Here is a 67,500-nt window from a genome sequence, read left to right as displayed (position 1 = left end):
GTCCACATTTGTCCAGGTGACGAACCAGGGAGTTAGATGTTCTATGAGCCCTGAGATCGTTTTTGTGCTCACTCGAGCGTTTATTGATCCCTCGACCTGACTCACCGAAGTAAGATGATGGACAACCGTTGCATGGAATACGGTAAACGACACTGAGATTATTACGAATATTATTATGTTTCTTAAATATTTTTCCTATTTTATTGGAAGATATTTTTGCTATATTTATTCCACCTTTTAACAAATAATCATCAATAGCTATAGTGTTTATAGAATTAGGAACAGAAATAAAATGAGACTTATCCTTTCCCGAGGTCCGGACCGTTGGGCCATCGTAGATCTTCTTGGCTTTCCTCATTGTCCTGGTGATCAAACCTCCGGGGTATTTCAGCTTCCTAAAGGTATTCTTGATGTAAGTAAGTTCATCCTCTAGGAGTTCTTCACTGCAGATACGAAAAGCTCTAAGAAAGAAACCTATTAGAACACCCGTTTTAACACGTCTGCTGTGTGCTGAAAAATAATGGACAAAGTCGTCCCTATTGGTGGGTTTCCTGTACACCGAGAAACTTACCTGTTGAGAACCTCTGTGTATCAACGTGTCTAAAAATGGTAATTTACACTCTTTTTCTAGTTCAACTGTGAATTGAATGTCTTTATTCACAGCGTTGAGTCTTCTCAACTTATTTTCTATATTAGTTCCTTTTGGCATCACCACGATTATGCCATCCACGTACCTTAACCAAGTGGTACCTCTTCCCATGATATCGATGTATTTGTCCATTTCTAATACTTCCATGAATAAACATTGACTATCTGGACAAAATGTCCGATCTTTTGAATGATGAATCAACATACGAAAGACAACCGGCCGGCAACGCTGATATAGAATCAGCAAGATTTAACACAGAAGCGAGAAAAATCTTACGCAAATCAACCAGGGGAAAAAGTTGTTAGGATTACTAGAAGAAGCTCCAAAACCCCCGTTAATGCACGGTCTACCTAAAGTACACAAGGTAAATATCCCCATGAGGCCCATAACTTCAGGAATTGGTAGCGCTCCGCACAGACTAGCAAAATGTCTGGCAAAACCCCTTTCCAACGTCATCGGTTCCATCAGCGGGGCCCATTTAAGAAATTCTTCCGACCTGATCCAGAGACTTAAAGATCTAAATGTAAGTGGTAAAAAGTTGGCAAGCTTCGATATCATGGGAAGAGGTACCACTTGGTTAAGGTACGTGGATGACATAATCGTGGTGATGCCAAAAGGAACTAATATAGAAAATAAGTTGAGAAGACTCAACGCTGTGAATAAAGACATTCAATTCACAGTTGAACTAGAAAAAGAGTGTAAATTACCATTTTTAGACACGTTGATACACAGAGGTTCTCAACAGGTAAGTTTCTCGGTGTACAGGAAACCCACCAATAGGGACGACTTTGTCCATTATTTTTCAGCACACAGCAGACGTGTTAAAACGGGTGTTCTAATAGGTTTCTTTCTTAGAGCTTTTCGTATCTGCAGTGAAGAACTCCTAGAGGATGAACTTACTTACATCAAGAATACCTTTAGGAAGCTGAAATACCCCGGAGGTTTGATCACCAGGACAATGAGGAAAGCCAAGAAGATCTACGATGGCCCAACGGTCCGGACCTCGGGAAAGGATAAGTCTCATTTTATTTCTGTTCCTAATTCTATAAACACTATAGCTATTGATGATTATTTGTTAAAAGGTGGAATAAATATAGCAAAAATATCTTCCAATAAAATAGGAAAAATATTTAAGAAACATAATAATATTCGTAATAATCTCAGTGTCGTTTACCGTATTCCATGCAACGGTTGTCCATCATCTTACTTCGGTGAGTCAGGTCGAGGGATCAATAAACGCTCGAGTGAGCACAAAAACGATCTCAGGGCTCATAGAACATCTAACTCCCTGGTTCGTCACCTGGACAAATGTGGACATCTACCTGATTGGAACAACACAGAAATTCTACACGAGGGATTTGAGAAGAAAATGAGAAAAACTGTGGAAGCTGCACATATCGCCACCAACAAGAACAACAACGACAGAGACGGATTTAAATGCCTCTCGAAAGCAGCAAGTGTCCTAATAATTAAATCGTTAGCCAAAGGGAAAACATGACGCTCATACCTTGGCGGGTTCCCTCTCACTACGAATATAAGAATTGTGATCCGTCTGTAATGCTGTAGTCCTCTGAAGAAGACCAAGTTGGTCGCAACGTTAGGGCAATAAACTATTCCTAACACATCTTCGTTTGCCCTTCCCCACCCACATTCTCTCATATATATATATATATATATATATATATATATATATATATATATATATATATATATATATATATATATATTAACAACCACAATGCACTTTAATTCTAAGCCATCAAAGGCCACCATGCTTGAAATTGAAATGTGGTACTACCCAGGACTCGAACCGGGTAACCTCATGACAAGTGCGACATTGACTTTCTTAATGATAAATAGATAAGTACAAATTATAATGAAATTAATTATAATAAATAAGATAAGGAAATAAATAAATAGGTAAAGTTAATTAATAAACAAACAGGTAAATCGTAAGTAATGATACACTGATAGATAAATAATGATAAATGATAATCATGGAAATCATAATAAACAAATAGACAAATAATAAAAAGCAAATAGATAAATAAATATAAAATAAATGACAGGCATTACAGAATCTTGCTTATGTGTTTAGCTAAACGAATCATAAAGCTTTGAACTGAACTACATTGCACTGCCTCTGCAGAAAGTTTATTCCAATCGTTAACTACACGGGTGGCGAAGTTGTTTCTACCCACTTCCAAATTAAATCTATTTCCTGACAGTTTGAGCCCATTATTTCTCGTCGGATTCTCATTCCGTGGGAAAATTTTGTCATTTTTGATGTCAGTTCCCTTTAGAGTCTTAAAGACCTGTATCAAGTCACCGCTGAATCTACGCTTTTTTAGGGAAAACAGATTCATATGTTTTAGCGATTTTCATATGATTTATTTTTGATAATTGGAATCAGTTCTGTGACTCGCCGTTGTACTTTTTCCAATCTGTCAATGTCCTTAATGAGATTCGGTGACCATACGAAAACATTCCAAATGTGGACGAACTAACGATTTACATGGTTTGGATTTTTTAAATCAAAAGATCGCATTTAGTCCTAGAATCTCATTTGCTTTCTCAGAGTCTGAAGTACAATACTTAGATGATGTGAGACCGTTACCGATAATTACGCCGAGATCCTTTTCACTATCTACTTTTGTTAACGAATTTCGAAATAACTTGTAATCGTACTTACCAAATCAATGAATAAACTAATAAGATAAAAATAAATTAAAAACCTTGCTGTATGTCATTTCATTCCTCTGATGATTTGGTTTTTACTACAACATGACTTTATTAATCTTTAAAAATATCCAGGGTATTATGGATGGGATATAGAACAAGTTTCAGGTTCCCATTGTGGGTAATGTCCACTCCTCACTGTTCTGAACGCTGTTATACCATCTCTGGTTTTGTGTGTGTGTGTGTGTGTGTGTGTGTGTGTGTGTGTGTGTGTGTGTGTGTGTGTGTGTGTGTGTGTGTGTGTGTGTGTGTGTGTGTGTGTGTGTGTGTGTGTGTGTGTGTGTGTGTGTGTGCGTGCGTGCGCGCACCGCAGCTAATTGTCACATGTCGTATGCATCCTTTCCCTTATAAAACAATTTACTTTCTCATTACCTTCATTTATCATTTCATTTCTCTCACCAAAATTGTGTTTACCTCTGGGTCTCTTCCATCAACGATAAACTAATCTTCTTTGGCTGGAAAACAATTAATAATATTTTCATGTTCAGTCTATGCCCATTCACTATACTCTGACACATAAGCTCCTCCCACATATCACGTCGAGGCATGTGATTGGTCGGATTGTCCCCATCGCTTCGGTGAATTCACGCCAATTGGCGTCAACCTGAAACCATTGGTTGTTTTAAGAGATTATATAACTTTAAGGATGGGGATTACGGGTAGTAAAGAACATGGAACTGCAAAGTGTAGGCCCTGCGGTCTCCTGCAGTCTCCTCCATTCTTATGTTCTCATGTTGAAATTAGAAAACGGGACACAAAGGTGAAATGTATTAATCGAGACTGTTGACCTCATATCCTCGGGTTGAATCAAAATAACTTGGAATCAACCAGAATAAAATATACGAGGATTGCCATTGTGGTAAAGGGATGAATTAGTGCCCCTCGCTTCTTAGATTTTTTTTTCAAATGTCTTATTTGATATGTCTTATACAACAGTTAATACTTGTACATTTTATTTCTGTCACCTGCATATGTTGATTATACGTAAATATTATGAGAATACACAATGTGTACATACACACACACATACATCACTATGGCGGTCCGGGATCGAATCCCGTCCAGGGCTGAAATACCTTCAGAATTGCTGCGCTGCGAGTCGTTACTCCAACTCTCGTGGGCGGGGAGTTGGGTGTGTGTGTAAGGTCACAGCATTACCCACAGATCGGTCATATAGGGTCCATGACTTTTCGTCGCCGTCTTTTCGTCGCCGGACTTTTCGTCGCCGACGTTTCGTCGCCGGACATTTCGTCGCCGCGACATTTCGTCCCCGCGACTTTTCGTCGCCGGTCTTTTCGTCGCCGGACTTTTCGTCGCCCCAAGCATAAATTGTATGCAAAGATTGACAATATTTGAAATATAAAATAATTGAAATATAAAATTGGAAATATATGATTTAATGCCAAATTCAATACACTTCTTCTGATTGATAATAATCACATAATCCTATTATTTATTATTATTACATTGGTCGCCTAATATTATTGATAGTGAAAATTCTTACGGAATTATCTGAGAGGTATCTCACACAACATCGTGCCTTACTAAAGATCTTTACATTTCAATACATATGGACTATTTACTAATAACTTACTAATTTTATAATAAATGATTTTACCCTTACACTTTAATGAATAGCTTCATCATTATGATTTCGTGTCAAATTATTACTGTATGATATGCCAATAATAAATTATCATATATACTGACGTGTCAAATATATATTTAGATAATGATGTATTAAATTATTTATTGTAATTTAAATAAAATTGTATTTCATCTACGTAAGTTAGGGCTCAGGTATTTGCAAGTCGGACTGGTTAAGGCAAGAATGAATGGTTTATACGGCACTGAGATGTATAGCTATTTGCCACACTCATATTATTGCATTGGGAGTAGGAATATAAGTACAAGTATGACATTAAATCATATATTTCCAATTGTCAATCTTTGCATACAATTTATGCTTGGGGCGACGAAAAGTCCGGCGACGAAAAGACCGGCGACGAAAAGTCGCGGGGACGAAACGTCCGGCGACGAAAAGTCGCGGCGACGAAACGTCTGGCGACGAGAAGTCGGCGACGAAAAGGACGAAAAGACGGCGACGAAAAGTCGTGCACCCGGTCATATATGCGCTCTGAGCTCTTTTTCGGGAGGGAAATAGCTGTCGATCACGAGTCCAACACGTGATCCAAGACCATGGGTGAATCACACACAGCTTTCATCCGGGAGGGTAATATCTGTCAATCACCCGACCAAGACGTGATCCAAGACCATGGTGAATTACACACACACATACAAGGTATTAGAAGTAGGAAAAACTCAATAAGACAGTGAATTAGTCAATAGGAAAGGAATCAGCTCAAAAAAAAAGAGGACAATTTATGAGAATGATACGAGTGTTGGGCACAGGTACCTGGTCACGCGACAAATATCGTTTTCACCATTTCAACCCACCCAGATCGGAATACGCAGAAGTGGTATTGTTCCAGTAGAAGTAAAAATAACTTAGTTAATATTCAGAAATTACAAAGAGTAGCGATCAATTTGGTTCCCAGTTTTGCAGATCAAACGTACGAAGAGAAATTAAATGTAATGGACACGGCATCATCGAAAGAAAGAAGAGAAAGAGGTGACGTGTTGGAAGTGTTCTGGTCACGCAAGGGAAAATATAAAACTGGCAGATTAGATCATAAGACCACTTGCGTAAAGGATGTTAAAGTATGAAATTTTCCATGAAAATAAATCAACGCCTGAAATAACTTAGATTACGAAGACCAAGCTAAAATCCATTCATGTATATTACAATTAAGCAAATACAATTAGGCACAATCAGGTAGACACAAAGCCAGCTAAGATAAACAAGACAGTTAAGTAAAAACAACAAAATGTTTTGCTAAGTATTATTGTGCTGTGAAATCCATAGTAGTTTAGAAATACAACAAGATTATGAAAATGCCCAAAATGTTAGAGATTAAAAAGGCATCCAAGGCTATCTTGTACCATGCAGGACTCGTTCTTTGAACAACAGGTAGGCCTATTGTAACGGTGAACACTGAACAAACACGTGCGCATCTGTGCCGTTGTCACCGACAGTTCACCAGCGCTTGTATCCTGATGAGCAATACACCGTTAGCCACACATAAGAACATTAAGAGAAAGTGTGACGTCATGTCGTCGCAATACACCGAACCCGAAAGTCTAGACGATTTTTTGTTAACGGCTCTTCCCGCTCGACCTCTGGGCTACGTGAGGAAGAGTTTGGGACAGATACGACCGCGCTGCACCTCTAGTTGGCAGGAAGTCGGGAAGGGAGAGAGGGAGGGAGGATGGAGGAGGGTGATGGAGGTCGGGGCTGAAGGACCCGCAGGATGCGCCGCATGGTTGTGGGAGGATCGCGAGAACTGACGGTTTCCTTTCTTTTTGACTGGCGTGGACGATCCCATTTTGTGGATGTGGGAGGAAGGTATGTTAAAGACACGAGTCCAGGATATTTACAGGGATACCTTATACGCACACACATGTATTCTGAGAGAAGATAATTTTGTACATAAGATTTACTGTTATCTACAACAGCAAGGTTTAGTTTGCATGAAGTTCTCTAATTCTGATAAGAGTGCGAAGTTTGATATTCAAGATAATAAGTTCCCCTTAAATCTTGACTATGTATATACAAATTCTAAGTATTACGAGTATAATACCTGATTAGTAAGATGTCTGAGTCCTACCTATAAAACTTGTACCAATTATGTTGTTTTTAAACCTTTGCTAGTTCGAATATTTATCAATTCGTTTCTTGATATTACAAAGATAATAACTTGTTATACAATTCTACACTAAAATATTCACTTAAAGATTAAGTATCAGATATATAATTGAGAAAGTATATATAATTTTAATTAACCAAAAGGTAAGACATTTGACGGTAAATTAATTTTCACCGTTTAAATTTTGTTTTAGGGAGGAGACATTAATATTTTTACATTTGTTTACCAGTGCACTTTGAGGACTGTAAATACTTGCCTACTGCCAGTTCTCTTGGGCCACATTCTTTCTTATTATCTGACACGTTAAGGGAAAATACCCATAATATAGCAACGAATGAATTGTACATTTGTGTGGATCAACAGTCATTCTTTCCCGTTCATCCACATTTAAGTATATGGGCGACATCTGTGTGGTCAGGCGCACGCGCACACACATACACACAAACAATACACGAATCTAAAAACAGTCTAGATAAAACGAGATATAAAGACGGGACACCACGAGCATAGCTCCCCTTCCCGTAAAATACAGCTAGGTAAGTACATACACACACACAAAGTATCAATCCTTCCAAGCACAAGTGAAGGTGTTGACACATTTTGAGGATGGACAACAGGGAAATTATTCACTCTGACATCTTCCTTGCATGACCACCACATACGAGTACAAGGCATTGGTCCGTGGCGAGGTATCATGGGTACATTGTACAGACTAAGTGCCATCCCCTTGAGGCTGCACCTTCTGATAGAGGTGAGGGTGTTAATGGTCTTTGGTGACGAGATTATGATCACTGCCCATCTCGAAGGACCTTTTCTTCAGGTGTTTAGTGTTGGGTTCCTCTTTTCCTTTACTATATGGTACAAACCCATATATCTATCAACATTTTCTAAATTACAATTCGTCGACGGACACTTCGTCGAATGGACATTTAGTCGAACACCCTTTTTGTCGAACGGTCGTTTCGTCGCGAACGATTGTTTTGTTGCATAAAGGCAATTTATATATATATATATATATATATATATAAATATATATATATATATATAATATATATAATACCTCTATATATATGATATATATATTGTAACGTAATATTAGATATTACGTCATATGTGTAATTATGTTATAGAATTGTGTTCCTTTGTATTACATAACTATGTTCATATTTCTTGTCTATGTATGTATTGTAACAATGTTAAGCAGTAACGCCCGTCCACTATATGTAATCTTGCCTACGTGCGGAGAGAGGTGCGCACTCTTGTAGAACAAACAGACAAGCGAAATCCTGAATAGTTCGAGCGCACAGATTTGACAGTTACTAAATAAATAGATTGTTCAAGCGAGTCGAGGGTCCTAAAACTACCCATGTTGACGTGTTAACTTACCCTCCTCCCCCCCCCTTTCACTCACTCGCACACTCACCCGGAAGTATTCCGCTTCCGGTCCAATGGTATATAAGCGGTTGAAATCGCTCACTCGTCGTCATTTCTCGCATATCTTATCTCTTGATAAAAACTGGAAGTTTAGACTCATGAGACGATTGGTGTGAAGTGATCACCCTTTTTGCCTACATTACGTGTCTGATATACATTGCATTACTTTACTTATATTTGTACTTATTACTTATTCTGATGCATGTTCCTGATCTCTTTGTACTTAGATAGTACCATATTGTATACTTATCTTGTGTTTCTTATTTGAACGATAATTTCCATATTCTTATAATCATGTAACGGTCCCATTGACCCTACTGCCCATTCTCTTTTGTGTTGATTGCCTGTAAATATTTTCCATAATAATTTCGTTTACTAGTTTTATCGCTAGTTTAATATTCCTTTCCTGGAATCTTCTTTGTTACCTTTACTTCTAGTCTTACGAATTATCTAGGCCCTGACCAGATAGTTCAGTCCTACAGTGGCTTCTAGAAGTGAGCTGGTTCTTAAGCACTTAGACGTTATACGTAACGTCTCTTCACATACCAGCCGCCCGTAACAAAGTGGCGACCTTGCCAGGATATTGGATCAGGTATTTAACACATTCTTTTAGAGATGGATGATATAATTCAAGAATTCGTTCAAAATCCCAAGGTAAGTTTCTTAAAGAAACAAACTAAAGACACTTTGATAGAAATAGGCAAGCACTTTGGAGTAGACATTGATACAAGTTTGCGAAAGAAAAAAATACTTCAGGAACTCGTTGAAAATCTGATCGAAGATGAGATATTATCTCCAGAAGAGATTACAGCTATACAAATTCCTTCAAATAGGTTAGAAATAGAGGCACGACTAACCGAACTTAAGATTAAGGAGATTGAATTAAAGGTCAGGAGAGTAGAAATTGAGGAGGAAGCTAAACTGAAACAAATGCAAATTGAGGCAGAATTTAAAGCTAAAGAGGAGGAAACTAAACTGAAACAAATGCAAATTGAGGCAGAATTTAAAGCTAGAGAAGAGGAAGCTAAAGTGAAACAAGTCGCTAAAGAGGAGGAAACTAAACTGAAACAAATGCAAATTGAGGCAGAATTTAGAGCTAGAGAAGAGGAAGCTAAAGTGAAACAAATAGAAAGAGAGGACGAAACTAAAATCAAATTGGCAGAATTTAAAGCTAGAGAAGAGGAAGCTAAAGTGAAACAAGTAGAGTTAGAATTAAAGAAGACAGAAGTAGAAGCTAGGATTGTTGATAGACAACCCGTAGTTCAGGAAGGTCATATAGATATTTCAAATTATGTAAAACTTCTACCCCAATTTTCAGAAGGAGAGCCAGAAATTTTCTTTCTTCAGTGGGAAAAATTGGCGCAACAGTTACAAATCCCTAAAGAAAATTGGCCATTAATCATTCAAACACAATTTAAGGGTAAGGCTCAGCAAATTTATACTTCTCTTTCAGAAGCAGAAAGCGAGTATGATAATATGAAAGCTTGTATTTTAAAAGCTTATGAACTAATACCAGAGGCCTATAGACAGAAATTCCGTAATTATAGGAAGACACCTCAGTTAACATACGTAGAATATGCGGCTCAACAAGAGAGGTTATTCAATAGGTGGTGTTTGGCTAGTGAAACGGACACCTTAGATAGACTTAAACAGTTGATTTTATTGGAGCAGTTTAAGAATACCTTAGAGACAGATCTTAGGATTTTTATAGATGATCATGTTCCCGAAACTTTAACTAAAGCTGCTGTATTGGCTGATGAGTTCACACTAAATCATAAACCTAAGTCAAGACAAATGGAATCCCAAAAGTCAAAGTCACATATTCCAGATTCAACAAAATACTCTGATCCTTGGTCCCCAAAGAAACACTTTGAAAATCAGTCTAGCCCATCACATTTCAGTTACAGGTCTGATTTCAATCAATATCCTCCAAACCAACCTTGGCAAAGAATGGAAAGGTTTAAGACTAATCCCCCTGTAACTTGTTCATATTGTAAACAGGTTGGCCATCACATTTCTAATTGCAGAAAGAGACTGACACCCACATTCTCCAATAAGACACCAACTCTTGTAAGTAATATAAAATCAGATGATTCAAAATCCTCTATTCAGGATACACTACCAAAGAAGCCGGTATTGTCAAGTAATGTAGAACCCCCCCTCATCAGATCATGATCCTTGTTTCAAACCATTTGTATCTTCAGGAACTATATCTCATAGTAGTAGTTCACAACAATATCCTATTTCCATACTCCGAGACACAGGAGCAAAGCAAAGTCTGATTTTAAATTCTGTCTTGCAGAATCTGGGTGAGTCATATACAGGTTATGATATATTGATAGAAGGAGTTGGAGGAATTGTAAAATGTCCATTACATAATGTTTTCTTGCGGTCTGATTTAACAACCGGAATGGTTAAAGTAGCAGTAGTAGACTCTCTTTCCATAGTAGGAATATCCTTATTGTTGGCCAATGACATCGCTGGAAGCAAAGTCATTTCTCCCTTAATAACAAATAACCCTAAGACCTCAGTAGAACCTTCAGATAACTTACAGTTGTTTCCCGCTTGTGCTGTAACCAGATCTCAGTACAAGAAATCTGAAGAGGAGACCTATAATTTAGAATCCCTATTCTCCCAAACTGACCCATCTTCTTCTTCACCAGTTTCTCTATCTAGAGCAGAATTAATCAAAGAACAGAAGTCAGATCATTCTCTTAAAAATTTGTACGAGATTGCTTCATCTCCAGAAGAAGTTGAAAATATGTCACGAGGTTTCTATATAGAAAACGGAGTCCTAATGCGAAAATGGAGAGCATCCACCGCAACCGCTGACCAGCCATGGCAAGTAAGGAATCAAATAGTCCTCCCTCTTGGTTTCAGGAATAATGTTCTAAGATTGGCTCATGATACTCCCTTAGCAGGTCACTTAGGGGTAAGAAAGACCTTGTTCAACATAACCCAACATTTCCATTGGCCCACGGTTGTCAAAGATGTTGCCCAATATTGTAAAACATGTCATACATGTCAACTTGTAGGTAAGCCCAACCAGAAAATTGTAGAAGCTCCACTCCATCCCATTCCTGTAATGGAAGAGCCATTTAAAAAAGTTCTTATTGACTGTGTAGGACCTTTACCTCCTTCAAGTAAAGGAAATCAGTACATTCTCACAATCATGTGTATGAGCACTCGTTTTCCAGAAGCAATTCCTTTGAAAAATATTAAAGCTCAAAACATAATCAGAGAAATGTTTAAATATTTCACTATGGTAGGATTTCCCAAGAACATTCAAAGTGATCAAGGAAGTAATTTTCTTTCCAACAAGTTTAGAGAAACTCTTGTAACACTAGGTATAACTCATGTAACTTCCTCCGCCTATCATCCTCAATCACAAGGTGCTCTAGAGCGCTTTCACCAAACGCTCAAGACAATGTTAAGAATCTTCTGTGCTGAGAACACTCGAAATTGGGAAGACGGACTCCCCTTTTTGTTGTTCGCCACCCGAACAACAATTCAAGAAAGCCTTGGATTCAGCCCGTCAGAATTAGTCTTCGGTCATGAAGTCCGTGGTCCCCTAAAGATACTTCATGAACAATGGATGAAAGAAGAACCACCAGTTCCTTCTTTGAAATACGTGTCCCAGGTCACCGAGAAGTTGTTAGAAGCTTGGAAGTTGGCAAGAGAGAACTTGACGAATGCTCAACGAGTAATGAAAGGTCGGTATGATAAAAATTCTAAACTTAGAACTTTCTCTCCAGGAGATCAAGTGTTACTTTATCTTCCCATACCAGGAGATCCATTGCAGGCTAAATACAAAGGACCCTATGAAGTCTTGTCCAGAGCCAGTGATCTCAACTACATAATCAAAACTCCAGACAGAAGAAAGAGTTCCCGTCTCTGTCACATAAATACCTTAAAACCTTATCATTCCAGAGATCCAATTCCAATTTGCAGCTCTACCACAATAGAATCGGAAGAGCCTCCTGATAACCTGCCTAATCCTCCTGAGATTCCCTTGGAAAACTCTCAGATACTACAAAATCTTCAGATAAAAGTAGGACACTTATCTGAGAAACAAGATGTAGCAGAACCATTGACTGACCTGTTGAGAAAAGACCACGACTTCGTGTGGACTCCTACCTGTGAGACGGCCTTCAAAAACCTGAAGTCCCTTCTCACTAACGCACCAGTTCTAAGGGCACCCGATTTCCAACGACCCTTTCTTCTGCAAGTCGACGCCAGCGACACCGGTATCGGTGCCGCCCTCTTGCAAGAACACAATGAAGTTCTTCACGCTATCGCCTACTACAGCAAGAAGCTGTCCCCTGCACAGAAGAACTACTCAACAATTGAGAAGGAGACGCTCGCTTTGGTCCAGGCCCTTATCCACTTCGAAGTCTACCTGGGTTCCTCAACTACCATTCAAGTATATTCGGATCACAACCCCTTAAAGTTCCTACAGACTATGAAAAACAAGAATCCGAGACTTACACGTTGGAGTTTATTTCTCCAACCCTTTAATCTAACAATTCATCATATAAAAGGCGTCTTTAATGTTTTAGCCGACGTCCTTTCTAGAACATAGCTTTTCAACAGAAAGTGAAAAGCTTTCCCAAACGGTGGAGGTGTAACGTAATATTAGATATTACGTCATATGTGTAATTATGTTATAGAATTGTGTTCCTTTGTATTACATAACTATGTTCATATTTCTTGTCTATGTATGTATTGTAACAATGTTAAGCAGTAACGCCCGTCCACTATATGTAATCTTGCCTACGTGCGGAGAGAGGTGCGCACTCTTGTAGAACAAACAGACAAGCGAAATCCTGAATAGTTCGGAGCGCACAGATTTGACAGTTACTAAATAAATAGATTGTTCAAGCGAGTCGAGGGTCCTAAAACTACCCATGTTGACGTGTTAACTTACCCTCCTCCCCCCCCTTTCACTCACTCGCACACTCACCCGGAAGTATTCCGCTTCCGGTCCAATGGTATATAAGCGGTTGAAATCGCTCACTCGTCGTCATTTCTCGCATATCTTATCTCTTGATAAAAACTGGAAGTTTAGACTCATGAGACGATTGGTGTGAAGTGATCACCCTTTTTGCCTACATTACGTGTCTGATATACATTGCATTACTTTACTTATATTTGTACTTATTACTTATTCTGATGCATGTTCCTGATCTCTTTGTACTTAGATAGTACCATATTGTATACTTATCTTGTGTTTCTTATTTGAACGATAATTTCCATATTCTTATAATCATGTAACGGTCCCATTGACCCTACTGCCCATTCTCTTTTGTGTTGATTGCCTGTAAATATTTTCCATAATAATTTCGTTTACTAGTTTTATCGCTAGTTTAATATTCCTTTCCTGGAATCTTCTTTGTTACCTTTACTTCTAGTCTTACGAATTATCTAGGCCCTGACCAGATAGTTCAGTCCTACAGTGGCTTCTAGAAGTGAGCTGGTTCTTAAGCACTTAGACGTTATACGTAACGTCTCTTCACATACCAGCCGCCCGTAACAATAGATAGAGAGAGCTTTTACTTCAGAATTTTTTAAAAGGAACTTTAACATATCAAAATAAAACGCAATAGAAAATTTATTAAACATTTTTATTTAAGGATTAGCACTGGTTCTACTGAAATATAAAATACAATTGATAAAAATAGATATAAACTTACAAATTATGTGCAATGGCTTGTAGGTATTCTAGTGTATCTCTGTTTGCATAGTCATCCGTGAGTTTTTTCAACCGTTCATTAACAATTGCGTATTTCTTTTTAGTGTTTCTAGGCATAATACCACATGAAGCCTGTTGTATTGTTAGTTCCCAATCATTTTGCTCTTTTTTGAGTTTGGTCATAAGGCGAGATGAATTTGGATGGACGACTGACATTCTTTGTTGAAATGCGCGGTGGCAACCTTCAACAGAATTATTTGTGCGTGGTATTCCTAGCAAGGTCTTTTCTCTTACATTCCATAAGGAGATATCAAAACTTGGGCGGCGTCGCCTTCCTCTTTGTACAGCACCTAACCAAGTAGTCTCAAAGTAGACGAGAAATTCTCCTAGGACTTCATCTGTTTCCTCATCTAATGAAGCCATTAATTCATTAAATACGCCTATGACATCATCCAGTGCATACTTTTAGCTAATAAATCGAGATTAGTGTCAGTTGCCATTAAAACGATATCTTCCTCTTCGACTAAAACAAATCTCTCCCCTCTTAACGAAACCCTAAGTTATTTTGTTCCCATCTGTGAATTTTCTTTGTCTTCTAATCATTCTGCCAAGACTTTCTTTTTTTGGGAAGAGATCCAGTGGCTTCCAAGAAAATCAATATGCAGTTCTGAATTATAGCACTCGTAATTTCTTCAGTATTATAGGCTCGTTCCTTCATCTTCTCTACTGTCTTGAGTACCACAGTTCTACTGGCATCTGGTCGGTGAGAATGTGGCAGTGGAGTACCTTGTAGTATATCATTCACTGTCTTAAGTCGCCCTCCACATCTCCCTCTTTCTTCGCATTTCCAATAGGTAATGCTATCCCTCATTTTGTCAACTGTATAAGCATACCCATTGTACAGTAGTTTCCTTCCACCACGTTTAGTAACAGTGAACTCCATGGCCTTATCATCATTCATATCTTGAAATAATTACCTCAAGAATAGATGTAGAATGTCTAATTAATAAATATCATTTTGAGAATGTTGAAAAATGTCCTTCCAGATGTGGGAATATTTCTAGTATGTATTGTGTATTTAGATTAAAGAATGATAAATAAGTTTGCCTTACTTTGATCTTCCGACGAACAATATTAGCTGATATCCAGTTGCTTTAAATATATCAAATTGTACTGATATCATCATTTATCACCTTATTATCATTCATATCTTGAAATAATTACCTCAAGAATAGATGTAGAATGTCTAATTAATAAATATCTTTTTGAGAATGTTGAAAAATGTCCTTCAATATGTGGGAATATAGTCATTATATATTTTAAAGTATTTTAGGCAAATAGTATCATTTATTATCAAATATTTACATAAATACCTGGTTGCCTGTTTAACACTCTTTCGACGAAAAGGCTGTTCGACGAAACATCCATTCGACGAATCGTCCGGCGACGATATGTCTGTTCGACGAAATGTCTGTCGACGAATTGTCCGGCGACGAAACGTCCGGTCACGGTTGTTATAGCCTATATTACCTTTATATTTTATAAAATTTTAACTTCATTTGCTATCACTTTAAATAATAATTGTGTGTAAACATCCATTACATCTGCAACAATTCTCATGTCATGAGGTATGTCCTAATATGCTCCCATTTCGTGGCCGGGAGGATGGCCGACAGATATTTGGCCAAGTGGACTTGGCCGAACGGACATTTGGACTAAGCGGGTGTGGATAAACGGATATTTGGCCGAATTAGATTATTGATTATTCATTTTCATTTCTACATGCATATACCAATGGTTATTTAACCCTTACATGGGAGGTAGCCAAAACACAAAGGCATAAAATCCACTCCCAATGCCATCCCCACATATTCCACTCCCTTCTCTCCTTCTTATCTTGGCTCCTCCTGGATGACGGGTCATCCCTGCATCTCGCCCACTGCCCTGGGTCAGAAGCAGTGTCACAAGACATAGCACATCCACAGCAGGGCCGCTTCATTTAATCAGCAACCGCAACCCCTCACGCAGAAAGAGAGAAGACGGGGAGAAATCCCTTCGCTCTGCGTCAAAATATTCACACATATTCCATCACCCTCCATCCCCCACCCACTCCTTTCCATGCATCACAGCATCATCCATACACATTCTCCACCCATCCCTACCTTCTGTCTTCTCCCTTCCTTCCTCAACAGACATTCCTCTTTCCCAATGCCCCTTTTACCCCATCCATCCACCTCATCCTTGGTTGCCCCCTCTGTTCACTTTCATTCTTTCCATGTGTCCAAACCATCCCAATAATCCTTCATCCACCCTATCTCCCAGCTCTCTTTCCACCCCTGCTCTACTCCTCACTTCCTCGTTTTTCTATCAAGACTAGTAACCCCTATCATACTTCTGAGTCACCTCATCTCAAACACATTCAAACTCCTCTCTTCCCCATACAATGCTGTCAGCACAAGCACTCCACACAATCTCCTCCTAGCATCCATTCCCATATGTCTATATCTCAGTAAACTTTTCAATCCTCCATGGCATTTACTTGCCCTCTCAACCTACATTCTACCTCCACCTCCTTCCTCCCTTTCCTGTCACATTTGCACCCAAGTATCTAAAGCTATCCACTTCCTCCAGTCTCTCTACCTTAATACTCACTTCCAATCTGCTGCCACATTCTCCTCTTCTACATCTCATCACCTTACCTTTACCCTCATTTATCTTCAACTTCCTTCTTTCACACACCTTCCCAAACTCCATCACTGACTTCCTTAATCCCTTCTCTGATCCTGATACAAGTGCAGTGCTGTCAGCAAACAACAACTGGCTTATCTTCCACTTTTCTCCATTTTCTTTAACCATCTCCAATCCCTGGACCATTACCCTTGCATTAACCTCTCACACCACCCCATCCATGTATAAATTGAACGGCCAAGACCACATAACACATCCCTGACCTTTACCTCAAACCACTCACTCTCTCCATTTCTAACATATGCTCTACTACTCGTGTACAAAATCTTGACTAATCTTAACAGCTTTCCTCCTATCCCATATATTTTCAATACCTCCCACAGTGCATTCCTGTCTACCTTGTCATAAGTCTCTTCCAAATCCATAAAGGGCCAACAAACTTCCTTATCTTTTCCTAAAGATTTCTCACATATCTGTCATACTACAAAAAGCTGATCCACGCAATCCCTACCTGTCCTAAACCCACACTATTCCTCACCAATTACTCCCTCTTCCTCTTCTAATCCTCTCAATCAACACCCTCCTATAGGCCTTCCCAACTACACTTAAACTGATCCCTCTGGAACTACTACACTCACACTTGTCCTATCCTCCTTCACATTTAGCAACTCTCTAAAATGTTCTGCCCATCTTCCTCTTACTGTTGTCTCTTCCATTATCATCTCTCCATCTGCACCTTTTACCTTTTCTTCTCTACTTGATTCACCTCCTCTTCCTCTCTTAATTTCTTTCCAAAACATTTTATTACTTTCAAAAATTTGTCATACTCTTACCCTATTTCACATCTGCTCTTCTCTAAGCCTCATTTATCTTATGCTTTACATCTCTTCTCTTTTCTTTGTACCTCGTCTTATTTTGTTCTCTTCTACAACCTTCTTTGCTTCATCATTCCACCACTCACTATCCTTCCTTCTATTTCCTCCCATTCCCCTTTGTTCCACACACCAACTTTGCACACCTTGTGACTCCCTCCTTGAACCATCCCCATTCCTCTTCCACTCCTAGTTCTACTCTATCCTTCACTCCCTCCCACTCCTCTCTCAGCTTCTTCTTATACTCCTTTTCTTTCTCATTTAAGCAGCTTACTCTAAGCACCTCCCTACTTAGTCCTTTTCCTCTTTCTCCATCTATCCTCTACTCTCAACTTACCTTCCACCAAAAAATTATCTGATATTCCCCCACTCTCTCCCCTTAGAACATGTACATCCAAAACTCTTCCTACTATTCTCCTGGTTACCACTATGTAGTCCATTAAAGCCCTATCTACCACCCTTCCATCCACCACCCTCTCCCATGTGTACTTATGCTTGACTTTCTTCCTAAACACTGTATTTGCTATCATCAACTCTCTAAACACATCTCCACCATCAACTCTCCACTACAACTTTTTCCTAGAACTCCACACTTCCCAACCACTCTATTTGTTCATTTCCTACCATAATATTAACATCTCCCAATACCACTACATTGACATTTCTCCCTAAACCCTCCATGCACTAATTTAAATCTATCCAAAAAGCCTCCCTTTCCTCTACATTCTTCTCACTATCAGGCCAATATGCTCTTACAAAAAATACTTACATACATATACCAAAGGTTTTTTCTCCCTTATAAGGAAGGTGGCAAAAAAAAAAAAAAAAAAAAAAAAAAAGTCCTCACAGCACTTTGACAGCTTCTATACAAGCTCCTTATTGCTCTGGCGAGCTTGGGTTCTATCCCATAATCAGGATCCACTACTAGAATCTCCCCTAGTTTATTCCAGGGCACTCAATCAAATGCGTTTTCAAAATCGATAAAAACAATGTAAATATTTTTATCCCATTCCCAACTCTTCTTCATTATCATCCTTATTGTGAAAATTAGATCTGTTGTCCCTCTTTCTGGTCTGCAGCTGTACCGACCTTCCTTCAATTTCTCCTCTATCATGATTCTTAATCTGTTCTCCAAGATTCTTTCATATATTTTACTTACGTGTGTCAATAGGGTTATACCTCTATAATTTTTACATTCGTTACAGTCACCTTTTTTAAATATTTTACAGATTCCTTTGCTCCAGTCATCTGGCATTCTTCCTTCATTCTATGCTACATTGAAAAGTCTGTAGAGCCAGTCTACCATGACTTTGCTACCCTTCAGTAGTTCTGCAGGTATTCCATCAATTCCAGGACATTTTCCATTTTTCATCTTCCTTAATGCATCTCTAATCTCCTCCCTTGCTATACCATCCTCCAGTTCTCCTCTTGCCGATTTATTTACTGGGTTGTCCTCTTTAGTGTTGATTTCACTAAATGGATTTATGAGCTCATAAAAATACTCCTATCTCCCTCAAGCAAGTGAAATCAGATTTTAATCCAGTTTCATTTGCCATTGATCATGAAAGGATGGCTCTCAATAACATTACAGCACATTCCCCAAACACAAAAATTTATGGGTGCTTCTTCCATTTCGGCCAGTACTTGTGGAGGCAAATAACAGAGCTTAGGGCTAGATCACAAAATATAATTGAATATAAACTATAACGAAAATAATGGTAATATAAACACACTCAATTCACAACATTTTACAACTTCTGAATAACGACTGAATCAGTGTTTACATAAGCTAGTTAACGTTGTATTGGTTTGGGCATGGCTTAATAGTTCAAACAAGCAACTAACCAACCACTAATTTAAGATAAGATGGGAGAAATTACTTCATTTGGTTTATTCACATTGATGAACAAGTCCTACCACATGAACAATGATAAAAGTAAATCTTATGGAAATAATTTTTTCATTCAAAATTGGAATATGCAGCAGTGGGACAGTTCCCACAAAAAATACTGAAAATTTAAACACATGCAGCTCAAATGGTTCCTAGCCTAATTGACAGAACATACGAAGACTTGAACTGTTGAGCCTTGAACTGTCTACATTAAGGAACAAAACTATACGATAGTACCATTCACTATAATGAAAGAAAATGTATAATAAGGAAAAAAATCATTCATATACACTTGGTCAGTATTATTATATGGATGTAAAACTTGGACAATTAGTAAACAAATGCAGGACAGGATAAAATCAGTAGAAATGTGGATTTGGAGAAGTATGCTGAAAATTTCATGGACAGAATTTAAAACAAAGAAATACTGCAGCAAATAGGAACACAGAGGGAAATAATAGCAACTATCAGGACAGACAGTTACACTTTGTAGGACATGTCGTGAGAAACCAACAATTAGAACATACGTGCTTAACGGGAAATATAGAAGGAAAGAGGGCAAGAGGAAGACCAGGCAGAAAATATGTAGACGAGTTAAGGACATCTGTAGGAAAAGAAATAACAAATGCCATCTTGTTAAGAAGAGCCATGTGCAGACAGGAATGGAGCTCCATGGTGGCCAACATCCAAGTCGATACAGCACCCCAGTAAGGTAAGGTAATAGCAGGGTAGAAGAAAAGTAGAGGACATAGGTAAAATGAGGAGAAAGATCTAGTAAGCAATACATTAAGATATACAACATTTTCATACAATGATTTGTGGAACACTGATTACAAATCTTATCCTGTACATCACAAGCGGGTGAATACACACACATGTATGCAATGTAGTGCAATGGCGCTTCAAAACGAACAAAACAAGGGAAGAAGAAACCAGGGAGAAGGAAGAAAATTAAAAGTGGCCTATACCAACATTGACGGACTAATTTCGGGACTGAACGAACTCAATGATTATCTGTTAGAAGCAAAACCAGACATAATGGGAATTGTAGAGACCAAACTAAGAGGTGAAATACCATCCACTGTTATCGGACAAGGTTTATACAACTACTGGATAAAAAACAGGGACAAGAAACAGGGAGGGGGAATCATGTTCTTGGCCAAGAAAGACCTAAAGGTGACAAAAATTGCAGAGGGCAAAGGTAATGCTGAATTGATCATGATAAAAGTCGAAGGCAAGAATATGAAAAGTAGAAAGTTTGTGGTGACTTATGTGCCTCCAAAAACAAGCGCTTGGAAAGAAATCGAACATAAAAAAATGCTAGATGACACAAGAATCACTCAATGAGATACTAATGGGTAAGGGTAATCTGGTAGTTATGGGGGACTTCAATTGCAAAGAAATTTGTTGGGACAGCATGACAGTGCAAGATGACGACTCGTGGGGCAATGTACTGCTAGATATGACCATGGAGTACACAATGACCCAATGGGTCCGTGAAAACACAAGGTACAGAAATAATGAAGAGCCATCGAAACTAGATCTAATATTTACAACAGAGCCTGAAATAGTGCATAAAGTCCAGTATGAGACACCAATTGGAAAGAGTGACCATGTACTCATCGAAACTATACTAAAGGAAGAAATAGACATAGAGAGGAACGAAAAGCATAGGAAAGGAAGACTGAGGTACAACAAAACAGACTTTACAAAACTAAAGACATTCTTCCGGAATGCAAACTGGGAAATATTTTACAGGGAAGAAACAGCAGTGGAAGAGAAATGGAATATATTGATGGAAAACTACAATGAAGGGGTAAACAGGCATGTACCAAGACAAAAGCGAGAGAGAGAGTACATTAAATGTTGGTTCAACAAAAGATGCAGTGAGGCAAAAGACAGAAGGGACAAAGCTTGGAAAAAGTGGAGAAAAGACAAAAAACAAAGCAAATGGCAAATTTATGTTAACTATAGAAATGAGTATGTTAATGTGAGAAGAGAGGAGAAAAGGAACCATGAGAAGGATATTATAGACAAATGCAAAGAGCAACCCAAACTATTCTATCGGTATGTGAATGGTAAACTTAAAAACAAACAGGAATTGGTGAAACTAAGCCAAGGAAACATAGAATACACAGAAGATTTAGAGATGGCCGAAGTCATGAACAATCACTTTAAATCTGTTTTCACCAGAGAGAAAATACCAAATTGTGACATAGACAAAAACAAGAAATCTCCCCTCATGAATGAGTTTACAGCATCACTAAAGGAAATATCAGAACATTTATCAAGGCTGGATGTCAGAAAATCACATGGCCCGGACGGTATTGCAAATTGGATTCTAAAGGAGTGCAAAGAAGAACTAACAGACAAAATACACATCTTAATAAACAGCTCACTCAAAGAAGGAAAGATACCCGAGGACTGGAAAAACGCTAACATTGTACCAATACACAAAGGAGGAAACAAAGAAGAACCCACCAACTATAGGCCAGTATCACTAACAAGCACCATAGCCAAAATTTGTGAGAAAATAATCAATTCGGATTCAGACAAGGAAGATCATGCTCCACAAACTTAATATGCTTTTACTCAAGACTAATAGACATAGTGCAAGAAAGAAATGGATGGGCTGATTGTGCATTCCTAGACTTGCAAAAAGCCTTTGACAAAGTACCACACAGAAAACTACTAAAAAAACTGGAACACATAGGAGGAATACAGGGAAACCTACTAAAATGGATAGAGGACTTTCTGACTGGTAGAAAGATGAGAGTAGTGCTCAGAGAAAAATATTCAGACTGGAAAGAGGTGATCAGTGGAGTACCGCAAGGATCTGTGCTGGCACCAATAATGTTTGCTATCTATATGAATGACATGGATGAGGACGTGAACTGCTACATGAGCTTCTTTGCCGATGACGCCAAACTGCTAAGGAAAATAGAAACTGATGAGGACTGTGAAGCACTGCAAGAAGACCTAAATAGGGTATGGAACTGGAGTCAGAAATGGGAAGTGGACTTTAATACTAAGAAGTGTAGCATAATGGAGTTTGGAAAAAGCAAAAACAGAATATCAGGAAAATATACAATTGGAACCAAAGAAGTAAAGAAAGTAGGATCCGAAAAAGATTTGGGAGTAATTATCACGAACGACTTGTCCTATGATATACAGATTAACAAAATTGTCGGGGAGACTTACAACTTGCTAAGATCAATAAAAGTGGCGTTTACATACTTGGACGAAGACATGATGAAAAAAATATTGGTTACATTGATAAGGCCTAGATTAGAGTATGCAGCGACATTGTGGTCCCCCAGTACCAAAAAGAATATAAAGAAAATAGAAAGAATCCAAAGAGCAGCTACAAAAATGGCACCTGCACTTGCAAACCTATCATACGAAGAGAGATTGGCTAAACTGGAGTTACCGACACTGGAGCAAAGAAGAGAGAGAGGTGACCTATTGACCATCTACAGAATCATGAAAGGCACAGAGGTACTCGATAGTGAGAGCTTACTTAACTGGGACAAAAGAAACACAAGAGGACATGGAAAGAAAATAAAAAAACATAGCTATAGAAGAGAACTGAAGAAAAACAGTTTTCCTCATAGAGTTTTGGACACTTGGAACAAACTGGACAATGGAATAGTATGCGCAAAAACCATTCATGAGTTTAAAAACAAACTAGACACTGCAAGATACAAAGGCGGGACATCACGAGCATAGCTCCCCTTCCCGCAAAATACAACTAGGTAAATACAACTAGGTAAATACACTAATGTTACAAGTCGATACTCTTCTCTTTGAGCAAGGGTATGGATATGTGGTTTGTGTAAGCCATTTACCCATGGATCAGACTACATAAGCAAAATCTTATTTGGTCGGTTATTAGTTGTTCATCACGAGTTAAACACGCAATCAGACAATGGCAATTCACTTACACACACGAGTGCACGGGGTTCATCATGGTCTTGTATCACATGTTACTCATGATTGACAGCTAAAATGGTGGTGGCACACTAGGCATATCTCACTAGCATGCTAGGTAAATACAATTTAAGGGAACTTGGTCTTTATGAAACACGGGACTTCGTGTGTACTGTAGGCTAGCCACCTGTTGTTCTGCAAATTGTGCAACTGGTCCTGGCAGAAGTTCTTCTTGTCTGAGAAGAACCATTGCATCCCCAGCATGACTGGGTGTTTGACCTTGTTGAGGAGTTTCTTGGCTTTCATAAGGCAGTTCTCTTGGGCCTTGGTGGTGAGTAGTTGGCCCTTGCACCTCTTGTATGAGGAGTAGCAAAGATCCTTGTTCAGCACTTTCTTCATAGTCGTCACTCCAATCCCCATCTCTCTCACCAAGGTCCACATTGCCTTGCCTGGATCTTGCCGCACCTTTTTTTGCAGCTTCTTGATGAGTTTCATTGTGCAGTTGGAACACCTGCTATGATCCTTCCTGCTAGCCACTGCTTCCATATCTCTGTCACAATTCTCCAGCTCACATCTCATGGCCTTCACAGTATTCAAGGAGCACCGAGCTGCAGCTAAGATTTCCAAATTTTTTAATCCAGCATGAATCATCATGATGCAGGTCACTCTCTTCCAATATTCCGGTGCTTTCCAGTCGTCCATGCTCTCTAGCCCTCACACTCACCAATAATATACAAGAGGACTGGAGAACTGCCTGCATAGTTCTCCTTTACAAGGGAAAAAAGGACAAGTGTGAGTGTAGCAGTTACAGAGGAATCAGTTTATTGAGTATAGTTGGAAAAACTTATGGGGTTTCCATTGAGAGGATTAGGAGAGGAACAGAGATAGTAATTGTTGAGGAACAGTGTGGGTTTCGAAAAGGTAAGGGTTGTGTGGATCAGATATTTGTGGTAAGGCAGATATGTGAGAAAGCTTTTGCAAAGGGTAAGAATGTTTTTTTTGCCCTTTATGGATTTGGAAAAGGCTTATGATAGAGTAGACATGAAGGCACTGTGAGAGGTTCTGCAGATGTATGGGATAGGAGGAAAGCTGTTATAAACAGTCAAGAGTTTTTATGATAGTAGTGCCTGTGTTAGAATTAGAAATGGAGAGTGGTTTGAGGTAAATGTCAGACTTCACCAGGGATGTGTCTTGTTGATATGACTGTTCAATGTGTACATGGATGGGTTGGTGCAGGTGGTAAATGCAAGGGTAATGAGCAGGAGATTGGAGATGGTTAAAGAAAATGGAGAAAAGTGGGAGATAAACCAGTTGTCGTTTGCTGATGACACTGCACTTGTAGCAGGATCAGAGAAGGAATTAAGGAAGTTAATGATGGAGTTTGAGAAGGTGTGCGAAAGAAGGAAGTTGAAGGTAAATGTGGGTAAAAGTAAGGTGATGAGATGTACAAGGGGGGGAATGTGGCAGCAAATTGGAAGTGAGTATTAAGGGAAAGAGTCTAGGGGAAATGGATAGCTTTAGATACTTGGATGCAAATGTGGCAGGGAAGAGAGGAGTGGTGGTGGAGGTAGAATGTAGAGAGAAAAAAGTAAATGCCTTGGGGGATTAAAAAGTGTAATGAGAAATAGATATTCGGGAATGGATGCTAAGAGGAGATTGTATGAAGGGGTGATTGTGCCGACAGCACCATATGGAGCAAACATGGAACATATGAGGGGAAGAGAGGTGGGGGTTACTAGGCTAGATAGACTGAGAAATGAGGAGGTGAGGAGGAGAACAGGGGTGAAAAAGGATTTGGGAGATAGGGTTGATGAAAGAACATTAGGATGGTTTGGACACATGGAAAGAATGAGTGAAGAAAGACTAGTAAAAGAGGTATGGAAGGCAGATGTGGAGGGAGTGAACATGAGGGGACGTCCTAGGATGAGATGGATGGATGGGGTGAAGGGGGCTTTGGGGAAGAGGGGAATGTCTGTTGAGGAAGGAAGGGAGAGGACGGAAGACAGAGGTGAGTGGAGAATGGTTGTATATGGATGATGTTGTGACTGCATGAGGAGGAATGGGCGGGGAAGTGGGGGGTGGGGTAGTATGTGTGAGTAAATTTTGACGCAGCCCGAAGGGATTTCTCCCCGTCCTCGCCTTATATGCAAAGGGGGACGGAGAGGGGGGGTCGCCGATTAAATGAAGCGGCCTCGCTGTGGATGTACTGTGTCTTGCGACACTGCTTCTGACCCAGGGCGGTGGGCAGGGTGCAGGGATGACCCGTCATCCAGGAGGTGCTCAGATGAGAGGAAGGGTGGGAGGGGTGTGGAGTGTATTTAGGGATGAAATGGGTGGGAGTGTTTTTATGCCTTTCCCTTTTTGGCTACCTCCCTTGGAAGGGGGAAAAAGCCTTGGTATATGTATGTATGAGATGAAGTGTCTGAGAAGTATGGCAGGGGTTACTAGACTGGATAGAGTGAGAAACAAGATGGTGAGGAGATGAGCAGGGGGTGGAGAGGAGTTGAGAGATAGGGTTGATGAAAGAGTATTGAGATGGTTTGGACACATGGAAAGAACGAGTTAAGAAAGATTAGTAAAAGAGATGTGGAAAGCAGAGGTGGATAGAGTGAACAGGAGGGGGCAACCAAGGATGAGATGGATGGATGAGGTCAAAGGGGAATTGAGAAAGAGGGGGATGTCTGTTGAGGAAGGGAGAAGACAGTAGATTGGGGACGAGTAGAGAATGGTTGTATGTGGATGATGCTGTGATGCATGGAAGAAGTGTGTGGAGGATGGAGGGGTTAGGGAGTCATTATGTATGAGTGATATTGTGATACAGCCCAAAGTGATTTCTCACTGTCTTCTCTTTTTTCTGCTTGTGGAGACATAGAGGGAGGTCGCTGATTAAATGAAACAGCCTTGATGTGGATGTACTGTGTCTTGTTGCATTGCTTTTTACCCAGGGCAATGGGTGAGATGCAGGGATGACCTGTCCCCCAGAGGAAGCCAAGAAAAGAGGGAAGGAAGGAAGGAGGGAAGGAGGGGTGGTGAGTGGGAGTGGAGTGGGTGGGGATGAAATGGGTGGAAATGGAATTACAGTACTACCTCTCATTAACAGACTAAAAGGGGGATAATGGTGTCCGTTGATGTGAATAATCCTTGAGTTGGAGTGATTTTTGGGTGGCATAGTGATTGCACGCACTAAACAACAGCACCAAAAACACAGCGAAAACACCGCAAACACAGCTAATAAACATCCGTTAATGAGAGGTCTCACTGTATGTATGTAATCATTTAACGTTTCTATAAGAGTTCCCACATAAATATCTATCTTATGTGCCTGGTGTCTGTGCTGGTACCCATCCTGCACCAGACATCCCATGTGCAGTCCCTGTCTTGTGCTTGATCACACCAGACAATTCCAGTTTCTTCATTAAGTGACCTGTGAGGTCCCAGGTTTCCTATAGGAGAACCATGGCAGCTGGTTGACTGACTGAAGTCTCTATTCAAAATAAACTTCACAGTCTTCTAAATCATAAGAGAAAGGGAAGTCAGTCAAACAAATATATAATTCTAAGCTCAATATATTTTGATAAATGGGACACAACAACAAAAATTCTAAACCATATTTGTCCACAAGGATATGGTTCCAAACCCACATATGAAGTTCTCACAGTAATGTCAACGGAAGTAGTTCAAAGAATATTTTTTAATGAGCTTCCATGCTAACGTTCTACAAAATGGACTGCCTCACTGTCTTCATCTAATACAAACTGATACAAAAGACCCTAAAGTAAAAGGTAAATGACATTAACAGGTAAAATTCCACTAACCTCAAAAGTAAGCTTCAAAGACATAGCAACATCAAAAATACTACTACTTCATCCTTAATGTTGTGTCAGCTACTCTCCAGTTGCATTTTTTAATCATAATTATACACAAAAGCTGTGATTATGGAAAGAACAGTTTAAGAAAGAAAAATGGAGTAAATAAATTCTGAGGATATGTACATAAATATTATGCTGTGATTTCCGTTATGTTTTCCATGCTAATCAAGACTTGCATATTTACTCCAGCTGTTGCCACTTGATTTCATTCAACTAAAGAAAAAAACCCTACGAAGTGGAAGGATTAAATCTTATCCCCTTAAACATTGTGACAGATTTTGTTCCAGTTATGAAATGGCCCACAAGGAAGGAGTTGCCATATAAAGAAGGTCCACTTATTGGCCCCTGCTGTCAAGCTGTCTCACTACATTGCTTTTGACCAATGCAATGCTGTTATAGGAGGCAGGGAGTCCCATCATCCCTGTGGTACAAAGATCAGATAAGTGGTCTTATTTATGATGTGGGTGCGTATTCTTAGCCATCCCCCTTATAAAGGGGGATGTCTTTAGGGGACCAACAATGGATCCCCGAAAGTGATGGTTCAACATCATGAATGATTACGATAATAACCTCCACAGTATCTGTCTTCAAAACTCGTCCACACCCTCACTTCTATTTGAAGGTACAGTCCAGATGCTGGCACTCAATATCCAGACTTGGCTCAAGATCTTTATCAAGTTAAACCAATTTTCCTGCCCTTATTCTCTTAAAGAAAACTCAGAAATATCAAAACACAGGGAAGAAACCAATGTTTCATATCAGATATATATATATATATATATATATATATAAAACCAGGGACTATTGCTAACTACTGTGGGGTTGTGGATTTCCAGTCAACAAAACTCGAGGCAACAGTTCCTACTCAAGGTTAGGTGAAGAATGGTCTTGAACGAGTCCTCATTTGAGCCTAGTGCCTGCCCTGTCATCTGCATTACAGCAACTGTTCTTAACTGGAACATAACATATGTCGTACATTAAAGGGGGGTAAAATGCCACCATAGTCGAGACAACCCACATGATGTATATATGTATATCACATGCTTTTATCACTTGCAGACAAACTTTAAATCAGTCATCTTAATTCATTCACAAACTGAAAACTTTCAAGACAAACCAAACAAAACCATCTTCATGCACAAATTAACAATGAATCACAAAGACAAAAATTATTTTCCTGAGAAATAATATTTCATTTCTTAGGTAAAGCAGTGTCATCATACATTTTTACAATTTGGTTTATAGTACAGGTAAGCAGAAATTTGACTTAATCTGTTAAGCAATTAATACATCATTGTTGCGACCCTCGGCAAAGAGAGGAAAAAAAATAAATAACCATAAAACATGCTCAAGACCACCACCAAAATTTAGTAAAAAGTTCAGGTACATCCCACAACAAAACCTTCACTTATCTGCATCTGGGTAAGAGCTACTAAAAGAACATCAGTCTACAGCAGAGCACACAAGTTGACAACCAAAATATTCCCACTATTTCATCTTAATTATGCACCTGACACATTTACATGCAGTCTACTTAACATCTTGCAACCAAGAACATTATGAAAGTATATCTCAGACTGTAAAATTCCTGCAAAATAAGCAAACAACACAGAAGCTGAGTGAGGGTTGAGGAAGAAAAGGCACTGTAGGTTTATCATCACAAATGGTAGAATAGTATGAATTACTACCACATGTGGGAAAATGTCTGATTTATGACTGTGTGCAGAAGAGGGCTGAGTATAGGTCTGCCACATGCAGAGCTCTCAAATTCTATTCTGCCACATGTGGTAGAAAGCAGGAAGATTTATTTCAGCTTCAAACGGGAGATAGCATCAGGGCTGAGCTCTTTCAAAACATTCAGTTTTGACCTAAAAAGATGAAGAAAATAATATGTAAAACTACAGTACTGGTATGGTCAAAATTGTGCAATAATAATTCTAAAAAAGAAAAAAAAAAAAGGTGGGGAAAACAAAAGTTAGTCTTTCATACCTCTGTGTGTTAATGTAAGCAATCATATGAGCTACTAGACAAAAAAAAAAAAGTTAAATAAATAATAAGAATAAAACAATCCTCCTCAATTAATATGATTTTACTTTTCAATCAATAAATAACACCTGCACAACAAAACTTGCAATAAGATTCTTTGTTATGAGTAAACAATGATCACACATGTCCACAAAAAGATCTTCCCAGATCCCTTGAATGATGGCAAATGTAAAAGAGCTTTCTGGTCTAAATCATAAACTACACTAAATCATGCAACCAAAACAGACATAAAAACTTACATCTTACTGTTGTACCTAAATGTCTACAAAAATCATATACAAAATATACAAACTATGCTAAAATTTTGCTACACAACTGCTCTTGCTTTAGTGATGGAAGATGTACATCTAGTATTCATGTCATAATGTGGAATTCAGACAAGCCCTTACTGTGGTACAGGTGAGACAAAGGTTACAGTGTAATAATAATACGTACAGTACTACCTCTCATTAATGGACTAAAAGGGGGGGTAACGGTGTTCGTTGATGTGAATAATCCTTTGATTTGGAGTGGTTTTTGGGTGGCATAGTGATTGCACACACTAAACAACAGCACCAAAACACCGAAAACACAGCTAATTAACATCCGATAATGAGAGGTAGTACTGTACATACATATATATACCAAGGGCATTCTCCCCGTTACAAGGGAAATGGCCAAAGTCAAAGGCATAAGTCCATTCCCACCCATCCATAAACAATCATTCTTCATTCACCCATATCTTCTGTCTTCTCCTTCCTTCCTTATCTGCTCTCATCATTTTAATAACTGCTTTCACTTCATCTTTTCTTATTTCTCCTCCATTTTCCTCATTCATCACTGTCATTTTCTTAGCACTTCCACTGCAACTACCTTTCCTTCCCTATCCTCCTTCACATTTAGCAACTCCCTAAAATACTTTGCCATCTTCCTCTTACTGCTGGCTATTCCATTATCACCTCTCCATCTGCACCTTTTACCTTTTCTTCTCTACTTGATTCGCCTCCTCTTCCTTAATTTCCTTCCAAAAATATTTTTATTACTTTCAAAATTCTCAGTCACACTCTTACCCCATTTCACATCTCATTGTTGCTTCCTTATGCTTTACTTCTCTTCTCTTTGTATCTCTCGCGTGATTCTCTCATTATATTTCACAACAAATCTGTGAATGCTTGTCTCTTCTCTTCTACAACCTTTTTTGCTTCATCATCCCACCACTCCATCACAATCATCATAAAAAAAAAAAAAAAAATACAATCCATTTCAATGTTCACATTCCAAGGAATGTGTATCCCTCAACTTTAAACAATCCTGATTTCTACTGTATTCACTTGGACATTAATTGGTTTTCAACATGGCTACTTAAAACTTTGAAAGATATACTTTAATAATTTGTTTTATATGTATTTATACTCATATACAATGAAAAAATCTTAGAATAAGCAAACTGTGAAAATCAAAATATACTTGGAGATTCTGAGATCAGTGCCTCATTTAAGACAACTGTACCATATACAACAATTTGTTCTATTTAGCTAGTAATGGTAACCATTCTGAAGACTGTGGAAAGTGGAAGGAGGATTAGGACAAGATGAAGGTGTTGATATGAAAAAAAAATTAAACAAGATAGAAAATCAATTACGAAAATACCCAGAAAAAAAACTTGGCCTGAACCTACAGCCAAAGATGCATGTAAAGACAGAACACAACCATCTTCTCTGTGCGCCGGGTGAAGAATCACTACTAGCACACAAATAGAGGTGAGAAATAAATACATGCATAGTACCATTCAAGTCATGCTTTTTTCATCACGTCATACTACAGAAACCAAGGTTCAAGAATTCCGCAGTCTCTGAACAAATCTATCAGCGGTACCTTTTTATGAGATTCACTGGCTGAATTAATGCGACACCCCTGACAGCCAAAAATAAAAATCAATATTTGTACCAAATACTACTGTATTTCATGCTTTGCTCAGGCTACACCAGGTATTTTTGTTTGCTGATAAAAATTTATCCAAGTTATGTACTCTCCACTAATTATAACGAGTTCAGTATGAAAACAAATGTCAAGATCAGTTTGTTTTTAATGCAAATACCAAGTCAACAAAGTTGGTGTAAAACGATTTTAAGGAATGTAATATTGATAAAGACAATAGCAGGACCAACTGCATTTACACTTTAGCTGCATTTTTAACTATGTATACAACTTACTGTCCGTCAAGTTCTAGCTGCTATGGTAAACCCCTCTACAGAGAAAAAAATAACATATTGGAGAGATGACAAGAATCAAGGGATTCATTTTTTCGAGGAAAATACAAAATATCTTTGAAAAGTACATGATTAATGACTAAATTTTGTCATTAAACTTATCCACATGTAAACAGTGGGTATTTGATCCTATCATTACTGAATTCATCCTTCCAATTTCACTGTACAAACAGTACTGCTAATGTCTTCATCAGGTATGTAGCTCAAGCCAATTTACAGTAGGATCATACAAGTGTGCACTCAAACATCTGCAAATGTTCAGTCTGCTCAATTTCCTTACAGAACCTATCTTTGTGTTGTTTGGGTAATTTGGGAATATGCAGATTACTTAAAATAATATAAATGAATGTAGTTGAATTAGCAATACTATATTCAGTCACTGGCTTCATTATTCCTCATATGTTGGGTAAAATGCCATTGGTACATACAATTACTCATTCATTGTTTTTTAACTTGAAAGCATTCCCCTGCTGCTGAATCACCCAAACAATACCAGCCAAGTTTTGCATGGACAGGAAATAGATTGTGCATTAAGTAACTTCAGGATTCACTGCCTCAGTTTCTATGGGACTGAAAGGGAAAACAACATACAACTTGCATCAACACCAAAATTACCTTAGGGGCCTCCAGGAACACAGCAATAAAAACAAAGTGCAGCACATCAAAGAAACAAACTCATTAGTATACAACTGACCTGATGACTTAACTGCCTCACCTGCAACTGAGGAGCAGGTCACTAGTCATGATCTCGATTAATAGGTAATATACATCATGTGGGAAAAGCCATGGGAACTATATATGAAGGTTCCATATACACTGTGGCAATGCTAATAAATCCAAAGTAAATGGACATTTATAGAAGATTTTCTAGCACTTTAGATATGTTCAACTGGAGAAGTACATTTATATATCAACCTATATTTTGATTAGCCTTTCATGGGCTATCTGTTTCAGAACAAAAACATTCATGAAGCCCATATGAAAAATTAATACATGACCAAGCCAATTTTGTGATGGCACTTTGAACATGAAGTGTACATCTACAAAATACAAGTTTCATACTAATGACTGGCACTAAATGTATGATGGATGAAGGAGTATATCTACTGCTCTGACTATTATTTGGTCAGAATGCACATTATCCTAAAGGAATGGGGATGGAAAAACATATGTGTTCATCTAAATATTGTCTTTCTCTTTTTTCTATAACACATGTGTGGATGTACATCTGCATTCAAAAGTCTTACCTGTTTCATGATTTTCTATATGCAAACATAAAACTCTGTTGCCAAATTTTTTCCTTATATTTTCTAGATAATATTCACTCAACAGCATAAGGTATTACTTGTATGTATATCAAAATGAGCAATAACTATTACACTGAAAATCACAGGACAGAAGACCTATGAATGTGACTGCATGTAATGTGTAAAGTATTTGTATGTTAAATTCAATTTATTTAGTTGCACGTTTGTGTGCTGTGCATGTGTGAAAGTGTATATGATTCTGCATGTATGTACACATTCTATAAATTCTATATATGCTCAAAATTACTAAGCAAATGCTAAAGAAGTACAACCAAAGAGAACCTACCAAAATCAACTCACTTCACTCACAATTAAAGCTATTATGCTGCATGTACAACCAGCATTCACTCAGCAATTCATATTTCAATACCACGCTTCTAAAGTATATCCAACTCGTTATATCTAGACAGATTTTCTTAACACAAATTTCACTGTAATCTGTAATGTTCGTGATACAGAAAAAGTGGGCCAGTAAAATATCCATTTGAACTTCCCTAGGATATAACTACAAATGAAAATAGGAGGAAATTGTATTAGGACTCTTAAACCATTAAATGTGCAAAAAAGTTATTAACACTTAAAGATGGTATTCTGCCTATAATTATTCATTCTTTATACTCCAGCACTGTATGACCTCTTCACTATATTGTAGATCAATAACTTGTCATTAGATGGTAAACATTAAACACTGATTATACTTCATCATATCATGCACAGTACACACTTTCAAGAACCTATGCTGTAAAACCATAAAGTACAAGTTTCAAAATATCTTCAGACAAAATATTCATAAAAAATTTGAAAAAGGTCTTAAAACTAAGTTTTAGCGACAGTTCTTTCATCAATTTCCCAGCTGATCAGTAAATATTTCATCACTTCCTTTGTAGATTACACTGATAAAATCTTGATCCACAGGAATTGGCATGAAGTTGTGCACAATTATATATCAACAAACTGATATTCAGCCAGATACTTTACATCAATAATGCATTTGTACATATCACTATATTTTTTATAGCCTCAAAAACAGGATTACAGCAGGGAAACTGTTGAGAACCCTACTATGTTTTGGTATCTGATCTAAACTATGGTACTTACAATCACTCTCAACTTAAAATAATCGAACAATATGGCCAATCTTCATATTTATCCCACACAGTAAACAGTGAATAAATATGTCTTGTGTCATGTCAAGTCTGGTAGAGCCATATCAAATACTGTACACCTAACACTAACTTAAGCACTCCAAATAACAACTATCCATGACCAATTTTAATATTTTTTTTACACTTGAATAAAACAAGCTCCTATAGATTACCGACAACCCAACCAACCTTATCCCCACCTCAGATACTACCAGTTAGCAAGAATGTGTTTCAACTCATCACAATGATCTGATGGGCAAGAAAGTCGAGATATGAAAGTCAAGAAGTCTCAAGTCGGTCAGTTTGCGAGTCTGTAGTTCAGCTCATGTTCCTACATTGTAAAATCCTGTTCAAGACCGAGGAAGTCGAGAAAGATTCCCATTGGTGTTCGCTTCATTCCCAGCCACTCCACTTTGTTGATGATTTTGTTTTTCAAGTTGCGAAGTCTCATGGATGCATGAATGAAGATCACTGGAAAGTAGACATTAGAATATTAATTTCAAGTGGAAATATTGTTTCCTTACTTAAATACAATATACTATACATATATACATGTTACCCTGACTGAGTAAAAATATACACACACACTAAAAGAAAGCAGAATAGGTGGGGGGGGGGGAGAGACCAGACAGGGGATGGGAAAGAGCAAAGCAGAGTAGAGCAGAGATATGGAGATGTTGTCAACCCCTTCGATGTCCAATGTGCACAGGTGTGCACGCATGCATATGGTGTGAGCAGTACTCTAACAACTCAAATCAACTCTCAAGGGATATTCTCCATTGTCCTCAGGATCTGCTTCCAAAGGACATTCCTTTGTCTCCAGTGACCTGAGGACTAGGCTTTCCAGACAATGCCCTAATACCTGTTCAGACAATGGACCTCGCGCTTCCCAACTACAATAGACGCGTCTACCATCGTCACCCAACCAACGCAATAAACATTGTTTTTAACATGTACCCAAATGTGAATATGACAACCCCTTGTATAAAAATATGAATGTATAAAAATAGTTATTCTGTCAACCCCCCAGAGGCTTCTTTGGAGGTTACATGCATGTATAAACCAGAAAAGACTGGGGCATTAAAGCAAAGAAAATCCATCAAGTTTGCTTTTCCAAGCACCAGTACTCAATTACTAAATGTAGATAGAAACTACAAATCTACAGAGAGATATGGAGAGAGAGAGAGAGAGAGATGGAGATTATATATATATATATATATATATATATATATATATATATATATATATATATATATATATATATATAGAGAGAGAGAGAGGAGAGATGGAGAGAGATTGAGAGAGAGGAAAGAGATTGAGAGAGAGGAGAGAGATAGAGTGAGAGAGATAGAGAGAGAGATGGAGACAGAGAGGAGAGAGAGGTGAGAGATGGAGAGAGAGGTGAGAGAGAGAGCAAGAATAAGATATGGAGAGAGGGGAGAGAGAGAGAGATATGGAAAGGAGATAAAAGGTATTGCCACAATGAGCAAAGTTCAGATCATTAGCAGATTTGAACCCTCTATGAAAGGCAACATGCTTAAAGGTTCAGCCATGTTAGCCACACCTTTGATCCGACATTATAAATCAAGTTATGTTTACTCAATTCCCTATCTCTAGTGTCATAATAATTTCCTGTATACTTTATATATACTGTACTTGATATGGTTTAACGTCACACACTCCCCCCTTATCAGGAGGCTAGGACAGTGCCCCTCACAGAGGGCTTTTGTAGACGTGGAATTTAATGAACCATGTTTTAAATTACCCACTGTCGGAGAAACAAAGCAAAAGAAACAGACGAACTGTATATTTCAACCACTACTGTGGTCCTCTTCAGCATTTTACTAAATGTGCTACTACATTTTCGTCTTAATGAACCATGCCCTTGGTTCAACTTCGCCGGTGGCAGGATTCGAACCGCCCTCACCTCGACCTTCGCAGCAAGTAACGATGCCCTAACCCGCTCAGCCAGCGATCTTCCCTACTCTTAATATATACATATAAACTACATTACATTACTTGGGAGCCATGAGTACAAGAGACACCTGGGACGACAAATTCTTGTCACGTATGATTAACACCTCTGGCATTCTTATCTTGTTATCTTTTATATTTATCTTGTAAACCTTATCTTATCTTCCCACCCCTTGGCAACTTTCTGCAATGAAATATCTGCTCTTGTTCTCTCTTTCTCTGTAACTATTAATTATACAGTCACCTCCACTTTATCACTTAGGACCCACTAATTCTTTTTTTCATTTACAACTACATGACACATTTGCAGGAGGACTGCCACAAGCAACTGGTTCCTAAAACGCAAATGTGATTATAAAGAGAGAAATAGAAAATTAAGATTTACATCCAGATGAAATTCTAGAAACTTAAACCAACTATTCTGGGTGCTTAAAGGAGAAATGTTCAGACAAATTGGTGTAAAAAGAACAAATCAACGCCATCAGACTTTCCTGACTAAAGATTTTCTGATGCAGTTAACAACTTCCATACATACATAAATACATACATATACCTAAGGCTTTTCCCCCTATATATTCCACTCCCCTCCACCTTCCTCCCTCCCTCTTATCTTGGCACCTCCTGGATGACAGGTCATCCCTGCATCCTGTCCACTGCCCTGGGTCAGAAGCAGTGTCACAAGACACAGCTTCCATAGCATATGGTATTTATCCCTTGATACTGGCAGCCACCAAGCTATTTTATTCAGCTATGTGTTACTCCTTCAGTACCAGTGTTAAAGTTTTGTTTATACAGTGTGGTATTTACACTCTTACTTTGTTGCCAGATTAATTCATCCAACTGTGTGTTACCCCTTTGGTAGTTAAGTGGTTAATTAATTATTAGAAAAGAGGTTCCCCTCCCCACCTGGGGTGTGTGCACTCTTAGTTCATGAGAGGTTTTGCAGGGGGGGTACACATTTACTCAATTCTCACTCACTTCTTAGTACAAGAATTTCTTTGATAAATATGTGAAATTGGTGAAGGCTCCCCCACCAAATAACACAAAGTACTGCAATGCCAGTTTTTACATGTTACATTCTCAATTTGACCTTGCTTACTATGCAACAGGCTTATAATACCTTAAGTTCCACTTCTTTCGATTACAAACACATCAGCCATAACATGAACCCTTTCCTTATTTTGGGACATTTTCCCTTTCATTTTGGCTGCTGCCATGCAATTCTATGAATTTCAATGAAATACATTTGATAGCACAGGGGATAGAGCCTATCTTGAATTATCCTTTCCTTATCAGGTGACACTCTTCTTTTTATTCTTGCCGCTCGCAAGCAATTTTGAAGGATTCCAATAATGGTAACAAAGGATTTATTACAAATAATACTATATTTAGTTGACATTTTATGGCTAACATTATGCAAAGTCCTACCACATTAATTAAAAAATTAAAATCTTGGTAAATATGCACAGCAAGATACTATTTGATTCCAAAGTTTAATGACAAGGATAACATGAGCAACTGTTAAGTCCTACATTACTTTGTTGTGTGGAAAACAACCAAAGTATGAAGCTGGCATCCCTTTCCATTCCCTCAACTCTAGCCCTGTAAATATGTACCTTCTATTTTATCAGGAATGCACAGCACAAGGTAGTCAGCAAACTTTAATATTGGAATATACCCTCACACCAACAACATTTATCCATCAAAACTCACCATGTATACAATGACATTCACAATATCTATCCTAGGGTAAACACAAGTGGAGCTTGTGTTAGAATCAGAAATGGAGAGAGTGAGTGGTTTGAGGTAAAGGTGGGACTTTGTCAGGGATGTGTTATGTCACCTTGGCTGTTCAATTCATACATGGATGGGGTGGTGCAAGAGGTAAATGCAAGGGTAATGGGTTGGGGATTGGAGATGGTTAAAGAAAATGGAGAAAAGTGGGAGATAAGTCAGTTGTTGTTTGCTGACAACACTGCACTTGTGGCAGGATCAGAGGAGGGATTGAGGAAGTTAGTGACAGAGTTTGGGAAGGTGTGTGAAAGAAGAAAGTTGAAGATAAATGTGGGTAAAAGTAAGGTGATGAAATGTACAAGGGGAGAAAGTGGAGGCCTACTGGCAGTAAGTATTAAGGGAGAGGGACTGGAGGAAGTGGATATTTTTATATAGTTGGGTGTGAATGTGGCAGGAAAGGGAGGAGTGGAGGTGGAGGTAGAATGTAGGTTGAGAGAAGCAAGTAAATGCCTTGGGGGATTGAAAAGTGTGATGAGAAATAGACATTTGGGAATGGATGCTATGAGGAGATTGTACGAAAGAGTGATTGTGCCAACAGCACTGTATGTGGCAGAAACATAGAACATAAGAGAGGAAGAGAGGAGTTTGAATGTGTTTGAGATGAGGTGCCTGAGAAGTATATGGGTTTCTAGGCTGGATAGAGTGAGAAACGAGAAGGTGAGGAGAACGAGGGTGGAAAGGGAGTTGGGAGATAGGGTTGATGAAAGAATATTGGGATGGTTTGGACACATGGAAAGAATGAGTGAAGAAAAATTAGTAAAAGAGGTGTGGAAGGCAGAGGTAGAAGGCATGAAAATGAGGGGGCAACCAAGGATGAGATGGATAGATGGGGTAAAAGAGGCATTGGGAAAGAGGGAAATGTCTGTTGAGGAAGGACAGGAAAGGACAGAAGATAGGGGTGAATGGAGAATGGTTGTGTATGGATGATGTTTTGATGCATAAGGGGGAGTGGGGATGGGGGGTGAGGTAGTATGTGTGATGTGTGAAAAATAAATTGATGCAGCCTGAAGGGATTTCTCCCATCTACTCCATTTCTGCACGAGAGGAACGGGGAGGGGGGGGGGTGCCGATTTAATGAAATGGTCTTGCTGTGGTTGTGCTGTGTCTTGCAACACTGCTTCTGACCCATGGCAGTGGGCAAGATGCAGGGATGACCCATCATCCACAGGAGGAGCCAAGATAAGAGGAGGGAGGGGGGTTGATAGGAGTATATGGGATGGAATAGGTGGGAGCGGATTTTATGCCTTTGTTTTTTGGCTACCTTCCTTGTAAAGGGGGGAAAAGCCTTTGGTATATGTATGAATGTATGTATTGCTAACTTCCAATGACAAGTTCTTCAAACTTACCTATGATTGGCAAGAGAATGCCAAAGAGAAAGACCAACACTGAGCCCAGGAGGTATACGATGAAGTAGCCTCCCATGATGATGGCCACTACGGAGATGACTGGATGATCCTTTTTGAACTGACTGGCGGGTTGCTTATTATTTGTCAGATAGAAGAAGAGGCTGAATGCAATACCCATGGCCATCATCCCATAGAGCATCTTTGTGGGATGGATGACTCTGTAAAGATACAAAACATTCACAAGATGCATCTTAATAATTCATGTTTACATAAAACATTCTGGAAATGTAACAGTGGAGAAAATTAGTAAAAGGGCGTGCAAAGCAAACTGGCAGAATGAACATGTGTCATCTGCTGTATTTCTTTTAACCTGTGTTGGTATACTATATGTGATGAGTGTTGGCTACAGTATAACCTACTTACGTGACCTCTGTTCAAACCTTAGTTCCTGTTTGGCTCTAAGGTAGCCGAGCTTGACAACTAAAATATCACCAAAACATAGGGCATTGTAGAACACCTCTTGCTGAGAGACCAACAGTTACAGTACCAATCTCCTCTCCATCTCCACTGGTTCAAGTGTAATTTTAATGATTCTCAAATATTAAAGCAGGGAATATTACAAACTATCTAATGGCTTGATATCAATTACATCCATCACTGCAATACCAAAACAAGCTTGGAAATATTCCATCATTCACCCATCATCCAAGACACTTGCACCCAAGGTGATGATGAAAACATAGCTCCTTCAATGCTGTAAAACCTTGTATATAATTTATCCCAATCAATTCATTACCCCTGGTCTCCTACAGAAGACCCGTGGTCTTCTGGTAACCAACAACAGCCGATGGGTCCAAAAGTAACTTAGTGAAGTCATATTGTGTTGTTGTCTATGGATTGTTAAGAACATAAGAATAAAGGAGACTGCAAGAGACCATAAGGCCTACACTAGGCAGCTCCGTATCCATAGAGGGCATTGTAGTACGGGGTGTTCTGTCCCCTCTGTGTGGTGGGCGTATCCAAGGCAGTTAGAATCTGAGATAAACACTATAATATGTTAGTATACCAGTTGAGGATAAATAAAAGTGTGCAACTGAGGAGGCTTCATTTTGAACAAACATTGCAAACTACAGCTATTCACACAACACTATACCCGACATCTGGAAGCATGGTAAAATAATCACCATTCCAAAACCGAACAAAGACCCAACAATCCCAACATCGCACCGCCCAATCACACTTCTCTGCACCCCCTCTAAAGTCATTGAACGCCTAATACTTAAACTTGTCACACCTGACTCACAACACGGTTTTAGGCCACTACACTCCACAAACACTCTTCTGACAAACCTCACACAAAGAATTTTAGATGGCATCAATTCAGATAGGCCCCACCACAGAACACTTCTTATAACATTGGACATTAGTAAAGCTTTTGATGCTATCCCCCGCCACAACCTAACAAATAAAATATATAACACAGACATGCACAATAACACCAAAAGATGGCTGGCCAATTATCTGGCAGGCAGGAATGCTCATGTGTCATATAATGGCCAATCATCGCACATCAGAAACATTAAGAACGGAGTACCACAGGGCTCAGTTCTATCCCCCACATTATTTAATCTATACATGCATGACTTACCCACGCCAGACACCTCAGAAATACAAATCTCTTCCTACGCAGACGACATAACAATCACATGCACACATCGTAACACAGACAAAGCTGCAGAAATAATCCAGCCTTACCTTGACACACTCAACACATGGTTCATCACAAACAGACTCAAAATAGCTCCAACCAAATCTACAGCAACACTTCTCACCAACTGGACAAAAGAACACAAATACATACCTCATCTCTACATCAACAACACTCTAATAGCCACACACAAACACACCGAAAATTCTTGGTGTAACATACGATACATCCATGTCTTTCAAACAACACCTCACAAACATAAAAAACAAATGCACACCTAGACTTAACGCACTCAAGTCAATCACTGGAACAACATTTGGACAAAACAAAGAAACTAATATAACTATATACAAACAATGCATACGCTCAGTGATGAATTATGCGAGTCCTGCATGGGCTCCTAATCTCAGTGAGACACACCACAACACCCTTCAAATCATACAAAACAAAGCCCTAAAAACAATTACAGGCTGCACAAATACATCACCTACAGACCATTTACACCATGAAACAAAAGTCCTCAAAGTCAAGGACCACCTCGACATGAGAGGCACACAAACACTTGCTGCAGCCACCACAAACACATCACACCCGCTACACTACATAGCAGAACACCCACACACACCAAGAAACATTAAAACTACACCCATAGACCTTTATTACACACAGATACTCTCTTCTCTTCCTCCACAACCACCAAATACCAGCCTCCGGAAACATATTCATAATCATATCACTCACCGCTCCATTAACACACTGAAAGACAACACACTGCTACATGCGATACGCCCTGATATCCACCTTCTGAATCCTCTCTCCCACGTAAGGACAGAGTCCACTTGGCCAGACTGCGATGCGGTCACCACCCAGCACTTCTAAGCTACCAGAAGAGGCTGGACGACCGTGTTGTGAACAGCTGCCCAGGATGTAACACTTCACCCCATACCATACAACACATAATGGAAGACTGCATTATACACAATCATGCACGCAAACAACACAACATACACTCTATAAAGGATTTGTGGGAAAACCCAGTTTCGGCTGTGGCCTTCCTTGGGGAGACGGGACTGCTCGGACAGACAGTCTAGGGAACGACAACAACAACAACAAGGTCCTCATAGATCAGAATCAGTATGGTAATTCATACCCTCAACTTCACACTTTTTTTTTTTTTTCAATGAAAAAGCTACCTGTGAATTAAAATCTAACCATATCAAGTACTGTGTCTACTTAACATTATACACTATGTGAGGCACTACAGTTCAAAGAACAATCTCTTGTTCATTTTCACTAAAATTATACACCGAAGTGTTGGCCAACGTCACCTTCCCACCCACCATCCCTTCCTCCAACTTTCTTATATGGTAAGTAATGGAAATGCAAGCTGCTTATACATACATATATATACCAAAGGCTATTTCCTCCTTTACAAGGGAGGTAGCCAAAAAACAAAGGCATAAAATCCACTCCACCCATTCCATCCCCTACATACTTCACTCCCATCCACCCCCTTCCCTCCCTCTTATCTTGGCACCTCCTGGATGATGGATCATCCATGCATCTCACCCACTGCCCTGAGTCAGAAGTGTCGGAGGACATAGCACATCCACAGCAAGGCCATTTCATTAAATTGGCGACCACCCTCTCCATCCCCTTATGCAGAAAAGGAGAAGACTGGGAGAAATCCCTTCGGGCTGCATCAATTTATTTTTCACACATACTCCCTCACCCCCTACCCACTCCCTTTTATGCATCACAGTATCATCTGTACACAACCATTCTCCATTCACCCCTATTTTCTGTCCTCTCCTGTCCTTCCTTAACAGACATCCCCTTTTCCCAATCCCCCTTTTACCCCATCCATCCATCTCATCCTAGGTCACCCCCTTATGTTCACTCCTAGTTCTACTCTATCTTTCGCTCCCTCCACTCTTCTCTCAGCTTCTTCTTGTACTCCTACTTTTCTTTCTCATTTAAGCAGTTCACTCTAAGCACCTCCTTACCTTCGTTTTTTTTCCTCTTCCTCCATCTATCCTCCACTCTCACCAAAAAATAATCTGATATTCCCCCAACTCTCTCCCCTTAGAACATGTACAGGGTGTTCAGGATAAATTTGACACTTTTTTTGGAAAGGAAAGAAAAATGCCATATCTTGGCCAAAAATTTATGTATTCTCAAAATTCAAAAAACATCTCTTAGAGGATTTTCTACCAAATACAGCTCACTCAAAGAAGCTGCCCTGTGCCTCCACCATGGCCTCCAGGCGGGACCTGAACCTCCAGCATTTGGCCTTTACATCCTTTGAGAGACACCTGAACACCAGTTTGATCTTGGCAATCAGCTCGCCTTTGGTGTTGCAGGTGGTATGATTGGTGTCTTTTTCAATTGTGCCCTACACATAATAGTCCATGGGGTTGCAATCAGGAGAGTTGGGGGGCCAGAGGTTGGGACTGGTGAAGTCATAGAAGTTCTCAAACAGCCACTTCTGGGTTTTCCCAGAGGTGTAACACGGAGTTGAGTCCTACTGCCACATGCATGGTTTTCCCACAGCCACCCTCTCCACCCAGTGCTTAACAACAGTGGACAGCAACTCAACATATCCATCTGAAGTGAGTCTGAGTCCCTCTTCAAAGATGTGGGGTGGCATGACATAGTCTTCGCTGGAAATACACCCAAAGACTATCACAGTTTGAGGGAACTTGGTCTTCATGAAGTGCAGGACTTTGTGTGGACTGTAGGCTAGCCACCTGCTGTTTTGCACATTGTGCAACTGGTCCTGGCAGAAGTTCTTCTTTTCTGAGAAGAACCAGAGCATCCCCAGGACAACTAGGTGTTTGACCTTGTTGAGGAGTTTCTTGGCTTTCATAAGGCAGTTCTCTTGGGCCTTGGTGGTGAGTTAGTTGGCCTTTGTGCCTCTTGTATGAGTAGTGAAGATCCTCGTTCAGCACTTTCTTCATAGTCGCCACTCCGACGCCAATCTCTCTTGCCAAGGTCTGCATTGCCTTGCCTGGATCTTGCTGCACATTCTTTTGCAGCTTCTTGATGAATTTCATTGTGTGGACAGAGTCAGAACACCTGCTATGATCCTTCCTACTAGCCACTGCTTCCACATCTCTGTTGCAATTCTCCAGCTCACTTCTCACAGCCTTCACAGTATTCAAGGAGCACTGGGCTGCAGCTAAGATTTCCAAATGTTTTAATCCAGCACAAATCATCATGATGTAGGTCACTTTCTTCCAATATTCCAGTGCTTTCCACTCATCCATGCTCTCTAGTTCTCACACTCACCAATAGTACACAGAATCAACTATCCATTGCACTTTACCACTATTAAATCCTTCAAATGGTTTCTTCCTAAACACTGTATTTGCTATCATCAACTTTCTTTCTAGACACATCTCCATCATCAACTCTCCACTACGATTTTTTCCTGGAACTCCACCCTTCCCAATCATTCCGTCTATTTCTTCATTTCCTACCCTGGCATTAAAGTCTCCCAATACCACTACATTGACATTCTCCCTGATCCCTCTATGCACTCATTTATATCCATCCAAAAAACCTCCCTTCCCTCTACACTCTTCTCAATATCAGGTCCATATGCACTTACAAAAACCCACATCTCCCTTCCCAGTTTCACCTTCATCCACATTTACCTTGAAGAAACCTCCTTCCACTCCACTACATGCTTACCTTTCTCTTCACTTACTTGTATACCCCTTCTCTCCCTCATCTTCTCTCTCTTCACTCCTGAGAACCTCCCACTACACTCACACCTCCCTTTCAACTTAGTTTCACTCAATGCCAACACATCCATCTTCTCACAAACATACTGCCTATCTCTTCCCCTTTACTCTCATCTGTACCATATCCAGGCATATTAAAAGACCCAAACCTTAGAGTGCTGGTTGGAAAACTCCTAGATCCTCTTATGCCTTTACTTTTTTTCTAGAAATGTCCCCTTTGGGGCTACAGAGAGAAGGATGCCTAGTCCTATCCCCGTCCCATTTTTGTTGCCTCATACGACTCAAGTGGGAAGACTTGGTCGCAATATTCTTTTCCCCCAATACAGGGTTAGGCAAAGAAAGGAAATTAATATTCAGAGAAATTATATAGGACAATAACAAAGGGTAGGGGGCCAGCATAACGGAGGGACAGTCACAGTATAGTACAGTATCATCAGTTCTCTATGAACAGAGATTTCCTCAACCAAAATACATCCTTACCTTTTTCTAAAGCTCTCTTACATATCTACCTTATCACAAAAATCTGATCCACGCAACCCCTACCCTTCCTAAATCTACACTGTTTTTCACCAATTACTCCCTCAGTTCCTCTCCTAATCCTCTCAATCAAAACCCTCTCATAAGCCTTCTCAACTACACTCAAAACACTGATCCCTCTGTAACTACTACATTCATACTTGTCCCCTATTCCATTGTAAAGTGGAACTATACAGGCATTAATTCAGTCGTCCAGCACTCTAACCTCTTTTAGACAAACATTAAACAACATCATCAGCCAGCCCACCATCACTGTACCTCCCTTTTTTTAGACACACTGCATGATATCTATCTAACAGAGGTGCTTTACTTGTTCTCATTATTTTAACAACTTTCACTTTATATCTTTTTTCATTTCTCCACCATTTTCCTCATTCATCACTGTTATTTTCTTAGTGCTTCCCACTGCAACTACCTTTCCCTCCCTATCCTCCTTCACATTTAACAGCTCCCTAAAATACTCTGCCCATCTTCCTCTTACCACCATCTTTCCATCTACACCTTTTACCTTTTCTTATCTACTTGATTCACCTCCCCTCCTCTCTTAATTTCTTTCCAAAACATCTTTTTATTTCTTTCAATATTTTCTGTCATACTTTCCCCCCATTTCACATCTACTCTCCTTTATCTTATGCCTTATTTCTCTTCTCTTTGTACCTCTCATATGATTCTCTCATCCTATTTTGCAACCAATCTGTGAATGCTCGTTTCCTTTCTTCTACAACCTTCTTTGTTTCATCATTCCACCAATCACATCCACCCACTTCCCCCTGTCCTCCCTGTTCCACACACCATCTTTGCACACCTTGTGACTCCCTCCTTGAAACATCCCCAGTCTTCCTCCAATCCTAGTTCCACTCTATCCTTCACTCCCTCCCCACCTGTCCCCTTCCTCCCTCTCCACCCACCCTCAACCCACCTTCCACCAAAAAAATTATCTGATATTCCACCACTCTCTCCCCTAAGAGCAACCACATCCAAAACTCCCCCTACCCCCCCTCCAGGGTACCAATATACAGTTCACCAAACCCCCATCTGCCACCCTTCCACCCACCACCCTCTTCCGCATGCACCAATGTCTTTCATTTATATTTCCTTCAAAGTCTTCCCTTTGTATTCAATTCAGTTATTAAACCGTGCTTGCTTGCTCTTATTCTGATTAGTTAGTTATTCATTCACATCTTTTAATCCATTTGATGTTCTTAAATCTTCTAATCTTCTACAATGCATTGATGAGATATTTACAACATACTATTCATTTTTATTTTCTTATCCATTCACATATTTTCTCCTTCTTATGCACAGCATAATACTAATATTATGTCCTATTATATTTTCCATTTTCCTTATATCATCTATGAAACTATCACAATGCAGGCATTATGGTGCAAATTAGTATCTTTAGTCAACCCCGGGACCAATAGTATATTGTACGTGAAAATGCTGTACAATGGACATGAGAATTATTTTTGTTATTCATCTTCATACTCATCCACATCCTCAATATCAAACTATCATAATGCAGGGATTAAGGTGCAAATAAGTATCTCTAGTGCACCCTAAGACCAATGGTATATTGTGTTTGAAAATCCTGTACGATGGACGTGAGAATTATTTCTGTAGTTCATTTCCAAATCCATCCACATCCTCAACTCCCTCTGGGGGGTATGACAATGTCTCTAGATTGACCCTAAATTCTCTCTATCAACTTCCAATGTATTTCTTCCACCTTTTCACATATGAAGAGATGACAACTAATAACTGTTCCCCTTCTATTAAAATGGTGACATAAAAACAGTTCACCAAAGTACAACATATATCAGACCAAAATTAGTTCCCAAAAACCATTGTAGGCAGCCTTGGGGCTGTGGATTTCCAGTCCATAAACTCAAAGGAACAAGGTGACAGCAACAACAATTATTACTAACATCATTATTATACTGTTCTAATACTGCACAACAAAGCAGGTTTTCTTCAACATATGAAGCAACCAGTGAATGACCCAGTATTTCCTAAATGTAAACACTACACTGCTGTCTTAGAACCCCTGTCAATGACATTTTTGACTCTGTGCCAAAAACAGAAGCAGGTGAATTCTTGGCTTAGTTTATACTTCCTGTCACCTTATCTCAACCTCAACGAATGAGGAAGAAACTTCTTAGCTCCTGTCTTTCAGTTGTGCATTCTACTACTGAAATTACTACTGCAACATCTGACATGAAATTAACTCTAATGGTACAAATGCTTTCGTTGCACACAAAAGATGGCAATGCCCATCATAAGGTAGACCTTTTTATATGACATGAAATTAACTCTAATGGTACAAATGGTTTTGTTGCACACAAAAGATGGCAATGCCCGTCATAAGGTAGACCTTTTTATATCTCTTAAAATGTCAAAATTCCATTAAATATAATACCAAAACTGTAACTGATTTCCTCTACTAAACCTGATCTGACCTACACACACTACTTAACCTCTTTCCATAAAAGACCTAACCTCATCACAATCAATCAATCCACTGCCTCACATTTCTCTTGCAGGAGACCCATGGTTCCCTAGTGATTGTACATCACTCAAAGAAGGGATACAGTGTTGTCTGGGTATGAGTGTAGGGCAGTGTGAGATATGATGTTTGGTGTCTCAGTTGTTGTGACAGCATTTGGGGCAACTTACTTCAGTGGCCAAACCTATTTTGTGTTGGTATTGTTTTAAAGCTAGGATGATGGCCTGAATGCAGTCATACTAACATGATTCTTGCTTGTCATGAGAGGAATATCTATGTAGAATAGATATCCTACATACCCCATAGCCTCACTTATAACCCCTACACAATCTACATATAACTTTCACAGTATCTTACCTACACACTACAAACATAACATCACCTGCTTAAAATAAACCACACCTTAGCTCACATGCACAGCCCTCACATCTACATAAACTTGACATTATGAGCACAAACAGAACATCACCCACACTTTACAGTTCTACATGATCTGAACTTAATACGACACATTGAATCAAAATCAACCTACATAAACTAAACATAACCCATCTGAAACTGACCCTAAACAAACCTGAACTGAGACTATACAATCTTAATCTTCAGGAACCTGATATCTACACAAACCCAATTCACAAAATGTAAAAATACCCTTACATACTAACCTAACCTCACTTACAGTCATCCTATCTCCTACACAATATCTAACCAGTTTATTAACACAGTTACCTTTGCCTACACCATCTAAAACAAAAATGGCACGAGGAGAGATTGGCTAAACTGGAGTTACCGACACTGGAGCAAAGAAGAGAGAGAGGTGACCTACTGACCACCTACAGAATCATGAAAGGCACAGAGATACTTGATAGAGAAGACTTACTTAACTGGGACAAGAGAAACACAAGAGGACATGGAAAGAAAATAAAAAAACATAGCTATAGAAGAGAACTGAAGAAAAACAGTTTTCCACATAGAGTTTTGGACACTTGGAACAAACTGGATAATGAGATAGTATGCACAAAAACCATTCATGAGTTTAAAAGCAAACTAGACACTGCGAGATACAATGGCGGGACACCACGAGCATAGCTCCCATTCCCGCAAAATACAACTAGGTAAATAAATACAGATAAATGCATCCATCAACCTGACTAAACATTCTTAAAACACCTACTTGAACCATGAAACTAACTTTAACTCTGAAAAACTTAACCTTGCTTACACAATCCTAAGCTTAACAGGAATATAACTTCATCTAAAGCAAAGTAACCAGGGCTGCGGAGTCGGAGTCGGATTTCTAAGAGTACTAGGAGTCGGAGTCGGATTTTTTTTATCCGACCCCAATAATATTATTATTTTTTTTTAACATGGTTTCCCTGTTTGGTTTTACCAGTTGCACAATTTAACAGTTTTTGTATGGTTTTGCTTTTATTTTTGAAGGCAATAGTGAGTGTGTGCAGTGTATATGTACACTAAGTGGTCTCTCCAGATGGAAACAAAAAACAATCTATCAATAATAATAAAAAAAAAAAATACACAATACTGACAAGCTATCGTTGTCAGTCTGGGTAAAAGTGTTTGTGGTCATGTATTTGTAGTTGTTTCCTGTAAGGAGAGTGAAAATATTATATATATATATTTATATATATATATATATATATATATATATATATATATATAAATAATATTTTGTACTATACTGCAATGCTTTTACTTCAACATAAATAAACATCAATTCGTGCTGCCACCATGTGATGGCATTGTATGCTACTAGTACTAACTAAATGTAAACAAACAGCTGCAGATTCTGCCTGAAGCAGTGTCTCCCAGTGAATTTACTTTTCCTTCATTTTCGGTAGTTTTACCGCATTTTCCTTTAATAGAAATATGCTAGATTATGATAAAGCTACTTCAGAATATGAAAATCATACATTTATCAAAGAAATTTAGTGGTTTGAAATATACGAAAAAGAAACAGGCTACTGATCATGGTTACTAGTGAATACAATAGGCCTACAAGTGAAGCAATGAAAGATAGAAATCAGAGTAAAGAAAATCACGAACCATTTTAATCTAATTCAAAACTGATTATGCTATAAAGACAATTGCAAATTAAGCCTAAGTGTACCAGATATTTATGCTTTAACTCATAACCATAATTCTATCTATCTATATACAAAAGGCTTTTTCCCCCTTATCAGGGAGGTAGCCAAGTCAAAAGGCATAAACCCACTCCCACCCATCATATATCCACTACGTATGCACTATGCACGTACGTCTTCATGTATGTAAAAGTCAACGGAAGTGCCGAGGTAAACTTTGACCAGTCTCAGAGGCCAGATAGGAATAACATTAGAGCATATATCACAGCATTTGATGATGACTGAAAAGGGGAGGAACAACAGCAGATATGAACAGTGTGCACAGGGGAAGGTTGTCTCTCTCTTTCCTGAACTGATTCCTGGTTTTTATGATAACATGGTGAAATTAATTCTGCAGTAAGTACTAAGTAGGGCATCCTCCATTAACCTTTCCTCATCATGATTTGTCACATTTTTTTCCTAATATTGTGATAGAAGGTTTATGAGATTGGACAAATGAAATAACAGATGATTTTTTTTTGGGGGGGGGAGGGGAGGGGCACAAAGGAAAAAGAAAATATCTAGCTTGAAGTGGCAACTCTGCCATGACAGATCTGAAAGTGCTAATAAGCTGGTAGATGATCATGAGCATAAATAATACCATTATATATTTAATATATATATGTTTATACGAATATACGTGCTTGTGTGCATATACATATATAAAGCTGGTTGAGTGTATGTGTGAGCATATTTATCATACAAGTGAATGTTTCACGTAAAAAATAATATACATAAAAAATATAAAATGCTTGCTGAATAGGTGTGGGAGGCTGGTATATGGATCTGCAGAATAGATTTCCACATAGGGGTCAAGGAGTTAAGGAGTCGGGAGTCGGAGTCGGAGTTAGAGGAATCAAAGGAGTCGGAGTCGGACCTTATACCATCCGACTCCGCAGCCCTGAAAGTAACCCCACTCATCCAAAACTAACCTAGCCTGTATTAACATCAGAGTATCTATACTAATCTACCTCCATATATGGCACTTATATAAACTAACCTACCCCAACCTTGCCTCATCTGTACCAACCTACCTTCCCCAATGCTAATCTCAAACACAGCTTCACCATTCCAACCTAGCCTAGCCAACTTATATTGACCTAACCTAGCCTCACCTATCCCAACCTAAGCTTCACCCACACTAACATGATTTTTATTAACCTAGACTGTATAAACCTTACCTAGCCTACATCAACCTTACCTAGCCTACATCAACCTAACCTAGCCTACATCAACCTAACCTAGCCTACATCAACCTAACCTAGCCTACATCAACCTAACCTAGCCTACATCAACCTAACCTAGCCTACATCAACCTAACCTAGCCTACATCAACCTAACCTAGCCTACATCAACCTAACCTAGCCTACATCAACCTAACCTAGCCTACATCAACCTAACCTAGCCTACATCAACCTAACCTAGCCTACATCAACCTAACCTAACCTACATCAACCTAACCTAACCTACATCAACCTAACCTAACCTAACCTACATCAACCTAACCTACATCAACCTAACCTATATTAACCTAACCTATATCAACTTAACATAGCCACAGTTACACTAACCTAGTCTCACACTTAATTAGACTAGCCTCCACTATACATGCCTAGTCTCACCTATATTAACTTCACATAACCTATATCTACCCAACGGCCACATTTACACTAACCTAGTCTCAACTATACAAGTCTTGTTTCACCTACACTAAATCTAAACTAGCCTGGTCATCTTTGCTACCAACTGGCCCATTTCTGCTAACTTAAACTGGTTCCATTTACTCTAACCTAATCTAGCCCCATCTATGTTAAACTGGCCTAGCCCCCTGCATGCTAACTTCACTACACTTCATCCTAACAACACATATGATAACCTAACCTAGTCTATGTTAAGCTAACAGCCTGACCTATGTTAAGCTAGCAGCCTGACCTATGTTAAGCTAACAGCCTGACCTATGCTAAGCTAACAGCCTGACCTATGTTAAGCTAACAGCCTGACCTATGTTAAGCTAACAGCCTGACCTATGCTAAGCTAACAGCCTGACCTATGCTAAGCTAACAGCCTGACCTATGCTAAGCTAACCTAGCCTCTCCTATGCTAATCTAACCTAGCCTATGCTAATCTAACCTAGCCTCATCTATGCTAAACCGAGCCTCACCTATGTTAATCTAATGTTATCAACCCTTTCGATGTCCACACACGCATATATATAGAGCAAGCAGAACTCCAAACGTCTTTAAACCAACACGCAATATATCCTCCATTGTCATGGATCCTCCCAAGGGACAGTCTATTGTCCATAAGTGACCAAAGGACCCGACTTTCCAGCCAACGGCGCCCCGAACTAAACAATAGGCCTCGCCGCATTTTAGGTCAGACGCCTGAAACATCTGCTTGAACAGTGTGTCGCCAAGACTCCTAAGACACCTGCACCTCTCATCGTCACTCAACCGAACCCTTTCTTTATATGTAGCGATCAGCATATGTCACCACTGTAAATATGTGAAAACTGGCAAACCCCACCCACCCCCGAGTCTCCCTCGAAGGTTGCATTGTATATGTAGAGCAGAGAGCAGTCTGGACCATTAAATAAGACAACTCCCACACTTTAATTCACCAATGTAGAAGTAAACAACAACTCTACACTAACCTTGGCTCATTTATGCTAATCTAACCTAGCTTCACACATGCTAATCTAACCTAGTCTCACCTATACTAATCTAACCTCACCAGTAATGACCTAACCTGGCCTCAACTATACTAACCTAACCATTAGTAACCTCACTGATCTACCTAAACTCACCTGCAGATCTAACTTCATATGCAGTAACCCATTCAACTCCGATGACAAGATGTCTTGTCATTTGGTCAAATAAAACAAAAAATCATAAAACACCAAAATGTTTGATCAAACACCAGAAAAATATGACGTCAGTCCTCGCTTCGCTGCGAGCGAAGCGAGGATTGACGTCATATTTTTCTGGTGTTTGATCAAACATTTTGGTGTTTTATGATTTTTTGTTTTATTTGACCAAATGACAAGACATCTTGTCATCGGAGTTGAATGGGTTAACACGTCTCCAACGACTTGACCTGACCTGACCTGACCTGACGTCTCTCAGCCTCGCCTACAAGAGCCGAACCAAACAAAACCAACCAACAACTCACCCGAACCATAGAATGCAAGTAACGGTGAGATACCGTGAGGGGTAACGAGATCTGCCCCCCCCCCCCTCCATCCCCCGTTATCCGAGATGGGCCACAATCGTCCTTGAGACGGCCTGGGCCCAGACGTCTCACTCCGGCAGGAGAATATACAAGGTCCTCCTCAATATCATGTTCAACTCACTGGGGTTACGCCAGTTATCAAATTGAAGTACAATGATGTGTGCTAAGTAATGCACTATAAGTACAATACTCGTAATAACAAAAACAATAGCAGCAGTAGCAACAATACTTTAATAATAATAATAATAATAATAATAATAATAATAATAATAATAATAATAATAATAATAACAACAACAACAACAACGACATAAAAGTATGGGAAACGCTGACGCCAGCCTTGTCAATCATGGGTGACACGAGCCGTCACACGACCCTCCCTCATTCGGCCTCAAGTTCCAATCGCTCTTACTGACTCACTTTAGTCAATATTTTCTGAACCAAGAGACAGACGGGCGAACAAACACACACACACAAAGAAATTAGAATTCAAAGAGCAACGACAAAGATGGCGCACTCTCCAATTTGACATACGAACAAAGATTGGATAAACTAAATCTACCAACCCTGAAACAAAGAAGAGAAAGAGGTGATTTGCTAACCATCTACAGAAATATGAAAGGGATGGAAATTCTTGATAGAGATGACTTACTAAAGTGGGACAAGAAAAACAAGAGGACACGAGAAGAAACTTAAGGACAGTTACAGAAGAGATCTGAAAAAGAATAGCTCCCACACAGAGTGATAGATATCTGGAACAAACTGAATGAGGAAACAGTGAGTACTAAGAATATACAAAATTTTAAGAACAAACTGGATGCGAAACGATACAAAAGCGGGTCACTACGAGCACAAGGTCCATACCTTGTACGAGCACGGCTATCTTCCCGTAAAATACAAATAGGTAAGCGGAAAAACCACCAAGAAAAAAGATAAACTAATGACCAAGCGCTTTCGTCTATTCAGACATCCTCATGGTACATGAATATAGACGAAGGTCCTCCTCATATACATCAGTTTATCTTTTTCCTTTGTGTTTTTTCCGCTTATTTAGAATCACGAGTTTATGTGATTTCTCATACAAATAGGTAAATACACACACACACACCCATAGATCGGTCATATATGAGCTCTGTCCTCTCTTCCGGGAGGGAAATTGCTGCCGATCACTAGTCCAACACGTGATCCAAGACCATTGTGAATCACACACACACACAGTGTCAGTTGTCACTTCTGACACATTGGTGCCTGATGACGAAGAAAGTGACGAGTTTACGCCAGGGGACGGTGAGTAACTGCGGCCGAAGCCGTCACACCTACCCTATACGCTTAGACCGCTGTGGACTGTTGGGGCAGGTAATAGGGATCGTAGAGAAAAGCTGGATTCGAACCCTCATCTAGGCGAACGCGAGACCAGCACGCTTCCGATGACGCCACCACCGTACATGGAACAATTCTATATCCCTAACTACAATTTTTGCAGCTGGTTATTTGTATGGACGATACTATCTTCACAGGACAACGATTTTCTACTTTTTATACATTTGTTTGCAGGTGAGAAATACTCAGTGATTCTCGCACACATTTGCAAGGTCCATACCTTCCTTTACCAGGGAAAAAATATATACAATACTTATTATCTCCATATTTCTACATCCTACATATAATGTACCAAACACTTGTCAAACAAGTGGAAACACGAACGATACATTAAATGGTGGTCATATTCTACTATTGGCCTTGAGACTATAAAGAGGGGGGAAGTGGGAAGGGAGGGGGAGGAGAAGGAAAGAGAGAAGGGGTGAGAGTGGGAGGGAGAGGGGGGCTGAGAGAGGGGGTGAGGGGGTGAAGGAGGGAGATAGAGGGGGTGAGTGTGTGTGTGTGTGTGTGTGTGTGTGTGTGTGTGTGTGTGTGTGTGTGTGTGTGTTTCACCATGGTCTTGGATCACGTGTTGGATTCTTGATCGACAACTATTTCCCTCCTGGAAAATAGCTCAGAGCTCATATATGACCGATCTATGGATAACACTGTGATTTGCACACACACACAAACACAACTCCCTACCCACGAGTTAGAGTAACGACTCGCAGCGCAGCGTTACTGAAATTATTTCATCTCTGGGCGGGTTTTGAACCCGGACCTCCGTAGAGGCTGCCGCGAACACCATCACTGCGCCATCGCGCGCGCGCGCGTGTATGCGATTCACCATGATCTTGGATCACGTGTTTGTCCCTCTCGGAAGAGAGCTCAGAGCTCATATATGACCGATCTGTGTGTGTGTGTGTGTATTTACCTAGTTGTATTTTACGGAAAGGGGAGCTATGCTCGTGGTGTCCCGTCTTCATATCTCGTTTTATCTGGACTGTTTTTAAATTCTTGTATCGTTTTTGCACACACCACATTTTCATCTAACTTGTTCCAAACGTCTAGTACCCTGTGGGGAAAGCTGTTCTTTTTCAGGTCTCTTCTATAACCGTCTTGATTTTCTTTCCGTGTCCTCTTGTATCTGTACCATCCCATTTTATTAGATCCTCTCTATCAATAGTTTCTATGCCTTTCATGATTCTACAGTTATCAAGTCTCCTCTCTTTGCTCTAATGTCTATAGCTCAAGTTTTGCCAGTCTCTCCTCATATGATAGTTCTAAGAGTGTTGGTGCCAATTTCGTAATTGCTCTTTGTATTCAAGTTTTGTTATACTTTTTTTTTCACTTTGTGACCACGTCGTCGCTGCATACTCCAATCTTGGTCTTATCAAAGTGACTAGTATTTCCTTCACCATTTCTTCGTCCAGGTATGTAAATGCCACTTTGATTGTTCTTATTAAATTATAAGTTCCTCCCACTACACCACGAGCTTTCCTCTTCCCTACTAATATAACACAGGTACTCCCTCGTCGTTGAGATCCACGAAATTTGAATTTTTTCCTGGAGTTCCAAAAGTCGCTGTCACTTCGACTGTCGTGTGTGTGTGTGTGTGTGTGTATTTACCTAGTTGTATTTTTGCGGGAAGGGGAGTGCTCGTGGTGTCCCGCCATTGTATCTCGCAGTGTCTAGTTTACTTTTAAAGTCATGAATGGTTTTTGCGCATACTATTTCATTATCTAGTTTGTTCCAAGTGTCCACTACTCTATGTGGAAAACTGTTTTTCTTCAGTTCTCTTCTGTAGCTATGTTTTTTTTTTCTTTCCATGTCCTCTTGTGTTTCTCTTATCCCATTTTAGTAAGTCTTCTCTATCAAGTATCTCTGTGCCTTTCATGATTCTGTAGATGGTCATTAGGTCACCTCTCTCTCTCTTTGTTCCAGCGTCGGTAACTCCAGTTCAGCCAATCTCTCCTCATATGATAGGTTTGCAAGTGCAAATTGTGACTATGTGACTGTGTGTGTGTGTGTGTGCTGAGAGAGAGAGATACTCGCTTGCATGGCAACAGCATATCAGCTGGACCTGTTGCTATGCAAGCAGGTCTCGTTTTTTTCTTAATTTCACAGTAGATATGTGGATCAAATAAGGGGAAATGGAGGCGGGACTTGGGGGTGGGGGGCAGGAACAAATTCTAGCGATTCTAATTTTATGGATCATATCCGTCCGCTGTCAATTGGTGCTCATCTTGATTTTTAGCAGGAAGTGCGTATATATGGGAGTATTATTAAGCTATGGTTTGACAGGGTTGAAAGGGTACTGTTGTTGTATCACCTAAACTAAGTGTAGTGTGATTGTTGTGTGTGGGGTAGGCGTGGGGGGGGGGGTTGTGTAAGCCAGCGGAAGAACGAACGCATAATCCGTTACTGATGTAATATTTTAAGTTATGTTTCGTTTAGTGTAATACTATTACATTTGGTCATCTCCACAAAGTCGTCAATAATTACATGTTGGCTTCAAGTGCAATTAGGTACGGTAATGGTTGAAGACAATTTGAGAAAGATAATAAAAAAATTACGTTACCAAACAAATCGTATGTACGATGTCGCTATCGAAAAATCGCAAAGTTCAAAATATAACATTTATCTGAATGTGATCTAATTCTACTTATATTTGTGTGAAGGAAAGTAGACTACTTTGACTTCGATACCCAGAGTGGCTCAAACTCGTCATTAATTCATTAGCTGGAAACCATAAATACGTTACTTATTCACATTTTCCAAACCAATCAAATACTGTTGCCTTTAATTGCCTTTAACCAATAGAATAACGTGAATTACCGCTACTATCTTACATCACCCGTTTGATGTAATCAAATAAATAATTCACATCACATAGGCTAAGATTTACATATTAATAATTACGATTGCCCATTTCATTCAGATGCACTTTTCAATCGTGTTTGCGACGAAATGTCTGAGAAGTATGGTGGGGTTCATGAGGATCGAATGAGAAATGATGGGGTAGAAAGGGCGTGGCACATGAGCCTGATGAAAATTTATTGGGATGGTTTGGGCACATGGAAAGAATGAATGAGGAAAGATTAGCAAAAAGAGTGTGGAACGCAAAGGTGGTTGTGGTGTACTTGAAGGATACACTGAAACGGAGATAGTTGGATGGGGTAAAAGGGTATTTGAGCGAAAGGAGAATGTCTGTTGAGTAGGTAAGGGAGAATTAAAAAAATAGGTGAGTGGAGACAGGTTTTGTATAGATGACAATTTGACACAGCCCAAATGCATTTCTTCTTGTCTTCTCTATTTTTGCATGAGGGGACAAGGTGGGAGGGTCACAATGTAAATGAAGTGACTGGCCCTACTGTGGACATGATGTGTCTTGCTGAATGGCTTCTGACCCAGGTAACAGAAAGGACAGAGGGATGATCCATGAGGAGTTAATGTTAGAGGGAAACAAGTGGGTAGTGGATGGGAGTGGAATGGGCTGCCTTGGCTGGTCACCCTTCTTGTAGGGGGAAAGAGTCCCTCGGTACATGGATTGATCAACTTTTCAAATGTAACAACACAGTGGCTAATAGGTATTCAATTTATATGAAGCCACTCCATTTTTCATTAATGTACATAAACACACCAAATATTGTTTTCATTAAAATTTCAGAACAAATATGTGATATTTACACATTGTGACAATGACATAAATCAGCCAATGCTGACCCAATTTGGGGCTACCATGGCATGCCAGCTGTATATTGTAGCCCTGTGTAGGCTGGGTTTTCTGGTAGAATGTACAGAATTGCAAGGGAAATATCACAAGGGTTGGTAGGAGCTGGTATGCTATCAGAAGAAAGAAATTAATACCATATTTTATTGCACTGCTCTATGGACCATACTCTGGCTTGCTTATTGTATTATCTCTAAAACTATCATAGTCAATATCCCATCCAGGGAAGAGTGGGGGAGAAAGCCAGTATACACTATCAGTGGCTTTACACAATTGAGAAAGTTATTTATCATCAGCCTCTTTTCATTTTATTAGTTCAAAATGGAGTCAACATTTGAACTCTCAATGTTACTGGATGTGCATGAATTTGGCTCTATATATTCTATTTTACTGCATTTCTCTACTAATTCCCCACATTGATTGCATAAGTTTTATGCAGTCAATATCTTTGGGTCTTGATCGATACCCTTAATGACCAGAGTTACACATCATTCTTTAAAGACTGGTTGACAACCTTTATTAATAAATAATTTTCAATAACAATAAGAAATAGCAGACCTCTCCTAACACGACTTCACTGTGCACAAAATTTCATGTTTACACAAATAGGTAAAATATCCCAGCATCTGCCAAACATGACCATGATTCACATACATACATATACCAAAGGCTTTTTCCCCCTTACACAGGAGGTAGCCAAAAAACAAAGGCATAGAAACCACTCCCACCCATTCAATCCCCTGCAAACTCCACTCCCCTCTACCCTCTTCCCAAAGACACCATGATTCACAAAAGCACAATTTGAATAGCCCACTGGGTCGTGTTGTGCACCAGTGTCTGGAGACGGTCTGGGAACCTATTTTTTCCCACAAGACCTGTTATTAGCCCAACACAAATTTCGTCCTACACAACCGGCTAAGGAACCTAACACTCACATTGGGCAAGGTTTGACTGTAATATAGCAGAATTATCTAATTTCTAAATCTATCTTTCTGGGCACACATTTTCATGCCTGTGCCATAACACACCTAAATTCGAAATGAGGAGCACTAAAAAATGCGCACCTACGAAAAATCAAAGTTCAAATTTCGTGTGCTTCATTGACAACGTTTCAAGCTGAAACGTAGTATTCCAGACTTGGGACTGACCATTCGTCTTCCATTGTCCTATAAATTGTATTCCAGTCTATTTTTGTCTATTGATAGTGGAGTATTTACCCGACTCAACTGCCCAATTTTCAAAATTTAGAATAAAAAAGTGGTTTAGTAATATAATACACAACCAGCAGCATGTGCCATTTGCGTACAAAGGCAGGAGCCACCAGTGGTAGGAACAGTTAGCACACTACACCTGTCACCAAGGAAACAGAGTAAAAGTGGAAGTGAAGGAAGGTGCAGGCAACTGCAAGCAGACTAAATCTAGACAGGACAAACATGCAAGATGAGTGGGTAGGTTAGTGTCTCCACCAACAGAGAATAAATAATGAGTATTAACTGAAACATGATAAAGTTTATGAGCAAGTACTAAACAACAATGACAAGGCAACTGCAAAAAAACGCAGAAATAATTTAATATCTCCCACTTATTATTAAGGAGACAAGCAGGTCTCCTGAAATATTCACATGTTAAGGAAAAAAGACATCTCTGTTTAGTGTGTCGTGATTCAATTCCAACAGTATGAAAAAAATTCTCGCCTAGCAGTCACGGAGAAAATTTAAGTGAGTACTTTTTTGCATGTCTGCATTTTTTTGAGGACAAGGACTTCACATACGACCTTCACCCCACAAAGTAAAAACCTGACAATGAAGGCAAATAAGAAATTGAACACAGAAGTGGCAGATACAGAACTTGGATGGGACAAAGAAACAATGACAAACAACTCATAATAACTGCACAATTATAAATTCTGAGCAAGGTATCCAAGAAATAAGAAAACAAAGATAGCCAAGAAACAACATACAATATAACATTACCCATTGAATAATTACTGGCTGCAATAAAACAATACCATTAAAAATCTTTCTAAAAAGCAGTAGAAGAGAATGATAGGGACAGTTCCATGTACCCCTCAAACTCTACCACTCCCAACACCACATCACATAACACAGCCTTCTGATCGTGACATTCAGACAATCTGAGCAGTAATCTATTCAATTATCTACAGCATCTTGACTGCTACTAATGATGTATGAATTTTTATAATAATACATCAAATCATGCCAGGAGCCACAATGGAGCAGTCTGTAGCATTCCTGCCTCAACCATGGGAGGTCTGAGTTTGATCCCTGAGAAGAGCTAGGCAATGACTCAGGTTCCCTTTTCTTGACTTCCCAAAACCCTCTCTGCAACACTGAACATCAAAGATGCAGTATACCAGTATTGCATTTTGGTGCTGTCACCTAACTAATGATGAAGCTTGTGACACTGGTTTCAGACACCATTCACAACCATCATCATTTCAACATGCACTTCACAATATCTATAACTCACCAAGATAGATTAAGCCACCATAGCCCAGTGATGGGTACTTGCATGTGGTGATCCTGCAAGATGGATAGCAAACCTGCCCATTTTCAAAACCCATGAACCCCCTCACCTTCATCAGTGGGTGCAGCCCAAAGGGGCTAACACTCAATTCTCCATACATGGCCTAAGATCTCTCTCTTTCAATTTTAACTGTATTTCTTACTTTCTAGAAAGTCCCACCCAACAACACATACAACAGTCCTAAGCTTCTTCCTAGAGATCTGTGGGAGGGCCAGACAATCATTGCCAAGTACAGTGGGGCTGCAGCTTTTCCAGTCAGTAAAACGTTCTATTATTATTACATAATGAAAGCCACCGTGATGAGGTACAATGGGTGTATTGTCCTCCAGTGGACCCTCAAAGCTGAACACACTTTCACACATTCTTGTAATATGCAATAAGGTATGTTTTGTGTTATTATATAGGTAGGTGGTAGAAAACTATCCATAAGTAAATTGGAATTAGGACACAGATATTTAGGCCAATTTATAGTTTCACCCAACCAACGATTTTCTGATGTGGCTTAGGTGTTTCTGGTGAGATATGTTGTGTATTGATTGATGTACATCATTTCCATTGCAAATGCGTAGTTTTCAAGTAATGAATTTTTCAACTTGTGCCTACATCTCCTCCCCAACGATCTTGGGAGACCTGTGGGAAATCGGGGTTTTTGGGTGGGGGATTATTAAATCGAGTAATGCGCATTGCAAAACAGGTTGGATGGTTAGGTTAGGTTAGTAACGCTGCTCAACAAAAACATAGCAACGCTCGCATTAGCCGCTACCACTGCCAACGTCAAAGGTGTAATTTATGTATTTTCATATATTCTTTATGTGTTCTTGTTGATTTTAGACCTGTTTTGCAACATGATTTAATGCTCCCCACCCAAAAACCCCGATTTCCCACAGGTCCCCCAAGATCGTTGGGGATGAGAGGTAGGCATAGATTGTGGAAACGATATATTTGCGATGGAAACGAATGGTAAAATCAATCAGTTCAATATTTAAATCACTAGAAAAGCGGAAGGTGCAGCAGAAATTCATTGGTTGGGTGAAACTGTAAATTGACCGATATTTATTACCACATGCTGGAGATGGGGGGCATTTTGATGCAGATATTTAAAATTAAATTTGCAATGTCCAATAGCTGCTAATATAACCTAACCATTCCACATACATAGATCTTTCAAATGAAAAAAAAAGAAAGAGGTGAATAACGTGTTTGTATACTTTTCGATTCACCCCTAAAGCTAAGAATACTTCATCACAATATGCTACCAAGTTTTTAATTCCCTTGTGGTATTAGCTTTCAACTTCTAAACTACTGCTGGAGTTGATGTGTACAGAAGCAGTATTCCATAACCCATTCATCAGCGGAGATGAAAATATTTTTTTTAAGCTTAAGTACCTACAAGCCTGGATTCTATTCCAGAATCACACAATAAAAATTTTCCCTTCTTTCGTTTCTGCATTTGAAAGATCTATGTCTTCTATGGAATGGTCATGTTAAGTTAAAAACTACTAGACAACATAAGTTTCACATCGAGTATTCACACTTGCATGATTCTGTAATTTTACCCGAGCCTGAACTGACTGACTGTGAATCACGATAATCTACTTTGTTTTGGGTCAAAGGACTTGTCAACTGTCAACAAATGCATCACGGTCAGTCTAAATCACACAGTGACAGTACCAACATGGTGACCTATGCTATGTATTTTACATGTACATATTACAATAATTCATGTAAATGTATTCAGTACACACACACACACACACACACACATATATATATATATATATATATATATATATATATATATATATATATATATATATATATATATATATATATATATATATATATATATATATATATAAAATTAATAAGTAACTAGATCTTCACACATCTACGTCATCACCCAACCAATGTTCTGATCCAAATATAAATTTTATGTGAACGTGTCACATGTTACTAGAATTTCTATCTGAACACTGGTTCTATTAGTGCCGAAAGTGATATCCTAATGACTCATGAGTTTCTTATAAAACAACAAAAAGTATATCAACTGGTACAAGGGGAGTGTCATGTCTACGTACCCAACAAGAAGAAACACAGCAAGGTAGGTGAGGAAATAGTTGGTTTGGTAGTACAGTAAATTCTGGATGACGCGATTAGCCCATTTGTCTGGATCCTTCATATTTGGAATCTGAAATCTTGCAGATTCCATAATAAAATCATCCAAACTCCTCAGGGGAGAGACACTCACTTCTCCTGCGTCCGCCATGTTTCTGCCTACTGTTTAGATTTAGAAAATTGACGTACGCGTTGTCGACATTATACATGTTTGTTCACATCAAAATTAATTCAGAATTGTTATTTACATATAAATAAATACAAATTTCATCTTAGAATAGATATATCTTGTATATATAGCTTATATGATTTTTTCTGTGCATGAATAATAATTCCTAAGGCAACATTGGACGATGAAGTCATCATTATAAGAGAGACTATTACAATGCGTTTGTTTATATGAAAATTTAGCCATTGTCATTCATGTATGTACAATAGTTCAATTTATTATAGTGATAATTTATCTTCGTAATTATCCTCACCATGTCCTTTCTTCTGTTTAATACTTGAATCAGAATTTCTATATATATAAAGAGTATACCACCTTCAGTGTTCACGAGCGACGCACAGCATAAATTAATGAGCCCAACAACCAAGTCCTTGCTGGCTTCCACATAAGGCACCATTGCTTATACCCACTTCCCCAACATATGCACATGGGTAGTGTTTGTCTCTCAACGACACTGCAACGGTATCAAAACAGGTCTAGCACGCCTTTGCTTGTTTGCAGATGGATACACAACTTTGCAAACATTGCCTACTTGCTACTATCTTTTTCAGCCGTGTAATGTAATGCTAAAATCTTCTAGAATATTAGACAGGATATTACTAATCAACATTTAAGTCTCCATAATGGTAGTGTGAAAACAAGTGTATATACCAATCATTTTTCGAGCTCTCAACAAAAGTATCTTAAACAAAAAAATCATACTTTGAAAGTGTAGAATAAGTGGAACCACGTTCGCCACCTTTGCCCAATGTTATCAGGCTTCCAGGACAAGTGGAAATCTCTCGATGGTTGTTGGATTCGAACGCGGGTTCGCGCGCGCGAAACTTTATGACGTCATTACATAGTTATGATGTCATTGCGTCGTCATGGCGTCATAAGTGGATCAGATTAGATTTCGTATCATCTGACATCTGGAGACAGCTTGAATAAATACAAAAGGCGTAAAACGTAACGAGAGTAAACGTTTCTCTTCCTCTTTATATCTTCCCTCCTTTCCTCTTTCTCTCTGTCTCTTTTTCACACCCTCTATTCATTTCTTTCCCTTTCTCCCTCTCTCAACTATTTCCGTCCTATTTTCATCTCTCTCCCTCTGTCTCTTTTTATTATTATTTATCCGTCATTATCTATTTTCCACATTACTCCCATTGCTTCTCCCTGCTCCCCTTGGCCCCTGATTCCCATTTTTCCTCTCTCCTCCTTTCTCCTTCTCTTTCATCCCTCTCTCCTTATCTCTTTTTATTTGTCTTTTTCTCCATTTTTTTCGTTTTCTCCCATTCCATCTCATCCACTTCCAACTCCCCTCTCTCTTTTATCTAATCAATTTTTGTTCTTGCATGAACATAATTTTGTTTACAATGGTACTTTAATCACAAGAAAATTGCAATATACAGATATAAATTAATAATCCTTCTGCAGTTGCTATAATTTTTTTCTGCTGCTACCTAAAGAAACTACTTTTTATTTATCTATTCTTTTATCTATTAATATGCGTATTTATTTACTCATTCATTTACTTATCTACTGATTGACGCCTTGGTGTATCGTGGATTCATGTTGTTTTTGACGAGTAGTATGGATTATTGAAGTGTAGGTTATACGATATTTAGTCAGCCATCTGTCCAGTATTTTGAGGTATATTTGCCGTATTCCCCTGTTTACGTGTATAAAGTTAAGTGGTAGCTGTTGCCAAAATGGTTGGATTAGGGAAGTACGAAGAAGTGTATGTAAATCTCTCATCATCTCTCAAAATGGCGGTGTTGAATGAGACTGAATTCTCCTATCTATGAATTTTATTTGTTATTATTTTAATTAGTAATAAATTTAGTATATGAGTGTACGGAGTGTGGGAGGCTGGACTTATATTTTAATTACCGACATTCTCTTTGGTTCTACTGGCCGCAGTCTTGACTTCTGATAGGCAGAGACTTGCCCGTAGATCAGAATAGCTAGAGAGCTTTGAGACTTTTGACTTAGACTGACTTGACTCTGTGTGATAGCAAAGACGAAACCTCTGAAGGGGTAAGGCTCCTCCTCCAACCATCTATGATTGGCTAAGTTCGTTTCTGTTTACTATATACTGCCCAATAGAAAGGTTATGCGGAGGTTATGCTATCCATTACGGAAAGCCTGACCTCAGCAAGAATTTAATGTTGTTATGGTTTCGCATAAGGGCCCACGAGCGACGCCACCAACGTGCGATAATAAAAACAAGTACAAACTAGTATCATGCTTCCTAGTATCATCGCCAGTACAACGTTGTGATGTTGTCATCATCAAACCAATCACTATATATTTGTGTAACCTTGGTGATAGTCTTGTGTAGTTACCAGATGTGCCCGCACTACGAGGATGGGTCGCCAAAACTTTTTTAAAATATGGACGAAAAACACGAACATCAGAGTTCAAAAATACGAAGTCTGTTTCCATATTTATTAGTTATTTTCAAATTCCCTACAAGTCGACATGACGTCAGGAAACTGACATTGGAACTTGGACACGTCGACATGACGTCATTCATAAGCCCCACCTTCCTCGCGAACAGATTTTACATATCTAGGTTTTGATCGACCCGAACGAAACACTTTCGCAACATGGATGAGAATAAACTACAGACACCGCCACACCAATCGCTAGGCTCGTCTGCATTCTACCAGTTATGACGTCAGACGCGCAGGTAGATCCGAGGCGATGGGTGTGGAGAACTGTGTATTCACATGTTTGAAGTAAACCAAACTGACATAGTATTTCATAATATCAAAGCTAATGATAATGACGATGGTAGTAATAATAATTATAGATATACAAACACTGTTTATATATATCGTTGCCAGTTTTTTTTACTGCCCCACTACACCGTGCAGAATTTGGTGTGGAATATTGGCCTTTCGGGTAGACTTGCTAAAGTTCAATTTTACCTGGGGGGGGGGGATACGTAGAAAGCCTACTAGTCCAGGGAGAGGAAGGAAACACTAAAAATGAAAAATAAAGTAAAATGAAATAGATAAGACAAGGCCATGGCTCATGTTTAGGCTTCCATCTTTCCTTACTTTTATCTTTCCTTCCTTCCTCCTTTCCTTCTTTCCTTCCTTACCTTCGGGACTCACTATTGAAGGGATATAATTCTATTGTTGGAAAGGTTTTCTTTCTTACTAGGATACATCAAATTGGCGTTCGTTAAACAAATTTAAATAAAATATCATCTTTTATTCGTATGGAAACTGTCCACAGAAATCTTAGAGTTGTGCAGGTGAAGAATTACACGTAAATTCATCTGAGCAGGAAAAAATCACACTTTCAAACACACGTCATATTATAAATATTTGTAATAAATAACTCGTCACTCTAGGCAGTCTAAACTGTACAAGAAACTGACTTTGCTGCAAGTTTGAGTTTTTTTCTCAGACTCATCGACGAAATGCAAAAAACAATGCAACGTCCAATATGTAACAATTATATTTAGGCTGTAGTTAGCACTGGGAACAGTCACAAGTCAGATTCCTGTAAGCAGCAGGTCATTTCGCCCTATATCCATCCACCCACCCATACATACATACATACATACATACATACATACATACATACATACATACATACACACACATCCCTCTTAAATCGCAGTGCGATGAGTGGGAGACAAAACTCCAGCATTTACGAAAAGGTAACACATCAGAGAAATTATCATCATCTTTTATATCAAGAGAATGAAATCATGTGTAATTCACTACGGTCTTGAATTACGTCTTGGACTCGTGATCATCACCTATTACCCTTCCAGATGAGAGCTCAGAGCTCATTTTGCGTGTGTGTGTGTGTGTGTGTGTGTGTGTGTGTGTGTGTGTGTGTGTGTGTGTGTGTGTGTGTGTGTGTGTGTGTGCGTGTGTGTGTGTGTGTGTATGGTGAAAGTGAAGACAGAGGTGAAGTTTGGGTGTTGGAGGGAGACAGGGCAATAAATACCTACAAAGTCAGGTATAAAAAGAATTCCTGAATTGAGCATGAATCCGCCTTTGTACAGGTCATCGTTATCGTGAGTTATGTCATGCACCACCATGATAATGATGATGATGATAATATTGATGATGATGAGATAGTGACGATAACGACGGATAAGTCAACAGTACCAACGACGTGACGTCATGTCGCTTCGCCGTCCTGACAGGACAGAGGACGGCGGTGCTTGCCTCTGCAGCCTACGAGCCGTAGTAGTCGTTGATCTTATTGCACTGAAGGTCTCTAGGAGGACGAGACGCTGCGGG

At 39.2% G+C, this 67,500-nt stretch overlaps 2 protein-coding genes across 3 annotated transcripts in view; both read right to left on the bottom strand.

The window, feature by feature from the left end:
* Window positions 1–27,212: 27,212 nt before the first annotated feature.
* On the bottom strand, window positions 27,213–63,195 carry Jwa (PRA1 family protein Jwa). 2 transcript variants are annotated; one of them, XM_076204306.1, is made up of 4 exons: window positions 62,982–63,195; window positions 39,393–39,610; window positions 34,614–34,749; window positions 27,213–29,399 (listed from the first exon to the last, which is right to left on the bottom strand). In XM_076204306.1, exons 1-4 carry the CDS (start codon window positions 63,167–63,169, stop codon window positions 29,336–29,338), a joined length of 606 nt encoding a protein of 201 aa, XP_076060421.1. In that variant the 5' UTR covers window positions 63,170–63,195; the 3' UTR covers window positions 27,213–29,335. The 2 variants fall into 2 exon arrangements, with proteins under 2 accessions (XP_076060421.1, XP_076060422.1); XM_076204307.1 differs by having other exon boundaries at window positions 27,213–28,484.
* A 2,549-nt stretch (window positions 63,196–65,744) lies between these two features.
* LOC143036697 (uncharacterized) overlaps window positions 65,745–67,500 on the bottom strand; it is a 7,367-nt gene continuing 5,611 nt past the window's right edge. The window contains exon 4 of the mRNA XM_076204305.1: window positions 65,745–67,500. This exon is cut by the window's right edge and continues 143 nt beyond it. Within this exon, the coding sequence (XP_076060420.1) occupies window positions 67,478–67,500 (23 nt within the window). The 3' untranslated portion in view covers window positions 65,745–67,477.

This window comes from Oratosquilla oratoria, chromosome 21, assembly GCF_046742065.1.
Source record: "Oratosquilla oratoria isolate Oo_2021 chromosome 21, ASM4674206v1, whole genome shotgun sequence".
Classification (NCBI taxonomy): Eukaryota; Metazoa; Arthropoda; class Malacostraca; order Stomatopoda; family Squillidae; genus Oratosquilla; species Oratosquilla oratoria.
The sequence above is the reverse complement of the archived record's forward strand: the minus strand, read 5'-3'. Positions and strand labels throughout refer to the sequence as shown.

What these genes read in the sequence shown, in the direction of transcription:
- Jwa (XM_076204306.1), bottom strand. Translation starts at nt 63,169, where the DNA reads ATGGCGGACGCAGGAGAAGTGAGTGTCTCTCCCCTGAGGAGTTTGGAT. An exon ending in GCTGTGTTTCTTCTTGTTGG is followed by an intron (nt 39,611 to 62,981) that starts GTACGTAGACAT and finishes GTATCTTTACAG; the next exon opens with AGTCATCCATCCCACAAAGA. An exon ending in CTTGAACAGGATTTTACAAT is followed by an intron (nt 29,400 to 34,613) that starts GTAGGAACATGA and finishes TCATCTTTTTAG; the next exon opens with GTCAAAACTGAATGTTTTGA.